General features: G+C 45.5%; 1 protein-coding gene across 1 annotated transcript; it reads right to left on the bottom strand.

Moving 5' to 3' along the window:
- Window positions 1-240: 240 nt before the first annotated feature.
- On the bottom strand, window positions 241-33,026 carry dync1li1 (dynein, cytoplasmic 1, light intermediate chain 1). Its single transcript, XM_079521747.1, has 13 exons — window positions 32,856-33,026; window positions 32,256-32,329; window positions 17,870-17,986; window positions 16,254-16,484; window positions 12,317-12,465; window positions 11,094-11,187; window positions 8,402-8,537; window positions 7,647-7,758; window positions 7,457-7,516; window positions 6,545-6,589; window positions 6,101-6,194; window positions 4,494-4,616; window positions 241-769 (listed from the first exon to the last, which is right to left on the bottom strand). The coding sequence occupies exons 1-13, from the start codon at window positions 32,969-32,971 to the stop codon at window positions 657-659; spliced, it is 1,464 nt and encodes a 487-aa protein (XP_079377873.1). The 5' UTR covers window positions 32,972-33,026; the 3' UTR covers window positions 241-656.
- Between the last annotated feature and the right edge of the window lie 27,621 nt (window positions 33,027-60,647).

The raw sequence follows: 60,647 nt of genomic DNA, 5'->3' as shown, positions 1-60,647 counted from the left end.
TTTTCCCCTCTCCATCCACCCATCCATCCACCCCCCCTCCCCCTTTCCCCTCTCCATCCACCCATTCATCCACCCCCCCTCCCCCTTTCCCCTCTCCATCCATCCATCCATCCAACCCCCCTCCCCCTTTTCCCTCTCGAAATTCATCTTTCTCATCTACCTTCTCAATCCATCTTCCCCTCCTTCTCACACTCTCATTACCCCACAGCCCGCCCCCCCCCCCCTCCCCCCACCCCCCACAACATTTCGTTTTTACATCTTCCCCTCGGAGTGACAAACAGTTCTTCTTGGTGTATAACAGTGACGGCTGCTCGTCCTCTCCTCTCGGTCGTTACAGAAGGAAAGAGACAGAGAGACAGACAGAGATAGAGGTGGATGGATAGAGGAAGGCTTGGGGGTGGGTTGGGGGGTGGAGGAAGGGAGGAAATGATGCCGCCGCCGCCGCCTCCTCCTCCTCACGGTCCCGCAGGGTGAGTGGTGGGCGTGTGGGGCTGGCGGAAGTTAACCCCCCCCCCCCGCCCCAACAAACGATCCATCTCCGTCTCCGCGATGGGAGGAGGTTGCATGGGAGATGTGGGGAGGGAGAGAGGGAGGGGGGAGTGAGGGGGGGGATGGAGAAGGGAGGAGGGGGGAGATGGGGGGGGGTGGGGGTTTGTTCATGTGTCCTGGCCGTCAGCGGCGTCGTTGTTGGGCGGCGGCTCCGAGTCCGACTCCCGGTTGGAGATGCGGTCCAGCTCTGCCTGCACGTCGCTCAGGCCCAGCTTCGAACCTGCAGCGCACGCACGCACACACGCACGCACACACACACACACACACACAGACACACACACACACAGGAACAACAATCAATCAATGCCTGATGATCACAGAGAAGATGTCGTGCAGAGTCGCCGCCACGCATGCATATGCAAACGCCGCTGAGCATACTTCATTCAGTTGATGCTGGGGGGGGGGGGTATGAGAGACAACGATGATGATGATGATGATGATGATGACGATGATGATGATGCACGGCTGACTGACTGACTGGCGTTACGACGTGCGAGACAGATGGCCGTGAGTGATGCGATGCGATGCGATGCAGCATGCAAGGAGAGAGAGACCCATGGTATGGGGGAAAACGGTCCCGGGTCGGATTTCAGAGGGCGAGGGAACCGACTTTGAGACGGGGAGGAGTTGATCAAATCCTTGGGGCGGAGCTATAGAGAGCATTTACCAGTTTAGAAGGGGTCACTATAGAGCGTCGCAGTCCCGCCCCCTACCATGGACCAGGAAATGAATCTCAATGCATTTTTCCCATAGACATTTAAAAAAGTATTTATTTAAAGACGGTTACGCCGCGGACAAAGCCAACTGGAGTCGTGACAACTCATGACAACACAAAGAATATTTTGGACCAAACAATTAATTACAAAGAAGAAAAACAACAAAAAAAGTGTTGTAACCTGCCGTTTTTTTCTTCTTGACATAATTATTTGTTCGGCCCAAGAAATTGTGTTTGTTATCATGATTTGTCACGACTCGAGTTGGCTTTGTCCGCGGCGTAAACGTCTTTAAAAAAATACTTTCTGAAATGTCTATGAGGAAAATGAACGGAGAATCATTTCCTGGTCCATGGTAGGGGGTGGGACTGCAACGCTCTATAGGCCTAGTACTAGTAGTAGCACCATGAGAATCTGATATTAGGAGAATTGCTATGAAAGAACAGCAACTAACTCACTGACTATATATAGGCTGCATTATAGAGCCTATATGGGCCCTGTTTTCGTCACTGCCTTACCCCTTATTCCTAAACTAAAAAAAAACCTTTTTTTCGTTTTACCATTTCGAAAAACCTCTTCGAAGAGTTCAAATAGCCGATCTACTGAAGCTCACAACGTGACCCATGTAGATCGGCTAGTTGAGAGCAATTTAAAAATGTTTTTTTCAAAATAGTAAAAACAATCACTCCCGTGTGAAGTGAGGGGCGCTCTCGTCATCGTAACATCATCATGACACATATGACGTACAGTCTCCATTCATTGTCAGTGGGAATTTGTGTAGGACAAAAATAGCCGATTTGCTCGTCAACATATGACGTAAATTCTCCTGGGAATTTAATGTTTGTGTAAGACGAAAATCTACACTAATAGCTGAATAGCGCCCCTCAAAAAAAGGCAAAGAAGTTTAGAGATAAGGGGCAAGACAGTGGTGAAAATTAGGGCCATATATGTGGTATGCACCTTAATACCTTAGGTATATTCAGAGATTTCACTTAAAGGGGCATTCCACTCATTTTCAACATTTTACTATGTCATTAATATACCTTAGAGCTGTTGTGTGGAAATAATAAAAAAGTCCCCACACTCTGTGTTTCCTAGAACTGTAAGTATGAAAAAAATCATTAACATGGTGAAACACATCTTGATGACATCATCAAGATGTGTTTCACCATGTTAATGATTTTTTTTCAGATCTCCAGTTCTAGGAAACATAGAATGGGGGGACTTTTTTTTAATTATTTCCACACAACAGCTCTAAGGTTTATTAATGACATAGTAAAATGTTGAAAATTAGTGGAATGCCCCTTTAATTCAAATATCACTTATTTTGTTGTTATTTTGTGATAATCCTCCCTACTATATAGTGTGCTGACCATATAAAGAGTTCCTCCCTGTCCCCAGTTAACCCCCGGGGGTAAAACAAAACACGTAGGTTTCGTTTTTGGCTAGGTGGCTCAGCCTTCACCCAATCAGGATAGAGATGCTGTTGGCCTGGTGTGTGTGTGTGTGTGTGTCCATCACTGTGCGTGCATGTGCACATCTTGTTACCGGGGCGGACCGGGTTATTTCCAAACCATGAAACCGCCATTACCCTTTTCATGACACGCACCCCCCTTAGAGGGCGTCCGCGCACCACAAGGGGTGCACGACAGTTTGGGAACCCCTGCACTAGGGCATCGGGCATTTACTGGACACCAACTGTTGGGAATTCCCAACGGCAAACTCTGACTCCTGTCGCATCCCTGACTCCCCCCCCCCCCACCCTGCCCCCCCCCCCCCCCCCTCCTCCCCCCCCCCCCCCCCCCCCCCCTCCCTCCCCGCCTTCGCCTGTGGAGATCAACAGCCCATGGAACGTCAAGTGTCAAGTCATTTTCCTGCATTGTTTGCATTCACGTGTGAAGCACTCCCTGGCCAGCCGGGGGTGCCTGATGGAGGGGGGGGGGGGGGTGGAAGGAACTGGTTGGAATATAACGTGTTCCTTCCACGTGCTACGTCCAACCTGTTTTCACCCGACAGGGGGGGGGGGGGGCTTCCACGGCTGGCCAAAGGGGGGCAGTTTTAGAGACCATGATTACTGCATGTTTTTTTTGTTTTAAATGATAATTTATTTATTTTTGAGGGGCTGTCCAGCTTTTAGTGTATGTGCCAACACAAACTTTGGCCTAACACACTAAACATTAAATGCCATTGACAATGAATGGACGAGAGTGAGAGTGAGTGTGAGTGTTGAGTGTACAGGGTGGGTAACCAGGGTAACGAGATGCACAGGCAAATGATGGAGAGCGCACCGACCGCACACACACACACACAACACACCTTAACGTGGCCAGCATCCTCTGACTAGCACATACACACACACACACACACACACACGTATACACACACACACACACACAATGTTAATGACATGGTATTTCTTACAAACACTGTGACTTATGACGATGAATAAATGGAACTGTCACACACACACAAATCAGGCATATAGACCTCATGATGTGTGCGTGTGCGTGTGTGTGTGTGTGTGTGTGTGTGCCCCCCCCCCCCCCCCCGGTCATGGGTCTCTTTACCATGTGTCATTTCTCATTTTCATAAATCTGGAAAACAAAAACAGAACAGGACAGTTGGAAAAAAATGGAGGGTGTGATGGAAGAAGGGGGTGTGGTGTGTGTGTGTGGGGGGGGGGGGGGGGGGGGGGGGGGGGGGGGAAGCTTGGCGATGGAGAGAAAGATGGAGGGATGACGAACGAGACGATTCTTTCAGAACACGTGCTACAGTAACTGGAGTGAATGACCCCCTGTTTTGTTTCCTCCGTCATACACAAACACATAAAACTTAAGTAAGCGGAACTTATACTAACAGAGTTAAGATGTGCATCTTAACGCTGCAGCTCCATAACTTGTTGGTGAATGAAACATAGTTTCTATATGGCAGTGCAAATATAATTTAATAGTGGTGTAACAGGCCAAATCTTTTTAAATAAATAGCACTTTTGGAAGCGCGTTACTTGAATTACAAGTTCCCACATGGAACAGTTGGGCGTAATCGTGGTTGTAGTTGGGCGTAATCGTGGTTGTAGTTACATAGGTCTGATCGCAATAATCTTTCGCAGGATTTGATAATAATTATGTTGAAAAGTTTTCATTTTCAAATAGCACACATGTGTGTGTGTGTGTGACGTGTGTGACGTGTGTGTGTGTGTGTGTGTGAGAGAGAGAGAGAGAGAGTCTGCACCTGACTTGCGTACGGTCCCTGGCGTGCTGTTGCCCCCGCCGGGCGTCCCGGGACCACCCGTTCCCGCTTTCTTCGTCAGTAGACTGTTGAAGAAGTTGGCGAGCACCCCTTCACTGGTCTGACCTGGTGGACGCGCACACACACGCACATACACACGCACACACGCGCACACACACACACACACACACACACACAGGGATCAGGAGTTGAACCCATGGGGAGTTGAACCCACGACACGCTGTCAGGCAGCATCAGTTCCCGGACCGCTAGACCGACCCGGGCCTGTCAGGCAGCCTCAGTGCCCGGACCGCTAGACCGACCCGGGCCTGGTAGGACCGCTAGACCGACCCGGGCCTGTCAGGCAGCCTCAGTGCCCGGACCGCTAGACCGACCCGGGCCTGGTAGGTGTTAGGCAGCCTCAGTTCCCGGACCGCTAGACCGACCCGGGCCTGTCAGGCAGCCTCAGTGCCCGGACCGCTAGACCGACCCGGGCCTGGTAGGTGTTAGGCAGCCTCAGTTCCCGGACCGCTAGACCGACCCGGGCCTGGTAGGTGTTAGGCAGCCTCAGTTCCCGGACCGCTAGACCGACCCGGGCCTGTCAGGCAGCCTCAGTTTCCGGACCTCTAGACCGACCCGGGCCTGTCAGGCAGCCTCAGTGCCCGGACCGCTAGACTGACCCGGGCCTGGTAGGTGATATTTCTTTGTTAAAATACGTGCTAGATAGCTCTATATATTGTGATAGCGCTCATTGCTATAGGAGTGCTATACTATAGACCAGTGGTTCTCAACCTTTTTACACCAAGTACCACCTCAGATTTTATTTGTCACTCAAGTACCACCCCCGCCAAACGTGCACGCGCGTGCAAATTTGTGGTTATTGATGCTTTTTTGGCGGGTTTATGATGGATTTTGGGTACATATCGATATATATATATATATATATACACGGTTATCAAAATGATAATGACAATATGACCACCATTATAATGACAATATGACCACCATTATAACTTATGTTAAAATATACATTTTCTTTTCATTTTTGGGAAGATTCTTCCGCGTACCACCTGGGGGGGGGCTCAAGTACCACCTGTGGTACGCGTACCACAGGTTGAGAACCATTGCTATAGACTCTTCACATACTAGAGCAAGTCTGAAATAAGTGTCATAGCTGAAAACGACATGTAAATATGAAATAAATGCTTAAACATGTAGCTATAGGTGTAATGTTAGAGACCACAGAAGACATGTAAATATGAAATAAATGCTTAAACATGTAGCTATAGGTGTAATGTTAGAGACCACAGAAGACATGTAAATATGAAATAAATGCTTAAACATGTAGCTATAGGTGTAATGTTAAGAGTCCACAGAAGTGAACCTTTCAAGTCTGTTTTCTCAACTCGCTGTTTCTCTGCAAGACATTACTCTATAAGCCACATCTCCAAAACTGGTGGGTCAAACTGAACAAACAATATGTCAATTTGAAGCTATGATTCCCTGCTTTCAAGTTTCACATGACATGACATGACATGACATGACATTAAAAAAGATTCAAATTCAATGACTTAGCCTCGGTCAGAGACGGTCACAAATGATCTCAGTACCTGACTGGGGCATGGCGTTGGCTACGTTAGCCGCCGCTGAGCGGGGGGTACTCGCCCGCGGTGAACCGCTGCTGGGCGCTCTGCTGGCGGGGTCCTACGAGCAACGAGAGCAACGCTCACTGAGTTCCACGTAAAAACAACACAGGAAGCACACAGGCACGCAGTGCCTGCCGGTACAAAGTTAACCCATTCTGGGCGGGAACCCCTTTTGGTGTTAGCATTATGCTATGCTTTAGCTATTGAAAAATAGCAGATCTACAAGCTCATAGCGCGCCACCGAGTGGCGCGCTACGAGCTTGTAGGTCTGCTATTTTTTGAAAAATCGAAGAACGACTGACATAGAAACATAGCTTTTGCAGAAAACTGTCAGGATGTAGAAGACATTTTTAGAATCTGATCTCAGATCAATCAATTCTAGAGAGACATGAATTGAATTGAACTCACCACCGGTCGGCCTGTTGTCACTGCAGGCTGTTTCGCTAGCAACGACTGAAATGGGAAGAAAACATTTTTTTTTTTTTTTAATTAAATTATTATAATAAATTATCATAATAGAAAAATGCACATAATAGGCCTATCTCACAGAATTTCACCGCCCCCTTTCGGAGCTAGTGGTGATAGCGTGACGTCACTCCATAGACACTACATGTTAACAGAGGTAATTTAAGAAGTCTACAACTTTTGTTTTCTCAAGGTAAGGTTTGTTCTATCTGTTCGAGCTGATTTACCATCTCGTTTGCTTCATAATAATATTGGTCTGTCACATTTTTACATTAGGAAATGTACTTAGATTCTCCAGAGAAAAAAACGTGTAAATGCTAATGTTAAAATTAATGACACCACTAGCTACCGGAAGGGGGCGTGGAAAGGGGGCTGTGAGATAGGCCTATTGGTCTTTGACCGAAACGTTGCCTAATAAAAGTGTTCATATTGCAAGTGCAGACGGTGTGTGGGTTTTTGTGCATTTGTCTTGAATACTTTGAGCCCTGCCGACGCACCAGTCTCTGAGCCTATCAGATTATAATTATAATAAAAATAATATTTCAGTTCTGTCCGTGTATTTATTTATAGAGGGTATGCGCGTGACATCATCATCATAACCGGAAGTTATGCGGGAACTCCTACCGAGTGGCACAAAAACTACTTTCTGGCCTTGATGGTCCATACTGTACATCCCAACAGAAGACAGAATGACGTTAAACTCACTTTGACACTCACTTTGCCACTCGATTTGCCACTCACACAGCATACCCTCTATTTACGGGCCGGGCCGGGGCCTAACATGTATGACAGTCGGGCCGGGCTGGTCAGAACCTCAGTCTCAGGCGGACAAAATGAACGTCGAAGTATCCTCACCTGCAATTTAACGAGAAACACCTGGTCGTCTTCAGCCTGGATCTCCTTCTCATGGACAAACTGGTCGGGTACGAGGGGGCGGGAACAAACTCACTTTTATTTCCATCAGTTACATTAATTAAAACAAAATACCGTAGAAATGTTTAATAGTCTAAAGTTATGGCTTAGTTCAAAAGGACGGCGTCCGTACCTTTCTGACCGGCGGCTTGACTATTACTTCCTCGAAATTGTCGTCCGCTTTGAGCGTCTGGAGGTTTTCGTGGAGGATGGCGATTTTCTTCTCGTTGTCCCACCCTGATGGACTGGTAGAGAGAGAGAGACGGTTAGCCCTGTAACGCCCAGCGTTGCAATAATACAACATATTTTAATTAATTAATTAATATATTTTTTTTATGTTCTTTTTTCACCTAAACGTCATCATTGATGTTCATTGCAATGCCATTAGTCCTGATATTTGCATATAAATACGCCCCACAGAGGCTGACATTCACACAAATTAAAAATCTCTGTGCAATTTTGAACATTTTTTAAACCTATGACCTTTGACCTTTAACCCTGATAAAAAGTAAGTAAAATAACTTTATTTATTTATTATTGTGAAAGATATCCCCCAAATGTAAATTATTAATTTATTATTATTTTAATAATTATTATAAATGTGCATAAAATTTGCCATCATTTCCTCTGATAAGTCCTAGTAGTAAAAAGTAGTAGTAAGGTTGAAATCTCTTTTTTGCAAGTAGAAATTAATCCGGGTTTTACAGGGTTAGATGTGTGCGCGTGCACGCACGCACGCGCGCGCGCACACACACACACACACACACACACACACACACACACACACACACACACACACACACACACACACACACACACACACACACGCACACACGCACGCACGCACGCACGCACGCACGCACGCACGCACGCACACGCGCCCCTTACATGAAGACTGCGTCTCTCTCCACCACCTGTGCGGGGCAGTGGAAGGGGAAGCCGTAGAGTCTGTGGACCAGGTACTTGTACAACACGTCCAGGTTCTTCATCTCCTTCACCGACGTGTAGAGCAGGGACGCCCCGTCTGGCACGCCGTCGTCAAGGAGTTTTCTTTTTTTTTTTTCTTCATTTTTATCCCACGATTTTGTAAACCATTTTTCACCCCTGTGTCGATTATCTAATGTGATCCTGGGCTCTACACACACTCCGCCAACCTGGGGAGAGCAACGGACTTGAACTCATGCTTCCTTCATGCCTGAGTGTCCAAGTTGCTCCTTTACACCTGACAGGGGGGAGTTTCTCTGGTTGGACGTAGCGAGTGGAAGGAACACGTTATTCCAACCAGTTCCTTTCCCCTCCATCAGGCGCCCCGGCTGGCCAGGGGGAGGCAGTTTAGAGACCAGGATTACTGCATGTTTTTGTGAGGGTAGCTACCCTAGGGGACACGGGGAGAACATGTGAGTGTACCTACCCTAGCGGGACACGGGGAGAACATGTGAGGGTACCTACCCTAGGGGACACGGGGAGAACATGTGAGGGTACCTACCCTAGGGGACACGGGGAGAACATGTGAGGGTACCTACCCTAGGGGACACGGGGAGAACATGTGAGGGTACCTACCCTAGGGGACACGGGGAGAACATGCAAACTCCACACAGAAAGGCCCTTTAGCCAACCCCGCCTTGGGTATGGGCACTGATGACGTGGAGGAGAGGACACGCCGCCAGCGCCCACAGGGTCCCGAGCGGGAATCGAACCCAGCACTACCGACTGTGCCACCGTGCCCGTCAAGGACGCTTCACTGTTTGTGCACCGGACGGTGTTACACTGCAGGGCTGCAGTGTAACACCAGCTAAACGGACACTATTCCTCCATACAGAAATATTTATGTTGTTCATAATATACGTATTGGTCTATGGCAGTGGTTCCAAAACTCTTTCATGTCAAGAAACCTCCAAATCGACAGCCCACGGACCTCCATTTGAAGAGATATGCCAGGGACCCCCCATAAGAGAAGACTTTTACAGCTCTAGCAGTGATTCTCAACCCGTTTAATTTCAAGGAACCCCAGTTTGAACTGAATTAGGCTACGGTCCGCTATATAATGGCATTTCCATCTCTGGGACCCCCAATTTATATTGTAAAATCAATGTTAATTTAACTCTGAGAGTGTACAAATGGAACCAAATTAACCCGTTAGGGTCCATTTGGTTCCATTTGTACACTCTCTGAGTTACAGACCCATAAAAGGTTAATTTGGTTCCTAACTATCATTTGGGGACCCCCTGGAACTACCTCAAGGACTCCTAGGGGTCCCCGGACCCCACTTTGGGAACCGCTGGTCTGTGCGCGTGTGCGTGCGCGTGTGTGTGCGTGTGCGTGTGTGCGCGTGCCAGAGCCATAGAGTAAGACAGAGCTGGGGGTCAGAAAACCGAGTGCTCAAGCGCTGTTCATGCAGCCTGGAGAGTAGCCTCGGAAACCCAGACGTTGTTCATGCCTGGAGAGTAGCTGTTCATGTAGCTGTTCATGCAGCTGTTCATGCAGCCTGGAGATTAGCCTCGGAAACCCAGACGTTTTTATTTCCAGGGAGGAAAAAAAAGTCTGGGTCCGAGTCCACTTCAATTCGGCATAGAGTAGCGCAAACATCTCTCACTCTCTGCTGATTTCTGATCGTCTGCACCTTTGTTAAATAGAGAGTATGCGCATGCTTAAAGTGAATGGCACATCGAGTGGCAAAGCAACAGGCAAAGTGAGTTTAACATTGTTTAATGTTGTTTAATGCAATCGTTCCTGCATAACTTCCTGGTTTGATGATGATGTCACACGCATACCCTCTATAGACACACACACACACGCACACATGTACACACACACACACACTCCTCTCTCTCTCTATCGCTCTAAGTAATTAGTCTCATGTCGCGCAGCTGCGCATAGTTTCTCCCGGCGGATCCTGCCGGGAGCTGCCTATGCCATAAAAAGCATAGGTGAGTTCCAGGCTACCTGGAGAGTGACAAGCTGGAAAGTTTGAAAATAAATACATTGTTTTCAACGAGGGCGGTGCAAATATCAGCAAATTTAGGCATGTGTGAAACATGCCAACTGTTTTAAAGTATTGTACAGTGACACCTACAGTCTCTGTAATGGGCTCCATGATGTCATGGACACTTACTTCCTGGACTACATCAAGGACTGTCTAAAGAGGACGAGAAGCGAAGACCGTACGGTGACGCCATGTTGCTCCATGTTGCTCCCTGGAAGGAAAGAAACATGCGCAGTTGAGACCAGGAAGTTGTACATGCACACATTTGAGCATGTACAACTTCCTGGTCTCAACTGCGCATGTTTCTTTCCTTCCAGGGAGCAACATGGCGTCCACCGTACGGTCTTCGCTTCTCGTCCTCTTTAGACAGTCCTTGGACTACATGTTGTCTCAGTAAGACAGCCCTCCCCCTATCCACAAGGAGGAGTAGTGCACCAAGGCATTATAGGAATTGTAGTCCAGGAAGGAATTTCATTTACGGAATTTCAGCCACTGCCTCTCTTAACACTCTCTGCATGTCCCTGGGTGCCAATACCAGTTGAGACCAGCCCCCCTAGTGGTGAGCAGGTGAGCCACCATTCTGACAGAGAAGGATACACTGGAGACAGAACTGTCTGATGTGGGACTGGATGAAGTCCAGGTGTTCATCTCTGTAGTCGTGTTCCTTCTCCAGCGTGCTGATGGCGTCACACTGAGGACGGACACACACACACACACACACACACATGCAGGGATGGTCTTTTAGAATGAGTCCCAGGGATGGTCTTTTAGAATGAGCCCCAGGGATGGTCTTTTAGAATGAGTCCCAGGGACATTTTATGAGTCCCACTTCAACCACGTTAAGTCATATTTTGCCATTTTTAAAAAAAATTGCAGCATTTAACTCCCATTTCATTTTATATGGTTATAATGTGGTTATATTCATGTAGAAAACAGAAGAAGAAATGATTATTATAACTAAAGCTAGCAAAAAATAAACTTGAATAAAAAACAGTACAGTAGTGCATCCCGTGGATGCAGAGGTTGTTGTTTTATTGCGTCCCTTAACTATAAACTGCGTTTTAGGATGCAAAATGCAGTTGATGCACCATATATATATATATATATTGTTGCCACAGACGGACATATAATACAAAATGAGCGATAACAATAATATTACCACTAGCCACAGGAAACTACAGGCGTTTTCTCACACGTTCAGAAATGTTCAAAAATAGTAGATGTACGAAGTGGCGTGAGTGATGTGTGCTTATACTGTAATATCTGCTGTCCCAAAAATCTAAAATTAAACGGATACTTTCCAGGTTTTAAATGGACATTGTGAGCTATAGATCGGACATGTTGGAGGAACAGTGAAAAGGTGAGCGTGAATTCAAATTATTTGCACATGAGACTTGTGAACAGAGCAGAAAAAGTGTCTGACCTTCAAGTTAATGTTGTCCTTGGTGCAGACTACTTCCAAGCAAGTTCCATGAATATCTGCTAGGGCTGCACTATACTGTATATAATATTGTTTCAGCATCCACCCTACAATGTAAACATATACAATAGCGACAAAGGACAGCTAAGGCAAACGGGGTGACTGTACTGAAAGGTCTGTACTTCCTGAAAACTAGCAATGTTCACATTCATGGAATAAGATTAGGTGCCTTGGTGCACACCACCACTATAACAGGGATGTCCAGGTTGAGTTTGTGTGTGTGTGTGTGTGCGTGCGTGCGCGAGTGAGTGAGTGAGTGAGTGAGTGAGTGAGTGCGTGAGTGAATGCGTGAGCGAGCGAGCACGTGCGTGCATGCCTGCGTGCGTGCGTGCATGTGTACCTTGGTGCACACCACCACCATAGGTATCCCTAGGTTCCGTGTGAGTGTGTTGTCTCCCAGAGGAAGGAGCACGCTCTCCTCATCTTCACTCCTCCTCTGTGGAGTTCCCTCGTCCCCGGGCTCTGCATACTCCTGGAACTGCCTGACCACTGCACGCACACACACACACACACACACACACACACACACACACACCAAAGGGGGTTTCAGCCCCTGCCCTTTTACCCGTCTGTAAAACAACTGCCCTCTCCAGACCATGAATGCAGCATTTACTACATGGTGAAAGAAATGCAAATGCGCCCTCCCCTCCTCTCCTCTCCTCTCCTCTCCTCTCCTCCTCTCCTCCCCTCCTCTCCCCTCCTCTCCCCTCCTCTCCTCTCCTCTCCCCTCCCCTCCCCTCCTCTCCTCTCCTCTCCCCTCCCCTCCCCTCCCCTCCTCTCCTCTCCTCTCCCCTCCTCTCCATGCCATACCCGAGAATTTCTTTTTTTCGGAACGCTCCTGATCTTGAACTCAGCATTTTGCATTGAAAGCCGCATCTCCAGTAGCCAACGAGTGCGTGGTCGCGCCCGGAAAATAGCCGATCTACAAGCTCTCAACGCGTCGCGCTGCGACGCGTTGAGAGCTTGTAGATCGGCTATTTTCTTCTAAAAAGTGCCCTCTTACGGAATTTCAGCCTCTGCCTCTCTAACACTCAACAACATATATGTCAAACTCAAGGCCCCGGGGGCCAAATCAGGCCCGTGAGTGAATTATCTTTGGCCCGCGGAATGATATTTAATTAGTATTAGAACTGGCCCTCTGGTATACTGCACGGACCACCATAATACTACAAGTCCGACAATGCACTGCGAGTGACACATACTATGAAAGCAGTGCTTGGTGAGGATCATAGAACAGGAAACTGAGCTTAATAATAATGCATTTTCAGTTTTAAATGCATTTACTTTTTTTGCTGTTTGCCTGGGACGTCCTCATGACCGTGGTGCCTGTGTGTTGAAACACAGTCCGGCCCTCGCCCTCGACCGATTTCTTTATTTTGGCCCACTGTGTATTTGAGTTTGACATCCCTGCTCAACAAAATGACTGTACAAACACTTCATGGCCGTGCATCGAGTCACTTCATGGCCGTGCATCGAGTCACTTCATGGCCGTGCATCGAGTCACTTCATGGCCGTGCATCGAGTCACTTCATGGCCGTGCATCGAGTCACTTCATGGCCGTGCATCGAGTCACTTCATGGCCGTGCATCGAGTCACTTCATGGCCGTGCATCGAGTCACTTCATGGCCGTGCATCGAGTCACTTCATGGCCGTGCATCGAGTGACGCACAGTGAATGTGTTGCTGCGTGTGGACTTGTAGATCTGCTATTCTCAGCGTGCGACGCTGGTGTGCAAGTGCATCCACAGTACGTACTGGACAGACAAATCAGGCTTGAGGAGAATGCACAGCGAGCAGGTTAGTTATGAGTAGTTATTAGATGACCAATACGACGCGTGGGGGTCGACTATCTTAGCAGGTTAGTTATGAGTAGTTATTAGATGACCAATACGACGCGTGGGGGTCGACTATCTTAGCAGGTTAGTTATGAGTAGTTATTAGATGACCAATACGATGCGTGGGGGTCGACTATCTTAGTATGTTAGTTATGAGTAGTTATTAGATGACCAATACGACGCGTGGGGGTCGACTATCTTAGTATGTTCCTCTAGTAGTTATTAGATGACCAATACGATGCGTGGGGGTCGACTATCTTAGTATGTTCCTCTAGTAGTTATTAGATGACCAATACGACGCGTGGGGGTCGACTATCTTAGCAGGTTAGTTATGAGTAGTTATTAGATGACCAATACGATGCGTGGGGGTCGACTATCTTAGTATGTTCCTCTAGTAGTTATTAGATGACCAATACGACGCGTGGGGGTCGACTATCTTAGTATGTTCCTCTCTTCAGTGTTATTAGATGACCAATACGACGCGTGGGGGTCGACTATCTTAGCAGGTTAGTTATGAGTAGTTATTAGATGACCAATACGATGCGTGGGGGTCGACTATCTTAGTATGTTAGTTATGAGTAGTTATTAGATGACCAATACGACGCGTGGGGGTCGACTATCTTAGTATGTTCCTCTAGTAGTTATTAGATGACCAATACGATGCGTGGGGGTCGACTATCTTAGTATGTTCCTCTAGTAGTTATTAGATGACCAATACGACGCGTGGGGGTCGACTATCTTAGCAGGTTAGTTATGAGTAGTTATTAGATGACCAATACGATGCGTGGGGGTCGACTATCTTAGTATGTTCCTCTAGTAGTTATTAGATGACCAATACGACGCGTGGGGGTCGACTATCTTAGTATGTTCCTCTCTTCAGTGTTATTAGATGACCAATACGACGCGTGGGGGTCGACTATCTTAGCAGGTTAGTTATGAGTAGTTATTAGATGACCAATACGACGCGTGGGGGTCGACTATCTTAGTATGTTCCTCTCTTCAGTGTTATTAGATGACCAATACGACGCGTGGGGGTCGACTATCTTAGTATGTTAGTTATGAGTAGTTATTAGATGACCAATACGACGCGTGGGGGTCGACTATCTTAGCAGGTTAGTTATGAGTAGTTATTAGATGACCAATACGACGCGTGGGGGTCGACTATCTTAGCAGGTTAGTTATGAGTAGTTATTAGATGACCAATACGACGCGTGGGGGTCGACTATCTTAGCAGGTTAGTTATGAGTAGTTATTAGATGACCAATACGACGCGTGGGGGTCGACTATCTTAGTATGTTCCTCTCTTCAGTGTTATTAGATGACCAATACGACGCGTGGGGGTCGACTATCTTAGTATGTTCCTCTCTTCAGTGTTATTAGATGACCAATACGACGCGTGGGGGTCGACTATCTTAGTATGTTCCTCTCTTCAGTGTTTATTTTCTTTAAAGGAGCATTCAGTGATTTGGAAAAAAACCCGGTCCACCCCGGTAACAAGATGTGCACATGCACACGCTCTACAGTGGGGGGGAAGTACAACAGACCAACAGCACGTGCACCAAGGCCCGCCCCACTCCATCATGATTGGAGGAAGGCCCCTCTCATTCTGATTGGATGAAGGCTTTGCCACCCACAGCCCAAACTGAAACTAGGGTTTTTTTTTACCCCAGGGGCTCACTGGGGACAGGGAGGAACTCCTTATATGGTCAGCACACTTTATAGTAGGGAGGATTATCCAAAAAATAAGTGATATTTGAAATAAGTGAAATCACTGAATATACCTTTAAATGAACTTCTCACAGCTCATTATCCCATGTACAGTATACACCACGTTCCATTGTGCATGCTTGATATTAGCACGGTGTTCAAAAAGGATGTCTGTTCACAACAGCAAGCAATTTAAGTACATTAGCTGCCTCTGAAGAGCTGGACAACACTGCAACAATCAATCAATATCTCTCTCCACCTCTCGAACGCACGCACGTGCGCGCGTATATAATTCCCTCCCCTATGCGTTGTCGGCTCCTGTTCTGTGTCGCATATTTTACTCTACAGCAGGGGTGCCCACACTTATTTGACTTGCGAGCTACTTTCAAAGCAAGAACTGCCCACCAAAAAACTGTATTATCCCATTGCTGAAATCTTTTTTTTTTTTTAAATGTACCTAGCGGCGCATTTGAGGAATAGAGGGGAGAAAATGGAACTGGTAGGGTTTTTTGTGTGGAACACTCCTGAAAACAAAGTATTGCATTGTGGGTTTGAGCTGACAATCAATCAAGTCACCTTAATTCAAGTGGCAGATGGCAAAAATACTTATTTGATATACTTATTTTAAGGGCATGTCATGTGGTCTACCTGCAGAGCCTTTGTGATCTACTGGTAGATCACGATCTATACCATTTGGGCAGCGCTGCTCTACAGCCTTCCCCGGTATACTACTCACGTTTCTGCTCCAGCTCGCGCAGCGTCTCGGGCGGTACGCGCAGCTTGTCGATGTGTTCTCGGGCCACGGCGCCCCACTTCTGCAGCGAGTCCAGCGCGTTCCACGGCCTCGCCATGTCCACCGTGATGACCAGCAGCGTGCCCTCGATGGAGTCCACGGGCACCGCCACGCCCTGGAGGCCCTTGTGGTACAGGTCGCCGTCCAGCACCCACACGTTACACCTGGTGTGGTCTAAGATATGGAGCACACACACACACACACACACACACACACACACACACACACACACACACACACACACACACACACACACACACACACACACACACACACACACACACACACACACACACACACACACACACACACACACACACACACACACACACACACACACACACACACACACACACACACACACACACACACACACACACACACACACACGTTTTTTTCTAAATTTTTATCCCACGATTTTGGGAGTGCGAGTGTCAATTATCTAATGTGATCCTGGACTCTACAATCCCTCTGACAACCTGGGGAGAGCGACGGACTGACCTCATGTTTCCTTCAGTGCATGAAGAGTCCAAGCCGCTTCTTTTCACCTGACAAGGGGGGGAGTTTCCCCGGTTGGACGTAGCGCGTGGAAGGAACACATTATTCCAACCAGTTCCTATCCCCCTCCATCAGGCGCCCCGGCTGGCCAGTTTAGAGGCCAGGATTACTGCATGTTTTTTGTGAGGGTACCTACCCTAGGGGACACGGGGAGAACATGCAAACTCCACACAGAAAGGTCCTTTCGCCAACCCCGCCTCGGGTATGGGCACTGATGACGCGGAGGAGAGAACACGCCCCCAGCGCCCACAGCGGGAATGGAACCCAGGACCTTCTAGCTGTGAGGCGACGACACCGTGCGCACAGACCTCCGACTTTCTTAATCACATCCAGACATATTTGGGCTTTTGATAGGCGAAAATCCGGCGAAAATAGGTTCCTCTGTGTGTTATTTACGATCGCACCACCCACCATCTTGGTACGCCACAAGACGGGTGCATAAGACCCTCCTCCATGAGGCCGCGTCCCCCGTTCACTTGCATTGGACTCAATTTCCCAGAAGCCCTAGCAGCCCAGCGCATGGGTCGATGTCCGGTTTCGTCATCATAACATGAAGGTCTCATCTCCAGGTCCGCGGCAAAGCCGGGGTTTCTTTTAATTTTAATTATTAAAATACAGCGAATTAAACGCATTAAACAAATAGCGGGAATGTCGTATTACGCAGCGGGGGAACACTGGAGTAAACAATTAGCGGCCGTCAAACTGTTAAGAATTATGGCCAAAACATGGCATAATAAAAATGTTATACTAAAGATTTGTAACAAAAAAGTGGAAATAGCCGATATACAAAATAGAGCAGCTATTTACACTAATTTTGAAAATGTTTCAAAATGTATAAAGCTTTTTCAACATGGAAACAAACATTTATGACAACTATGAAAATAGCTGCGTCGACGCAGTGTGAGCCTTAGTAGTTTGGCTATTTTCGCCGCGCGACCGAACAACAAAATCAGCCTCATGGTACAGCTCAGGAGGGGACATCGTTCAGTTGCTATGGTTACCGTCAATGTCGTCGTCATGGACACTGAAGTAGAGGTATTCTAGGCCACGCCCTTTCATGTACTCTTCAATCCCCTGCAGTTTAGCAACAAGTGTGGTTTTCCCCGACCCGACTTCACCTGCACACACAAACACACACAAACACACACAAACACACACAAAGAAAATGGTAAATACGAGTGCGTTTATATAGCGCCTTTATCCAAGGCACTTTACATAGATTGTGCATTACATTACATTCACCCATTCATTCATACACCGAGGACAGAGGAAACCATGCAAGGCTCCAACCTGCACATCGGGAGCAATTAGGGGTTCAGTGTCTTGCTCAAGGACACTTCGACACCAACTCTGGGGGAGCCCACAGGGTTCGAACTGGGAACCTTGCGGTTACCATCCGGCCACTCTACCCCTGAGACACAGCGCATAACCCATTTTGGGGCAGGAACCCTTTTTGGTGTTGTAAGCATTATGTTATGCTTTAGCTATTTAAAAATAGCAGATCTACAAGCTCATAGCGCGGCACTCGGTGCCGCACTATGAGCTTGTAGGTCTGCTACACTGACAGCCACTGACATAGAAACATAGGATTTTCATGAAACGGTTAGGATTTAGAAGACATTTATAGAATCGTCCTCAGGACGATGTACGTAGGCCAGGGCAATGCACTCGTCTGGGCATTCCAGGGCAATGCTAGACTGAGTAACCTTGGATCAAGACTTCAATCATAGATGTATTTTTGAGTGGTGCAAACCACTCCAATAACCAGCTTTGTCTGTATCTATGTGTCTATGTATGGGTGTACCTGTACGTGGGGCCCAAAAGAATGAGCATGGTTACTATGGTCACTGACATTACGTCAGACCACAGCTGATTAGGCTATATAAGACCTTGCACCACTCAGTTCACACGGGTGTGATTTTTTTTTTAAATCGAGTCTGACTTTTGCTTTCATGGTCTCTAAAAAAAATAAATCACACCCGTGTGAAGTGAGGGGCGCTCTTATTTAATTCCGGGCCAATCACAATTTGCGTCCTCACTTTTTTCTTCAAGGTTTGGTGTTCACAAACGCTCAAAACTGGCCATTCAGGCCTGGGCCGTGGCTCAGCGGTCCAGGCACCTTGGCCGGTGGTCCGAGTCTGGCAGTGTGCCGTGGGTTCGACTCCCGATCCCGACGGACTTTACTGCATGTCTTCCCCCCATCTCTCTCTCCCCCATTTCCTGTCAGCCTACTGTCTGTCCCTCTATAAAAAATATAAAATAAAAGGCGAAAGCTGCAAAAACTGGCCATTCATTGTCAATGGCATTCAATGTTAGTGTTAGGAGGACAATGTCTGTGTTTACACAGACCCTCAAAGCTGGACATAGCAGGGGCTGGCACCCCTCAAACAAACATAAAGTGTTGAGCCTGCCCTGTAGCAATCAACGTATGTTACATTTTAAATAGGGCCGGGACTTTAACGCGTTAATTGAGATTAATTAACTACAGAAAAATTAACGCGTTAAAAAAATTAACGCATTTAATCGCACCTTTTTTTTCACTGCGGAACGTTTCTCACTGGGTGCATTTCTAGGCTCATTAGGCTGCTGCACTCCTTGCACGGCTTGCAGGGGGAGGAGCAGCAGCAGCAGTCCAGTCCACTCTACTACAGCTCCGTCAGACAACAACTTACAACACCCAAACGTTTGCTCCGTGGATGGGACATTTAGATGTAAAAGCTATCGGATGGACGCGTGGTACAGCATGGTTGTGTGCAATGTCGGAGGGAAAGGATCCATAAGCCATATGACCAATGTTAGCTTTCATGCTAGCTCTGGTCCATAGCCGGAGCTATGGATCAGAGCTAGCTTCCATGCTAGCTGCTTCAGCTTAGCATGTCTCGCAGAGTAGAGGCTTGCACCAAGGCTCGCGGAGATTTCACCACAGCACGAAGCTGTCAAGCTGTCCTCGATGCGAAACATACTGAAGCAGCAAGTGTGAAAGTCCGTGGTCAGACAATGGTCTGCCCCAACCCCATGTGAAATGCACTCCCCAGCTAGTTCATTCCACCGTTTTTTTATTTTGTTCCTTTGTCTAAGTGTTTACCCCCTAATAAAGTTTTTTTTTTTTCCTCATGCCCCACCATGTAAAGCACATTTGAGTATTCATAGACACTTTATATAGGCACTTGCTGCACTTGTTTATCTGTTGGAGAAAAAAAGTTGTATTGCTTAAAGGGGAATACCCCTCATTTCAACATTTTTCTATGGAGTTGTGTGGAAAACTGGAAATAATAAAAAGTCACCCCATTTTGTGTTGCCTAGAACTGGAGGTCTGACAAAAAACAGTAACACTATGAAGTACAGCGTTGTGATGTCACTGAGATGTACTTGTTACTGTTACTGATTTTTTTCAGACCTCCAGTTCTAGGCAACACAGAATGGGGTGACTTTTTTATTATTTCCACACAACAGCTCTAAGGTATATTAATGACAGTAAAATTTTGAAATTGAGTGGTATCCTGTAGTCACTATTCATTCACTGGGATACCAAAAAACATTTAAAAAAAAGGTTTATCACTGTTCTCGGGTTGAATATTGATATGCGATTAAAATGCGATTAATCGAGATTAATTAATCACAAAGCTTCTAATTAATTAGATTAAAAATTTTAATCGAGTCCCAGCTCTAATTTTAAAACTCGACATTAGGAACCATGTGTGCACCAACTGCACTAGCTGTATTAGTTTGTATTTTTCAATAGATATGTTTTAATTCTATATCAAGTTCATACAGAAGAAATTATAAATATTTATTTTTGACATTTGTGAATCAATTCTATTTTCTACCCCTAAAGTAAACGAGGAAAAAAAATAAAAAAAATATATATATATATATATATATATAACTATACGGACTTAGCGCACAGTGACTTAACCCATTTTGGGCGGGAACCCCTTTTGGCGTTAGCATTATGTTATGCTTTAGCTATTGAAAAATAGCAGATCTACAAGCTCATAGCGCGCCACTCGGTGGCGCGCTACGAGCTTGTAGGTCTGCTATTTTTTTTAAATCGAAGAACGACTGACATAGAAACATAGCTTTTTCAGAAAACTGTCAGGATATTTTTAGAATCTGATCTCAGGTCAAAATGGGTTAATATCCAGGCGATAGAGAGACTATTAAGTCCATCTATCATAGATACGAAACAAAAGGAAAGGTCAGACTGCATAAAATACATCTATGGTATAGTCTTGTCTCGATCCAAGGCTAACGCTACAGCACAGGAAGAGAAGTCCCTTGTCGTTACAGAACACGTTATACATCATCGGCCCGATGCGTTCCCCTCTGCTGCAGCTGCAGTCGCTCGCTCTAGGTTCATTTTTTTTTTTTTTTTTTTTGAACATATTAAAACATAAAAGAACAGGCAATGGAAATAAAGGAAGAACTAGATTTAAAATAATAATAAAACAAGAAATAAAACAAGGTATATCTAATATCCATATAATTTATGTTCGAAAAAGGGATAGGAAGAAGTTTAGTTAAAAACTTATCGGGTCCTACCCCTTCTTTGTGTATCAAAAAATAACATAAAATAAATAGTCAAGCATATACTGTACAAGTCAGTACACAGTCTAGATTCCTTCAGCTGGGGCAGTTTCTTTGTGCCAAAACAAACACACAAACAAACAAACACACATTTTTGTGGGAAAATATATCACCGCGTAAAGTGTTGGTGATATAATACGGTTGGCAATGGTGGAAAGTAACTAAGTACTTTTACTTAAGTACTGTACTTAAGTACAATTTTGAGGTATTTGTACTTTACTCGAGTATTGCCAATTTCCAGTACTTTTACTTCTAGTACTCCACTACATCTCAGAGCCAAAATTTGTACTTTTACTCCACTACAGTTTTGAAAACTTTAGTTACTAGTTACTTTGGCGATTTTAATTTTGATTAGAAAACATACAGTAACCACTTCAACCCTATACATTTCTGCCATTTGAAAATAGACGATCTACAAGCTCACAATGCGCCGCAAGACTCGCAACGCGACGCATTGTGAGCTTGTAGATCGGCTATTTTCAATAGAATTTGTACACATCTTGAACTTGTGAAATGGGACATTCTGCAATATGAGTACTTTTACTTTTAGTACTTTAAGTACATTTTGATGCCGATACTTTTGTACTTTTACTCAAGTACATTTTCAATTCCGTACTTTTACTTGTAACAAAGTAGTTCTAAATTCCAGTATTGGTACTTTTACTTAAGTAAAACAATTGAGTACTTTTTCCACCACTGAAGTATGGCTGAGATGTTGTCTGCTCTGTCAGTGACCTTGGCAGGAAACGAATCATCATCAATTCTAGAGCAGTAGGTTTTCAATTTCATTTCAACCCTTTTTCACATCAATATCAAGGTCCATGTATCTATTCAGCGTTTGAGCCACGGAACACCGTTTGATGAGATTTAGCCTCTCGGGCCCAAAACCTAGAATATGTTGTTGTCATTGGAGGATGTTTTGTCCACAAGTCCATGCTGTATTGATGTACAGGTACCTGTAAGGGCCAAATGACCACCAATGTCAAACAGGTTCACGGGTATGGTGAGGGAGGATTGACCCGGAAGGACAAATGGCTTCGACCGCAGGTATACGTTATCACTTTCAAATGGTGTGGAGCGAAATGTTTGTCAGTTTCAGTCTGAAATATCCATCGCCTGTAATCTATTCTAATTATGGTTTGTTTCTGAAATCACGCAGATCTGATGCTGTACTCAACTCTATGCATGGTGAAATAAACATGTTAAAAGCATGAAGGGCTGCCTGTGTGTGTGTTATTGGAGCTGACACACAGCGAACATGAAGAGCTGCCTGTGTGTGTGTTATTGGGGCTGACACACATGAAGAGCTGTGTGTGTGTTATTGGGGCTGAAACACATGAAGAGCTGTGTGTGTGTGTGTGTGTTATTGGGGCTGACACACATGAAGAGCTGCCTGTGTGTGTGTTATTGGGGCCGACACACATGAAGAGCTGTGTGTGTGTGTGTGTGTTATTGGGGCTGACACACATGAAGAGCTGCCTGTGTGGGTGTTATCGGGGCTGACACACATGAAGAGCTGTGTGTGTGTGTGTTATCGGGGCTGACACACATGAAGAGCTGTGTGTGTGTGTGTTATCGGGGCTGACACACAGTGAACATGAAGAGCTGCCTGTGTGTGTGTGTGTTATTGTGGCTGACACACATGAGGAGCTGCCTGTGTGTGTGTGTTATCGGGGCTGACACACAGCGAACAAACAGTACGGCATTAGAATGGCGCGTCAGCCAGGTCCAGCTGCGGGATCAATTCCTCGAGAGACGGAGTAGGCTCTCACAGCACCGTTAGGAGAGATAACAGGCAAACGATAAAAAAATTACAATTCTTCGACATTCTCTAATTGCGTAGACTTCTTGTAAATTAAGCGAAACTAATGAAAACATTTAGTTGATGCATGGGTCAGCTAGGTACAGTAACTAATGAAAACATTTAGTTCATGCATGGGTCAGCTAGGTACAGTAGGTAGGGCTCATGGTAGGGCTCATGGGTCAGCTAGGTACAGTAGGTAGGGCTCATGGGTCAGCTAGGTACAGTAGGTAGGGATCATGGTAGGGCTCATGGGTCAGCTAGGTACAGTAGGTAGGGCTCATGGTAGGGCTCATGGGTCAGCTAGGTACAGTAGGTAGGGCTGCAGCACAAACACACATTGGTATTCTGTGCTTGCTTGTAAATGGAGTCGACTTGTATAGGCCTGTGTATAGGCCTGTGTATAGGCCTGTGTATAGGCCTGTGTATAGGCCTGTGTCAAATTGAGTTAATTGTAATCATTGTCATTCTGTTCGTTTTCTTAGCATATAAAAAAATATGTGGAATATACATTTTATATAACACGTCGATTACGTGTAGAGCTGTCCTCGTGTACGTGATGATTGCGTTGCCGCGGCGACTGTGAGCCGTGACGACCTTCCACACGTGCTGTAACATTATGTCATGTCATGTGTAATAATAATATTCAGTGTGGGCAAGGAGTGGCATCAGGCAGGAGACAAAACTGAAGGTCTACCAGGCTGTCATACTACCAACTCTTTTGTATGGGTGTGAAACCTGGACAGTCTACCAACGCCATGCCAGAAAACTGAACCATCTTTCTCCATCTGAGCTGTCTAAGAAAACTGCTGAGGATCAAATGGCAGGACAGAGTTCCTGACACTGAAGTCCTCAGCAGGACAGAGTTCCTGACACTGAAGTCCTCAGCAGGACAGAGTTCCTGACACTGAAGTCCTCAGCAGGACAGAGTTCCTGACACTGAAGTCCTCAGCAGGACAGAGTTCCTGACACTGAAGTCCTCAGCAGGACAGAGTTCCTGACACTGAAGTCCTCAGCGAGGCCAATCTGCCCAGCATCCCCACCTTGCTTGCAACAGCCCAGCTGAGATGGACTGGCCATGGGACCAGAATGCCCTGTACAAGATTGCCAAAACTAGTATTCTTTGGTGAACCGGAAAGTGGCAAACGAGCACAAGGTGGCCCCCAGAAAGTGCTACAAGGACACTCTGAAATCCTCCTTGAAGAGCTTTAAGATGGACCTGAACCACCGGGAACACTTAGCCAAGGATCGGCCGGGCCTGGGGAAGAAAGGTCCAGGAGGATGCAGCCGTTCTCTGTGAGAACAGCAGAATATCTTATGCCATGTTGAAGAGACAACAGAGCAAAGCCAAGAAAGAAACTGTGCCTGCCCCCCATCCTCTCTGACCTGTCCTGTGTTCCCCTCAGGGCTCTGCATCCTCTCTGACCTGTCCTGTGTTCCCCTCAGGGCTCTGCATCCTCTCTGACCTGTCCTGTGTTCCCCTCAGGGCTCTGCATCCTCTCTGACCTGTCCTGTCCTGTGTTCCCCTCAGGGCTCTGCATCCTCTCTGTCCTGTCCTGTGTTCCCCTCAGGACTCTGCATCCTCTCTGACCTGTCCTGTGTTCCCCTCAGGGCTCTGCATCCTCTCTGACCTGTCCTGTCCTGTGTTCCCCTCAGGACTCTGCATCCTCTCTGACCTGTCCTGTCCTGTGTTCCCCTCAGGACTCTGCATCCTCTCTGACCTGTCCTGTGTTCCCCTCAGGGCTCTGCATCCTCTCTGACCTGTCCTGTGTTGTGTTCCCCTCAGGACTCTGCATCCTCTCTGTCCTGTCCTGTGTTCCCCTCAGGGCTCTGCATCCTCTCTGACCTGTCCTGTGTTCCCCTCAGGACTCTGCATCCTCTCTGACCTGTCCTGTGTTCCCCTCAGGGCTCTGCATCCTCTCTGACCTGTCCTGTGTTCCCCTCAGGACTCTGCATCCTCTCTGACCTGTCCTGTGTTCCCCTCAGGGCTCTGCATCCTCTCTGACCTGTCCTGTCCTGTGTTCCCCTCAGGACTCTGTATCCTCTCTGACCTGTCCTGTCCTGTGTTCCCCTCAGGGCTCTGCATCCTCTCTGACCTGTCCTGTGTTCCCCTCAGGGCTCTGCATCCTCTCTGACCTGTCCTGTGTTCCCCTCAGGACTCTGCATCCTCTCTGACCTGTCCTGTGTTCCCCTCAGGGCTCTGCATCCTCTCTGACCTGTCCTGTGTTCCCCTCAGGACTCTGCATCCTCTCTGACCTGTCCTGTGTTCCCCTCAGGGCTCTGCATCCTCTCTGACCTGTCCTGTCCTGTGTTCCCCTCAGGACTCTGCATCCTCTCTGACCTGTCCTGTCCTGTGTTCCCCTCAGGACTCTGCATCCTCTCTGACCTGTCCTGTGTTCCCCTCAGGGCTCTGCATCCTCTCTGACCTGTCCTGTGTTCCCCTCAGGACTCTGCATCCTCTCTGACCTGTCCTGTGTTCCCCTCAGGGCTCTGCATCCTCTCTGACCTGTCCTGTCCTGTGTTCCCCTCAGGACTCTGCATCCTCTCTGACCTGTCCTGTCCTGTGTTCCCCTCAGGACTCTGCATCCTCTCTGACCTGTCCTGTGTTCCCCTCAGGACTCTGCATCCTCTCTGACCTGTCCTGTGTTCCCCTCAGGGCTCTGCATCCTCTCTGACCTGTCCTGTCCTGTGTTCCCCTCAGGACTCTGCATCCTCTCTGACCTGTCCCGTGTTCCCCTCAGGGCTCTGCATCCTCTCTGACCTGTCCTGTCCTGTGTTCCCCTCAGGGCTCTGCATCCTCTCTGACCTGTCCTGTGTTCCCCTCAGGACTCTGCATCCTCTCTGACCTGTCCTGTCCTGTGTTCCCCTCAGGACTCTGCATCCTCTCTGACCTGTCCCGTGTTCCCCTCAGGGCTCTGCATCCTCTCTGACCTGTCCTGTCCTGTGTTCCCCTCAGGACTCTGCATCCTCTCTGACCTGTCCTGTCCTGTCTCGTGTTCCCCTCAGGGCTCTGCATCCTCTCTGACCTGTCCTGTCCTGTCCCGTGTTCCCCTCAGGGCTCTGCATCCTCTCTGACCTGTCCTGTCCTGTGTTCCCCTCAGGGCTCTGCATCCTCTCTGACCTGTCCTGTCCTGTCCCGTGTTCCCCTCAGGGCTCTGCATCCTCTCTGACCTGTCCTGTCCTGTGTTCCCCTCAGGGCTCTGCATCCTCTCTGACCTGTCCTGTCCTGTCCCGTGTTCCCCTCAGGGCTCTGCATCCTCTCTGACCTGTCCTGTCCTGTCCCGTGTTCCCCTCAGGACTCTGCATCCTCTCTGACCTGTCCTGTCCTGTGTTCCCCTCAGGACTCTGCATCCTCTCTGACCTGTCCTGTGTTCCCCTCAGGGCTCTGCATCCTCTCTGACCTGTCCTGTCCTGTGTTCCCCTCAGGACTCTGCATCCTCTCTGACCTGTCCGGTCCTGTGTTCCCCTCAGGGCTCTGCATCCTCTCTGACCTGTCCTGTCCTGTCCTGTGTTCCCCTCAGGGCTCTACATCCTCTCTGACCTGTCCTGTCCTGTCCTGTGTTCCCCTCAGGGCTCTGCATCCTCTCTGACCTGTCCTGTCCTGTGTTCCCCTCAGGGCTCTACATCCTCTCTGACCTGTCCTGTCCTGTGTTCCCCTCAGGGCTCTGCATCCTCTCTGACCTGTCCAGGCTCAAAGGGGTCATGTCACCGTTTGATGACATGATTTAGCCTCTCAGAGACAAGGCTAAAAGGTAGTGTGTGGTCCATGCTGTTGACAAACGATGAAAATATAACATTTTCTACATTCTCTAATAGTGTAGACTTCTTGTAAATTAAGTAATGCAGATGTTTAACAAGGATGTAACTCTTGAGAGCGTAAAATGAAACCAAACGGACCCGTATGGGTCCGTTTGGTTTCATTTTACACTCTCAAGAGATCTATAAGAGTGGTTTTCTGTTTGGTTACCAACTCTCCATCATTTCGCCGGGGACCACCTGGAACCCCCTCAAGGACCACTGGTGGTCCCCGGACCACTGGTTGAAAACCCCTGCATTAGAAGGCTGTACAATGGTAGCCTAGCTTTGGTCTCCCTGTGTTGTTTTTGTCGACTAAAACTAAGACGAAAAATGTTCGTCGACTACCTTTTTCCACTGACGAAAACTAAATGGAAACTAAATGAAAACTAAGCTATGATGACTAAAACTAAAACTAAATATATTGACAATTTCGTCAACACATAAAAACTAGACTAAAATGTTAGGAAGGGACTAGTGGACAAGAGATCCCAGTACGAGTCATTTTATAGCCGATCTACAAGCTCACAACGCGTCGTGCTGCGACGCATTGTGAGTAGATCTGCGATACTCACGTATAAGTGTAAAATCGGTCATGTCGACGGCATCAAGGCCCGCCGAAATACATTTTAGTCGACTAATTCAACTGTATATTTAGTAGACTAAAATCGTATGATATTTAGTCAACTAAAACTAGACTAAGACTAACTAACTAACTAACTCCAGGTGACTAAAATGTGACTAAAACTAAATGAAAACTATTCCAGAGACTGTGAATAAAATTAAAATCAAATTTTGCTGTCAAAATCAACACTAACTAACTGAAGCCACGTTATCAGTCTGGCCAAAGCCAGGCTAGCACAATGGGGTGGCCGCTGGCCTAGCGGTTAAGGCGCAATGGCGCGTGCCACATATAGGCTCTAATGCAGCCACAGTCGCAGGTTCGATTCCCAGGCCTGACGACCTTTGCTGCGTGTCACTCCCCATTTCCTGTCTCGCTCTAATGTAGCCTATACTATAACAAAAATATCTATATCAAATAATAACATATCTATAACGAAAAGGCTGCACAAGATTCAACATCTCTCTCACACTCACTCACACACACACACACACACACACACACACACACACACACACACACACACACACACACACACACACACACACACACACACACACACACACACACACACACACACACACACACACACACACACACACACACACACACACACACACACACACACACACGTAACTTGAATTGTTCCAGTCATAAGTTTATTATTATTATTATTATATTATCAAACTACATGTATCTATTCTACCCTGAGCCTCGGGGCTACCACAAGCACCTTATTATTATTATAAAACGGGGCCAATTCACGATGTCCCGATCACATTTCATTGCTCCCTAGCCTACTGCAGGCCTGGCCGATCACATTTCATTGCTCCCTAGCCTACTGCAGGCCTGGCCGATCACATTTCATTGCTCCCTAGCCTACTGCAGGCCTGGCCGATCACATTTCATTGCTCCCTAGCCTACTGCAGGCCTGGCCGATCACATTTCATTGCTCCCTAGCCTACTGCAGGCCTGGCCGATCACATTTCATTGCTCCCTAGCCTACTGCAGGCCTGGCCGATCACATTTCATTGCTCCCTAGCCTACTGCAGGCCTGGCCGATCACATTTCATTGCTCCCTAGCCTACTGCAGGCCTGGCCGATCACATTTCATTGCTCCCTAGCCTACTGCAGGCCTGGCCGATCACATTTCATTGCTCCCTAGCCTACTGGGCTAGGGAGCAAGGCCTGGTTGACTAGATTTAGAAGACATTTTAGAAGGTTTTGCTTCTGAAATGATCCATGAGTCCAGACCTAACTATGGTTCTGCTCAGCAGATGATCCATGAGTCCAGACCTAACTATGGTTCTGCTCAGCAGATGATCCATGAGTCCAGACCTAACTATGGTTCTGCTCAGCAGATGGACAGGTCAGACGTGCGGCTAAAAATATCACATTAATAATTAAAAATCACACCCGTGTGAAGTGAGTGGTGCTGTACTGCAGGGGTTCTCAACCCGTGGGTCGCGACCCCTCGGAGGGTCGCCAAATTATTTTGGGGGGGTCCCCAAAAAAAAATGGAATGGCTGGAAAATGGAAATGAAGAGTTTACATAGTACACATAGTACATGCAGACACACCTTCCATAATGATTATGTCTGGTTTCAGTATTTATTTATGGTGTATTGTCTCTATTATTATGGTTATTGAAGCAGTCAATTCATATTTGGGGTCGGGAGGGGCGGGGCGGGGGTCCCGATACATTGCCAAAGCATTTCCGGGGGTCCCCGGCCAGAAACGTTGAGAACCCCTGCTGTACTGTACTGTACTGTACTGTACTGTACTGTACTGTACTGTACAAGCCCTCCTCCCTGGCCTGTGTGTGTCTGTGTGTTAGGCTGTGCAACAGTGACACTTGGTGGTGAACAAACACTAATAACGCTATTTTCGTGCTCGGACTCAGCCAGGGACTCGGGGACAGACCCAGGGACACAGGGACAGACCTAGGGACACAGGGACAGACCCAGGGACACAGGCTCACACATAGCTGTCTATACGTAGTTGCACCACTCAAAAATATATAATAATAATTCCTCCCGATCTTTTGAAAATCATGTGATCGGCCCCCGATTTCCGATCCCGTGATGGGGTCGGGACAACTCTAGCCCGGCCAAAGGTCCTGCATGCCATTAGGTCACAGCAAGCATGTCCTGCACCGTGACAGAATTATGCTGACAGTGGGGGGTGGGGTTGGGATGTAGAGTTCCATGCATTAGTAACGCAGGCGCCTGCTCTGTGGTTCTGATAGCTACTCTTACAGACAGAGACAGACAGGCCAACATGGCCTGGCCAGGCGCCTGCTATGTGGTTCTGACTCTTACAGACAGAGACAGACAGGCCAACATGGCCTGGCCAGGCGCCTGCTATGTGGTTCTGACTCTTACAGACAGAGACAGACAGGCCAACATGGCCTGGCCAGGTGCCTGCTCTGTGGTTCTGATAGCTACTCTTACAGACAGAGACAGACAGGCCAAGATGGCCTGAGAGACGCTATAGAGCCAGTAATGTAAATAGGTTTGCAATGCAATGAGTCCCGGGATGCAGGGGCGGTCTTTTAGATGACTCCCAGGGACATTTTATGAGTCCCACTTCAACAATGTTAGGAGTCATATTTTGCCATTTTTACAAATTGCAGCATTTAACTCCCATTTCATTTTATATGGTTATATTCATGTAGAAACAGAAGAAGAAATTATTATTATAACTAAAGCTAGCAAAATAAACTAGAATAAAAAAAACAGTACAGTAGTACAGTAGTGCATCCCGTGGATGCAGAGGTTGTTGTTTTATTGCGTCCCTTAACTATAAACTGAGTTTTGGGATGCAACATGCACCCTATTTTAATCTGTGAGAGCAGTGCTTCTCAACCAGTGGTCCGAGGACCACCAGTGGTCCTTGTGAGGGGGGGGTTCCAGGTGGTCCTGGTCCCCATGCAGCTAAATGATGGGAGCGTTGGTAAATGGTAAACCAAATGGGACCATTATTAGAACTTTAACTCTTTGAGAGCGTAATTTTTTTTTCATTTTTACGCTCTCAAGAGTATCATTGTTAAACATCTGCATTAGTTAATTTTCAAGAAGTCTACACAATTAGAGAATGTAGAAGAATTGTTATTTTGCCTGTTGTCTCTCCCAAAGGTACCAACATCAATACAGCATTACAGAATTGTGGACAAAACATTCGTTAGTTTCGGGTCTGAGGCTAAATGTCATCAAATGGTGGTTCCGTGGCTCAAATGCCGAATAAATAATGGGCCTTGATAGGAAAAGGGTTGAAAACCAATGCTATCTAGAATAGATGGACAACCAACGCTGATTAGTTGCAAAACACAGCAGGGCAGGACAGAGGAATGAGGATTTAACCCAGAGAACGATGTCGATGCTTATATCAGGGTGGAGCAGAACGAGACCGATCCAGAGACCAGTGGTTCTCTAACTTTTTCAAGTCAAGGAGTCAGACACCTACAAATGTATATGGCCCACGGCCAGAGACCCCCAGAGGAGATTTGTGTCAAAATGATTAGACATTTTCAAGATTTCTCTACGTGGTATAAGTGAACACACTGTGAGCTTGTCTGCAATGTTTTTTTTTAAACATATTTTTAAGCATGGCTAAAGTGATTAAAAATGATTATGATGCTATAATTAACCATTTTGCCAGCGGGGGACCCCCTGGTTAACCCCCCCCCCCATGCCTGCAGGGGACCTCTGGGGGTCCCCACGCCGGAACCCCCCCCACACACACACTTTGAGAACCAATGTTAATATATAGACAACAAATATAAACAAATAATAATTCAATTCATTTATAGAAATAAATGTCATTCAAAGTCAGGGAACGCAACGCAATATCCACCTCTCGGCATCACCACCACCACGGCACCACCTCCTCCTCCTCACATCATCACCACCACGGCACCACCTCCTCACATCATCACATCTAACACGCGGAAGCATGCAGCAGCACATGCATCATAAAGCATGCATGCAGTGGCTAGAATGACTTGCACTGTTTCAAAGCAAGCAGCAGTAGTAGCAGCAGTAGTAGCAGCAGCAGCAGCCAGGCAGGGCAGGGCAGGGCCTATAGGCTAACACAACACAACAGTATCCTCATCAACAAGACAAGACAGAAGAGGACGAGGAGGAGGAGGAGGCTGCCCTCCCTCCCTGCGTGCGTGGATGGATGGCCGCTCATATAATGCACCTGTCCCCCCGCAGCCCCAGAGTATATGGAGCTGCTAGAGAAGGCTTCAAGCCTTTATCTTTTATCAGACACCCAATGCAGGCTGGAAAACAAAAGCACACACAGCCTCATGGGCGTGAGTGAGGCTGTGTGAGTGTGTGAGCTGCATCATGGCAGAGACCCACCGACCGACCAAGCTTGAATGACACGCTTTCGTTAGCAATATGAACAACATATCATCAGGCTAATGATTAATGATGATCGCCAGCGATAGTGTACTATAATTATTATGTTTATGGAGGCCAGGCAGGCATGCAAGCCGAAGCGTCGGCAGTAACAGTAGCAACAACAATAACAACAGTTAGACAGACATCCATGAGACAACAGAGAGATAACCCACCCATGACCAGGACATTTTTCCCGGACGGTAGCTTCGACCTGGAATGGGTCGATACTTCACTGAGGATGGTGGACCTGCAAAAAAAACAAAAAAAACCCACAACATAAACAACACAACAAACACGCCTTTTTTGTCAGAACACAAGATCTATATATAATAGCATATATATCATTCATTAAACAAATCGACCAGACAGACAGACAGTGATCAGGCTTGCTTTGTCACCAGGCAGGCAGCTAGGCTGCTACCCTTTTTTAGCTAAATCTATAGCCCCTCTTTCGGGACACCCTTGCTCACCCCTTTTCTGTATTTAGCGACGTCCCAAATACAGAAAAAGGATAAGCAAAAAAAGGGGTGTCCCGAAAATGGTGCTATAAACACAACAGTCCAGGCTGCTGATATACTAACTATACCCCCTTTTAGCTCAAAGCTAGCTGTCAAACCATCCTCTCCTCTCCTCTCTCTCCACAGCCCCGCTACCCTGCTGCAGCCCTCCTTAGAATAAACCTTAGAATAAAAACAACCCCCGCCGTCTTTCTATTTCTTTCCCGCGCGGATCGAACCCCCCCCCCATATATCCCGCGGATCATCCCACGGTACCATAGGTTCTGCCCGTCCTCGTCCTCCGGGTTGTGGTGGTGGTTGTCCAACTTGTTGTGATTACTAGGTCCTGTGGTGGTTAATAGCGCACTGCTACTCCTCCCTGAAGTCGCCATGTTTCACCAGCCGCCTCCCTCTCCAGCCGAGCCGAGCCAAGCCAGGCTAGTTGTGTGTCAGCAGACCCCGAGCAGAGCTAGAGCTCTGGAATGCCCGGATGTAGTGCCGTGTTGGCCCTCCCCCCAAGCCCCCAGGGAGGCTCTCCAGCGTTGAAGCACTGGGCCCTAGTGGTAAGAGATGGGACTGCAGGCGGACCCGTGGATTCATGACGAGGAAACCCCCCCGCATTTTACCTTGTTTTAATTGTATTGTTGTTAAAGCACTTTGTGACTGTAATTGTCTGTGAAAGGTGCTCTATAAATAAACTTGACTTACTTACTTACCAGTTACCACCAACATTTGGTGGTCAAATGCTGAAGTAGACGGTTCTTCCGGGTGCTTCAAAACGCCACTGAGCAACTTCCACTGAATTGAATGGCGGGGGGGCGGGGCTATCGCTCCGGTTCGGTCTCTATCCTTTTATATTACTCTATGCTTCACATTCACAGTCACACGGTCGGCGGGGCGTGGCTCCTCGATCGCCCAGAAGCCCCCCCCCCCCCCCAGAGACCCCAGACAAACACAATTATAATATATCACGTCATCGGCCAAAAGTGATAAATAAATTATATAGGTTATGGTCTATATTGGTTTTAAAGGACCACTTCACCACTTTTCAACCTATCTTCATATAATTGGTCCGACTCCTCAGTCCTCACTAATGTTCATGATATTATAATAGCATTTTTTTCCCTACTCAGTCTGTGTCTCATAGTAGGAGTCGGACTCAGGGCTGTGGGCAGTTCAGAAACCTGTCCACCAGTGACATCATCAATGGGGAATCCAAGCTAATAGAATATACTGCAGGCTTTCTATTCTTGAAAAGTTGCAATGCGAAACTGGAAGCCATCGTTCTCACGATAATACAAATCGAAATATTAAGCGTAAAAGAAATCTCCATCCATCCATCCATCCATCTTCAACCGCTTATCCGTAGTCGGGTCGTGGGGGCAACAGCTCCACCAGAGTGCTCCAAACTTCCCTCTCCAGAGCAACATTAGTGACTTCCTCCTGGGGGGGATCCCGAGACGTTCCAAGGCCAGTGAGTCGATGTGTTTCCTCCAACTGCGCCTTGGTCTGCCCCGGGGTCTCCTCCCAGTGGGACGTGCATCGAGGACCTCAAGGATCTGCCTAACGATAATGTTACTGGTGGACAGGTTTCTGAACTGCCCACAGCCCTCACATGATGAGACAGACAGAGTATAGAAGATAAGTGTGGTATTTTATCATGAACATAAGTGGTTCCATTTGTACTCCATTTGTACACTCTCAGAGTTACAGACCCATATAAGGGTCCATTTTGTTCCAAACTATATAATTTAGCTGGGTACCCCCTGGAACTCCCTCAAGGACCCCTAGGGGTCCCCGGACTAGGGGGGGGTTGTCCTTTAAATGTTTTGATGAATTGAAAATGGAGGACCCTGATGTAAACAAGTCTACTAGAGCTTTTTTTGGTTTTATCCTCTTAGCAGATTTTGCAGTGACATACTTTCTTGAACTGTACCCATTCTACAATAAACTGTTAATACCATAATCAATCAATCAATCAATCAATCAATCAATCAATCAATCAATCAATCAATCCTGACAGCCAAATTATTTATAGGACAATAAGTGCAGTACACGGCACGAGCCACACGATGTCGCTGTTGCACCGCGCACTGCGGCCACCGGTTTACCATTGCCTGCCTGGTAGAATCATGCCTGATATACAGTGCTCAACTGCTCACCTCACCTCCCCCCCGCCCCCCTCCACACCCCGCCCCCCCCTCTCCACACCCCCTCCACCCCCCCGCCCCCCCGCCCCCCCACCCTGCTGGGGGCGAGCGGATTACAAACTCCTGTTAACTGGCTGCACTGTCCCTCCTCCTCTCCCAGACTCCCACATCTCTCACCAAGACTCCAAGAGAGGGAACCCAGGACTCAGGATCGGAGCACGGAACCCACACGGACCACCGCATCAGGAGCTCTACTCAGTCTCGTGGTTTTGCTCTGGGGTGGACCGTGGAGGGAGGGAGTATTAGGATTTCGGCTTGCAAAACAAACCCCCATATATATACGAGCTTTTGCAGTAAAACAACCTCCAAACCAAAAAAACAATAAACAAGGGTGTCCGATAGAGAAACCTAAAACAACACAAAAAAAGAAGGCGGAAGAGGGAGATGCCTGCAGGGTCCGGAGGCTGGGAGACATCATCATCATCACCATCATCATCATCCGTGATTGTGAAGTCCTCCACGGCTGTGAAGTTGTTGCCCTCCGGCTCCGGCTCCGGCTCGGCGCGGATCCTTTTCCCTGCAGCTGCCCGCTGATCAGGTGAGTTCCACTGACTCCATATCCTGACCGCAGGCAGGCAGGGAGGGAGGGACCGTCCTATAATAGTCGGCCCTTTCGGGACCCCTTCGGTTTACCTTTTCTGAATTTTGGACGGCGGGACGGCGGTACCGACGTCCAAAATTCAGAGAAGGTAAACCGAAGGTATAAGGTCCCGAAAGGGGCTAAGGAGGTACCTGTCTATAAGCTACCTGTCCTGGACTGGACTGGACTGTCTGGTGCATGAGATAAGAATAGAAGAAGCGTCATATAGCCTGGTTGGTTGGGTGATATAATATTCTGTTCTGTTATGCTTATTATTTATATGCATTCTTTTATAGGTCTGCTGTAGACATATATATAGGGCAGTGATAAAACAATATATGCAAAGCCAATGCAGTATATCCTATAGGCGATGTCCTTGATCCTCTTTTTGAGTTTATTTAATTTTCAATAGCATATTAAAGAAGAACAGTGGTGAACTTTCTAGTATGCAGAGATGGAGACTGTATGCATTATTACTAGGCTGTCATTCAATTCAGTCATTCTAGGCATGAAGGCAAGGCAAGGCAAGGCAAGCCAAGCCAAGCCAAGCCAATTTTATTTATAGCACCTTTCAATTCATATATACACAAAGGCAATTCAAAGTGGGTTTTTTTATACATAATACAAACAAATTCAGAGTGCACACAATGCACTTTAAGAATGAATAAAGAATATAACTATATATAGGCTACAACAATATAAAAGAAGATAAAGGAGCAATCAATTATAACAAAAATACTCCCACCTTTTGATCAAAATAAATAATAATAATAATAATAAAAAGTGACAGCACGTACAGCTCATTTAAAGCCCATGTTAGTAGACATCATTGGGAGTAAAGCAATGTTAAATATATGTTTTTTAAACTTGGACTTAGGGGACACGGGACTTCCTAACCTGGAATGATGGTCCATCCAGGGTTGGATGGACCACCCAGTGTTGTTTTTGGCAGCGAATTTCAATTTTAGTTTTAGTCATAGTCTTTGGAATTAAACTTAATTTAGTTTTAGTCACGTTTTAGTCACCCGGAATGTTTTAGTGTCTAGTTTTAGTTGACTAAATATCATAAGATTTTAGTCGACTAAATCTACAGTTTACATGAGTCTACAATTTAGTCGACTAAAATGTGTTTTGGCGGGCCTTGATGCCATCGTAATGGCTGATTTTACACTTGCTGAAAATAGCCGATCTACAAGCTCACAACGCGTCGCAGCGCGACGCGTTGTGAGCTTGTAGATCGGCTATTTTCAGGATGCAACCGAGTGTAAAATGACTTATACTGGATCTCTCGTCCACTAGTCCCTTCCTAACATTTTAGTCTAGTTTTTATTTGTTGACGAAATTGTCTGTATATTTAGTCTTAGTTTTAGTCATCATAGCTTTAGTTTTCATTTAAGTTTCCATTTAGTTTTCGTCAGTGAAAAAAGGTAGTCGACGAACATTTTTCGTCTTAGTTTTAGTCGACGAAAACAACACAGTTTGTGGTGCATATATATAGTGAAATGCTATCTTCGCCATGTTTTGTTCCAACTGGGGTGAACAATCCTAGATTGTAGGGTTCTTTTTTCTCTCTGTGAAAAAAAATATTACCAAAATGCTTCATTAACCCATTTCGACCTGATGATTATACGATTCTACAAAGCCTCATGCCAGTTTTCTGAAAAACTCATGTTTCTATATGTCAGTGGTTCTCAAACATTGTCATGTCAATCCTCACAGTTTTCTGAATTAGGCCTACCTATCAGTGGTGCTCAATATTTCATGTCAAGGACCCCCAAAAATCATATGTAAGTGGCCGCCGACCCCCATCTGAAAACATGTTGTTCCAGGAACCCCTCAGAAGTTATGAAAACGTTCGCTCTGAAAGAATATACATTCAAAGATCTGCGCCACATTTTCAAGATAAAAAAAATAAATAGCCGACCTACAAGCTCGTAGCGCGGCACTCGGTGCCGTGCTATGAGCTTGTAGATCTGCTATTTTTCAATAGCTAAAGTGTAACATGAGGGGGTCCCCGCCCCGAATGGGATAAGCAAGCTAAAAAAAACCTAACATCCGTCCGTCCGTCAGTCAGCAGAATATCTGTAAAACGGTGAAGCTATGAGTATACAGAGTGCTACTGTATGTGTGTACATCATAAAATGCTAATCTAAATTGAAATCCATATCAGTTTTGGGGATCGTATACGACATGAAATATAATATGGGCTGTTCTGTATGAGTATATAGCACCTCCATCTACTGTACCTCTACAGATAACATGAGCTGGAAGATATACACTCTCTCTCTCTGTCTCTCTCTGTCTCTCTATGTCTCTCTCTCTCGCTCTCTCTCTCTCTCCATGACATTTTCTCTTTCTCCCGTTTCCTCTATAGTCTCAATCACTGTCCTTCTCTCTCTCTCTCTCTCTATATCTCTCTCTGTCTCTCTCTCTCTCTGTCAGATCTAATAACAGTGTCAGGAACACTAGACTGCCTCACTCTGTTCTGATATACCGTAGTCTTCCTCACTGCATTCTCACCTGCATCACACACACACACACACACACACACACACACACACACACACACACACACACACACACACACACACACACACACACACACACACACACACACACACACACACACACACACACACACACCTGAAATTGAGTGCTGGCCGTCACTTGTCATGATTGATATTCCAACATCACCTCCGCTGTAGCCTGTGTGTGTAACGTTACATGTTTGCATATATTACATGAAACATACATGTGAGGTCACTATAAAGAATGTAGGTATATGCGGTGTCACACCCCCTTGTGTTATCAATCAGAAGCCGAGTAGATAGTAGTGTGTGTGTGTGTGGTTGTGCGCGCGCGCGTGCGTGTGTGTGGCATCCTTGATCTCTGAGTCATTAATAAAACACTCACAGCGACGCACGCACGCACGCACGCACGCACGCACGCATGCACAGAGTTATGTCAACAAGGGGTCATGCCTTGATTGAGCTGTGAGCACGGAGCAGAGATTAATGCGGAGTCAGAAGTGACACAGTATATAAAGTGTTTCTTAGATGGTCTTAGATCGCTCAAAGTCACCCTGGTGATTCAATTACATTGATTTACACACCAATTCCAAAGCACACTATAACCTTTGGCTTCTGAGCCTATATATACGGTCTAGTGTTCTGAATCTATTCCTGTCCATTTTAGTTTCAGTCGTAGTCTCTCGAACAGTTTTCATTTAGTTTTAGTCACATTTAACCCATTTTGACCTGAGATCAGATTCTATAAATGTCTTCTACATCCTGACAGTTTTCTGAAAAAGCCATGTTTCTATGTCAGTCGTTCTTCGATTTTTCAAAAATAGCAGACCTACAAGCTCGTAGCGCGCCACTCGGTGGCACGCTACGAGCTTGTAGATCTGCTATTTTTCAACAGCTAAAGCATAACATAATGCTAACACCAAAAGGGGTTCCCGCCCAAAATGGGTTAAAGCCCAAACCACGCCAAACCACGCTTGAGACAAAATGTTTTTTAACCCATTTAGACCTGAGGACGATTCTATACAAATGTCTTCTATCTAAATCATGACAGTTTTCTTGAAAAACCTCATGTTTCTATATGTCAGTGGGTGCTCAACCTTTTTCATGTCAAGGACCCCCAGAATATATTTGGCCCGTATTTGGCCACCGACCCCCCCCCCCCCCCCCCCCATCTGAAAATGATGTCGTAGCATGTGACGTGTCAAACTATGGGGTTTTCATGATTCTGATCGGAAGCCATTCCAAAGCATTAGTTTTGCACGAAAATACTTGGGCTAAATTCGGCCATGTAAGCCACTTGCCCAAATGTGCTGACCTCATCACATTTGTGATGACGGCTATGGGCATTTTTAGGCAAAGGAGTGCCGCGCTACGAGCTTGTAGGTCTGCTATTTTTGAAAAATCGCGAAAATGTAGTGCAAATCTTTGAATATATATTCTTTCAGAGCCAACATTTTAACTCAAATCTTTGCTTCTGGGGGGGTCCCTGGAACAGCATATTTTCAGATGGGGGTCGGCGGCCAATTACATATAATTTTGGGGGTCCTTGACATGAATATGACTGACATAGAAACATGTGTTGTTCAGCAAGTTTGACGAGTCTTTTTCCAAATCCCGCTGAGATAAAGTCCTTTAATCGTTGATACTGTATATTCTTCCGGTGATAGTATAGTCTTTGTAATCTTCTTAATGTGTCTGTTGTCAGGGTTGGCTGATCACTGTAGGCCGCTGGTTCTCAAAGTGGGGTCCGGTGGGGGTCCCCCAGCAAAATGATTGATATTTATATAGGAGGGAGTGCAACGAACCATGTACAGCCCAGATTCGGCACAAACAAGGGACTAAATTATTTTCGCTCCTATGCCACCAAAATGTGGAACGCCCTACCAACAGTCATTAAGACATGCGAATCCCTTGACTCCTTCAAAACCGCTCTCAAAGGGCACCTACGGACGGCTGCAATTCGAAACTGGCCCCCGTAAAAATCTGAATCCCCCCCACCGCATAATGCGTATCAAACCGGGGGTCCTTGGTATTAAAATGGTTCAGAATCACTGCTATGGCTGTAAAAAAGTCTCTATATGGGGGGGTCCCTGCCTGTATGGGGGGTCCCTGCCTGTATGGGGGGTCCCTGCCTGTATGGGGGGTCCCTGACTGTATGGGGGGTCCCTGCCTGCAGCACAATTATCTTTTTCAAATGTGGGGTTCCGAAGTCTCCTGAACTTGGAACGCAGTATTTTGCGTTGAACAAATTTGTTTAGAAATCCATGCCGTTACACCTGCATCTCCACAATAGAGGGTATGCGTATGCTTAAAGTGAATGGCACATCGAGTGGCAAATCGAGTGGCAAAGCAACATGCAAAGTGAGTTTAACATTGTTTAACTTTGTTTAATGCAATCAGACAGGACTTTTCGGTTTGAATGCATGCGTTAGTAGTTTTTTGCCACTCAGTAGGCATTCCTGCATAACTTCCGGGTTTGATGATGATGTCACACGCATACCCTCTATAGCTAAAGAGTGCTGGGTTGCTCCCCGAAAATAGCCGATCTACAAGCTCTCAACGCGACGCGTTGAGAGCTTGTAGATCAGCTATTTTTGACCAAAAGTGCCCTCTTACAGGATTTCAGCCCCGACCTGCCTCTGTAACACCCTCTGCACGTCATGTGAGTACACGACTGGGGCAAGAGCAGAGCCTTCTCTTTACAGACTCGAGGTTATGTAGAGGCTTATATTGCATCGCATTCATATTCAAGAAAGAAAGAAAAAGGTTTCATGTTCAAAGGCAATGAAAAGGTATTTTTCAGGATCTGGCCTCCAGTGCCTCATAATAGACCCATATGGGCCGGTTCTGGTTGTTATAATAGACCCATATGGGCCAGTTCTGGTTGTTATAATAGACCCATATGGGCCAGTTCTGGTTGTTATAATAGACCCATATGGGCCAGTTCTGGTTGTTATAATAGACCCATATGGGCCAGTTCTGGTTGTTGCTGCTGTGGCTGTTTAACCCATTCTGGACGGGAACCCCTTTTGGTGTTTTAAGCATTATGTTGTACTTTAGCTATTGAAAAATGGCAGATCTACAAGCTCATAGCGCGGCACCGAGTGCCGCGCTATGAACGTGTAGGTCTGCTATTTTTGAAAAATCGTGAAAATGTGCCTCAAATCTTTGAATATATATATATATATATTCTGTCAGAGTTTCAGTTTTAATCTCAAATCTTTGCTTCTGGGGGGGGGGGGGTCCCTGGAACAACATATTTGGGGGTCGGCAGCATATTACATATAATTTTTGGGGTCCTTGACATGAAATATTGAGAACCACTCATTTTTTTAATTTCGACGTCAGGCCCAAATGGATTAAATTCAGGCCATGACTCCATGACTACACCAATATTTCTCGCTTGAGTTTTGTGTGGGTTTTTTTTTTTTTCCCCCGCAATACCAATTGAAGCTGAGCAAGAGACATTTAAACCCATTTAGACCCGCCGGACGATTTTACAAAATATAGTTTCTCTGTCGGGTTGGAAAGGAAACCTCATACAGCATCTCTAGACTCAGTTTAGCAGGGGCAGCGGTGGCCGAACGGTTTGCGGAGCGGTCTTGTTATCGGAAGGTCGCCAGTTCGAATCCCCGGACCGGCACGTTAAAATTACCACCGCTGAAGTGCCCTTGAGCAAGGTATTGAACCCCTACCATGAAATGTTCTATGAGCAGGGCCTGGCTGTAAACAAGCATCTTGAGCTTAGTCCATTCACCCTGGGTAAACAAAGAACTTTGCTTTGCTTTGCTTTGCTAACTGTTCCTTATCATGATTCAAATAACACAAATATAATCTACAAAACACAAAACTGTCAGGATGTAGAAGACATTTATAGAATCTGATCTCAGGTCAAAATGGGTTAAATGTGACTAAAACTAAATGAAAACTGTTCGAGAGACTACGACTGAAACAAAAATGGACAGGAATAGATTCAGAACACTAGACCGTATATATAGGCTCGGAAGCCAAAGGTTATAGTGTGCTTTGGAATTGGTGTGTAAATCAATGTAATTGAATCACCAGGGTGACTTTGAGCGATCTAAGACCATCTAAGAAACACTTTATATACTGTGTCACTTCTGACTCCGCATTAATCTCTGCTCCGTGCTCACAGCTCAATCAAGGCATGACCCCTTGTTGACATAACTCTGTGCGTGCGTGTGTGTGTGTGTGTGTGTGTGTGTGTGTGTGTGTGTGTGTGTGTGTGTGTGTGTGTGTGTGTGATTCAAATAACACAAATATAATCTACAAAATCTAAAGTTTTGCACCCGCATTTTGAGCTTGTAGATCTGCTACCTTTTGGTACTTCGGCTGTAGTGGCGTTGATTTATGACAAATCAGACCGGTCTGCACTCTGAAGTGAGTGGTACTGTACTGTACTGTACTGTTCCCTGGCCTCTCTCTGTGTGTGTGTGTGTGTGTGTGTGCTCTACTTGCAGCAAGGACACACACACACACACACACACACACACACACACACACACACACACACACACACACACACACACACACACACACACACACACACACACACACACACACACACACACACACACACACACACACACAGTCAGAATATGGCGATAAGCAATGACATGCCTTCCAAATCAGTTTTCTGAAAAACCTCATGTTTCTGTCAGTCGTTCTCAAACATTTTCATGTCAAGGACCCCCCAAAAACTATATGTAATTGGCCACCGACCCCCATCCGAAAATATGCCCCCCCCCCTCCCCCCAGAAGCAAAGAATTGAGTTAAAAAACGTTCGCTCTGCAAGAATATGACATTCAAAGATATCCACCACATTTTCACGATTTTTCAAAAATAGCAGATCTATACAAACGAGCTTGTATAGATCTACGCTGTAGATCTGCTATTTCTCTATAGCTAAAGTATAACACCCATTTTGGGCAGGAACCCCTTTTGGTGTTTTAAGTGTTACGTTATACTTTAGCTATTGAAAAATAGCAGATCTACAAGCTCGTAGCGCGCCACCGAGTGGCGCGCTACGAGCTTGTAGGTCTGCTATTTTTTAAAAGTCGTGAAAATGTGGCGCAAATCTTTGAATATATATTTCAGAGCATGGGGGGGGGTCTCTGGAACAACATATTTTGAGATGGGGGTCCGTGGCCCAATAGAGATAATTCTGGGGGTCCTTGACATGAAAAAGGTTGAGCACAACTGACATAGAAACAAGGGGTTTTCAGAAAACTATTAGGATTTAGAAGCCTTTTTTTTTAAATCGCCATCAGTCCAAAATGCCTTAAAACACCAAAAGGGGTTCCCGTCCTGAACGGGTTTCGCTCCCCAAACGTACTGGCAGTTTTGTGTGTTTGTTTGTTTGTTTTTTAGTGGAAGTAAAATTCTGGCAGATCAGAATCTAATCACTGTTTTAGATCTTTGTTCTCCGAGACGTGTTTGTTGTTTGCTGCTGTGTTTGCGGGTCGTCGACTCATCGTCCCCAGGTGACATGTTTATGTAAATCTTGTGCGTGTAATCTGCATAATTACGGTAACATTCTTTATCCTATAATCTGGTCTGAGCCAGCGGCGGCGTGTAGAAGATGCCAAACAGAAAGGTCATCAGAATGCAGAGGCTTGTCGGGGATCTGGGGAACACATTTTTGTACGGTATATATTGACGTCGAAATTTAAAAAAAAGTCTTCTAAATCCTGACAGTTTTCTGAAAAAAACATGTTTCTATGTCAGTCGTTCTTAAACATATTCATGTCAAGGACCCCAAATATATATGACATTGGCCGCCGACCCCCCATCTGAAAATATGTAGTTCCAGGGACCTCCTCCCAGTAGCAAAGATTTGAGTTAAAAACTCGCTCTGAAAGAATATATTCAATGATTTCAGGCACATTTTCACGATTTTTCAAAAATGGTAGACCTACAAGCTCATAGCGCGGCACTCGGTGCCGCGCTATGAGCTTGTAGATCTGCTATTGTTCAACAGCTAAAGTATAACATAATGCTAAGAACACCAAAAGGGGTTCCCGCCCAAAATGGGTTAAAGCTGTATTTCACCTTGAAACTTGATTGGGGTCATTTTAACGTCTACTCTGGATTTTGTGTGTCACCCCAGGCAGTTTTCAAGATGCTTGATTCGGTATTTCAGATATTTGACATTAATTTTATCAGACAAACTCCATTTTTAACCATGTTTATATTCATTAAACTATTTAGGCCTGACGTCGAAATTTGGAGTTGGAGAGGCAGGGGCTGAAATCCCGGCACTTTTGGTCAAAAATTGTACATAGATTGTGCATTACATTCACCCATTCACACACACATTCATATACACACTGATGGTGGAGGAAACCATGCAAGGCAGCAGTGGTACTGTAAAGTATATTTACTTACTAGTAGTACTGCCACTCCCCCAAAAAGCCCTTTTGTGACATATATTCATATTTTTAAATCATCATTTTAATGCCTAAAGAAAAATCCGCAATTTACACACTATATCTCATTCTGACGGGGCAAGACTATAGTATTGGGACAATCAGACCTGATGGTGGCGGTAACGTCACCATTGTGCCGATTCTGACCAAAAGGAGCGAGTGAACGATGACCACATCCGGTTAGGATCAAAATATCCGGCAGTAGCTTTGCTAGTGTGCCACAATGAAAGATGTCCGGAATGCTAAGCTATCATCGTCTTTTTCATAACTAAGTCAAATTAAGCTCTAATCAAGCCCAAAACATCGCATTTTACGCAGCGATGCATGCGCAATCATGCGCGTGCGTGATCGACCATGCACGCGCGGATTTCGGCCGGTTTTAGGAACATTACATCGGACGTTAGCCAAATTAGCCAAAAAATGCTACATTTTGCTACATTAAGGTCCCGATTAGGCTCCCGATTGACAGGCCGTCAATTCCGTCAACGGTAGGTCTGGATTTATTGATTAAATCCGTCAATTCCGTCAACGGGAGTCTAAGGGTTAAGTACAATTTTGAGGTATTTGTACTTTACTTGAGTATTTCCAATTTCCAGTACTTTTCCTTCTACTCCACTACATATCAGAGGCAAATATTGTACTTTTACTTCACTACAATCATTTGAAAACTTTAGTTACTAGTTAATTTGTCGATTTTGACTACTTTTCGGCCATTCGAAAATAGCCGATCTACAAGCTCACAATGCGTCGCAATTTAGGCCTGACGTCGACATTTTAAAATAAATGTCTCCTGAATCCTGACAGTTTTCTGAAATACCTCATGTTTCTGTATCAGTGGTGCTCCATATTTCATGTCAAGCACCCCAAAAATGATATGTAATATGCCTCCGACCCCCCATCTGAAAATATGTTGTTCCAGGGACCCCCCCCCCCAGAAGCAAAGATTTGAGTTAAAAACGTTCACTCTGAAAGAATATATATTCAAAGATTTGTGCCGCATTTTCACGATTTTTCAAAAATAGCAGACCTACAAGCTTGTAACGCGGCACTCGGTGCCGCGCTATGAGCTTGTAGATCTGCTATTTTTCAATAGCTAAAGTATAACATAATGCTTAAAACACCAAAAGGGGTTCCCGCCCAGAATGGGTTAAAAACACCCGTCCTTGGTGTGTGAGGGGGCCGTTTTTTATTTTCTTTTTTTAATAACCTTTCTCATTATTTTTCATATATATATATTTTTTGAAAATGAACAAATAAATGAATGAACTGTCTGGGATGTTCACTACTCAAGACAGTAGACATTGAAATGACCCCAAACAAACATGTTTGAAAGTGAAATATCCTTTTGAGTAGAATTCAAACCAGTTAATACTGTACCAGAAAGTCCGTAAATCCTATTAGGATTAGGACTGAAACTCTCACACTGGCTGCATTTAAGAAGTCGATGTCATTGAAAACTAGCCGCAATTTGCAACACTAGATTTTCTTTTTAAATAATAGGATGAATCTAGAGTTGCAATACCCTCCATTGACTCCCCACTCATCCAAATTGCATTTCCGATCATGCTTGTATTAAACAACGTTAAACTCACCAACATTGCAGCTGTAGGGAAAGCTTGAATTATCTTCTTTCAAACTGCAAAGCGTTTGTTTCATAAAAATCCACCGTAGACATGTTATCAGCTACTTTCTGTCGGAGAAATTCTGTGCAGGTGATTATTTTTCTAAGTGTTGGGGTTTGGAAGCGCTTGTCGAAGTCACTGAACGGCCCTGCGTACCACCTGTTTGGAAGCGCTTGTCGAAGTCACTGAACGGCCCTGCGTACCACCTGTTTGGAAGCGCTTGTCGAAGTCACTGAACGGCCCTGCGTACCACCTGTTTTGAAAATGTTTATCACGGCACATCATTTCTTGACAGAAGATCATAACATGCTCATGCTTCTTCGCCTGGAAAGGAGCCAGCTTAGGTGGTTCGGGGCATCTGGTTAGGATACCCCTTGGGCGTCTCCCTATGGAGGTCCTCGACGCACGTCCCACTGGGAGGAGACCCCGGGGGGGCAGACCAAGGCGCAGTTGGAGGAAACACATCGACTCACTGGCCTCGGGATCCACCCCAGGAGGAAGTCACTAATGTTGCTCTGGAGAGGGAAGTCTGGAGCTCTCTGGTGGAGCTGTTGCCCCCACGACCTGACTACGGATAAGCGGTTGAAGATGGATGATGGATGGTATTTCATGGAACTTCCGCTGCAAGGTTTGCCACCTGGAGCGTCATGGCGCAGCCCATATGTCACGTGACCGTGACTTTTCCTTCTCATCTGTTCCTAGCTTCTTCCCTACACTTTCCAGGTGTTACCTATGATACTAATTGAGGCTCTGTTCCATTTAGTGTAGGCCTACAGTGGTTCTCAAACGTTTTAATTTCAAGGACCCCCTTTAACTCTGAGAGTGTATAAATTGAACCATATGGGAGCTGTTAATGTTTAATGTATGGGGCCGAGACATGGACCCTCACAGTACAACAGGAAAAAGCCCTGGATGGAGTCTACACAGGAATGCTACGAATGGCACTATAGGTGTCACATGGACGGACCGCATCAGAAATGTGGACCTCTATGGGGACCTACCACGGGTCACGGACAAAGTCAGAGAGAGAAGGATGAGGCTGGAAGGGCACTGCGTCAGGCACACAGAACTTGAGGCAAGTAAATTGACCCTATGGGAGCCAACCACAGGGCAAAGCCAGGAGGGGAAAGTAGCGTACCACCTAATGTAGACGTGCTGCGGCTTGGCTGACAACACTGCAGAGCTCAAGAACCTGACGTTTGGATAGGAATTTGTGGAGGGCAGCGATGCAGGAATCCCCAGTTGGTGTTGGCTAGACCTCACTCTCTCAGCAACTAAACTAATGTTTAATGATGGCTGTCTTTGTGCCGAGCAGGGAGAAGAATGTAGCAGAGCCGAATGCCAAGATATAATATTAATATGCAATGCACTTGGGGTGCATACTTTAGTTTAGACTAGTCATTGGTTAGACATGGGTTAAGGTTAGGTTTAGGTGTGCTGCCCCGTGGGAGGTTAGGTTTAGGTTTAGGGTGAGGGTTTGAGATAGGTTGTAGTTGTAGGACTAATGACTGGTCTAACCAATGACTAGTCTAAACCAAAAACTGTCTAAACTGAGTGCTGCACTTATTGTATTCTCATTCTCTAGATAATACACATTGGTTAACTCTATTCGTGAGTTATCTGACTGAAAGACAGTAGGTGTCTCTAGTGCAAAGACTACTTAATCCATTTTGGGCGGGAACCCCTTTTGGTGTTTTAAGCATTATGTTATGCTTAAGCTATTGAAAAATAGCAGACCTACAAGCTCATAGCGCGGCACCAAGTGCCGCGCTACGAGCTTGTAGGTCTCCTATTTTTGAAAAATCGTGAAAATGTGTCGCAAAATCTTTGAATATATATTATTTCAGAGCATTTTTAACTCAAATCATTGCTTCTGGGGGGTCCCCTGGAACAACATATGTTCAGATAGGGGTCCGCAGCCTAATACAGATAATTCTGGGGGTCCTTGACATGAAAAAGGTTGAACACCACTGACATAGAAACATGGGTGTTTCAGAAAACTGTTTTTTAATCGACCTCGGGTTAACATGAGTTCATGAGAGAGGTGTCAACCTGATGAAGGTTTTTGAGTGGTGCAATGTCCGTGTCCGTGTGACACCTATGTGACTCGTGTTAACCTATGTTTGTGTGTGACTCCTGTGTGACTCATGAGTACCAGTAGGGGCGCTGTCGTGCCAGAAACAGAGAGAGAGAAATAGTGCTGCACTGTTGCCTGCTAATGAGAGAGAGAGGGGGGGCGGGGGGTGTAAGGGGGGGAGTTGCACCACTCAGTTCACACGGGTGTGATTTTTTCTAAAGAAGTGGCTTGATGATGATGGCAGTTTTCATGGCGTGTTAGGAAGAGACCCGGGAGAGGGAGATGTGTTGACAATTAGATTTATTTTTAACCCATTTAGGCCTGACGTCGAAATTTTAAAAAAAATGTCAAGGACCCCAAAAATGATATGTAATTGGCCACCGAGCCCCCATCTGAAAATATGTTGTTCCAGGAACCCCTCAGAAGCAAAGAGTTGAGTTAAAAAAACGTTCGCTCTGAAAGAATATACATTCAAAGATTTGCGCCACATTTTCACAATAAAAAAAAAAATAGCAGATCTACATATTTCTATATCAGTGGTGCTTAGGGTGACCAGATCCAAACTGTTCATTTGAGGGACGGAAGTATCGCTTGTGTGGCTGTGTGGGACAAGTGGGATGGGGGTCCCCCGTCCCCCCATCCCACTTGTCCCACACAAGCGATACTGGAGTACCGGGTTAGCAACTTACTACTTGAGTTGCTATTCATGCCTTGATGTCATATTCAACCATAGGCCTATTGGCTATCATTTATAAACTCCTCCTCCGGTGGCTCACATTTTGTGTTAAAATCATGCTTTATTTTTATTTTTATGCTATTTTAACACTATCTAGCAGGAAGAGACAATGAGAGAGCTAACAGAAGTCCAACTATTAGGGGACTAACTATTAGGGCATTTGAACACTGATGCAATTGCCTGCCAGTCACAATGTGGGACAGGGTCTCAATTTCTGGGACGCCTGAAAAGTCTTGGAAATGAGGGAGTGTCCCACGCAAAGAGGGGCATCTGGTCACCCTAGTGGTGCTCCATATTGCATGTCAAGGACCCCAAAAATTGATATGTAATATGTCGCCGACCCCATCTGAAAATATGTTGTTCCAGGAACACCCCACACTGCATGAAAAGAGCAGTTAACGGGCAATTATGGGCACTGTATTTTGCCCGTAAACCTCAAGTTTAGCAGCATATACAGTTAATATACGGTAATATACAGGTGTGATGGTACAATTCGGGAGTTTACCAGAGTTTGTTGGAAAGTTTAACTGGAGTTTCCTGTAATATACACATCCATATTCCATGCTTTTTGCGCAGCCAGAAGCAAAGATTTGAGTTGAAAACGCTCTGAAAGAATATACATTCAAAGATTTGCACCACATTTTCACGATTTTTCAAAAATAGCAGACCTACAAGCTCATAGCGCGGCACTCGGTGGCGCGCTATGAGCTTGTAGATCTGCTATTTTTCAATAGCTAAAGTATAACATAATGCTTAAAACACCAAAAGGGGTTCCCGCCCAGAATGAGTTAAAGCCTGTTGGCAGAATATATCAAGGCAGCAGCAGAAGGATTTCAGAAGTTATTTGTAGACCTCTTTTGGTGTTAGCATTATGTTATGCTTTAGCTATTGAAAAATAGCAGATCTACAAGCTCATAGCGCGCCACCGAGTGGCGCGCTATGAGCTTGTAGGTCTGCTATTTTTGAAAAATCGTGAAAATGTGGCCCAAATGTTTTTTTTTTTTTTTTTTCACAGTTTTGTTTATTCAAGATTTCAGGTATACAGTAAATCAAACAATATGACAGTATATGTGACACACCCATATGGAACATACCAAAGAGATAACATGGACATATAAATGTTGTGACCACTATATGCAAAATATTGTGGTAGCATAAAAGCAAATATATAGTCCTATGCTAACAGGGAAGTGTCAGTTACAAACCACATAACCTGAATCAAGTTTGAAACAAACGCAAGACAAGACAAGACTAGACAAGACAAGACAAGACAAGACAAGACAAGACAACATGGCATGGTCATTGGTCACCCCTCCAAAACATAATGGACGTGGCAGTGCACCCATCCTAATAATAAATATACTGGACAACCCAGCTGTGTGTCGGGACTCGACATGTAGTATGCTCAGATTCAGGATTACACTCATTCAATCTGGAATAGTTAGGAACTGCAACTCATTTACAAGTGCGAGGAAGGGGCCCCATGTGTCTTCAAATTTGGATACCGAGCCTAGTCTCAGGGTACATCTAATTTTTTCTAATTTAATAAAGTGGAGTACATCTCTAATCCAGTGAAGATGGGTTGGGGGAGCAGAGGACTTCCATTTCATCAGAATTAGACGCCTAGCTAAGAGAGTGGTAAAGGCCACCAAATGAGCTTTGTATTTAGGCAGTAATAGAGTAGGGGGAGACATTCCAAAAATAGCCGTCATTGCATTTGGTTCTAACGGTATCCTAACACTCCTTGACATAGTGTCAAAGATCTCAGTCCAATATCTACGTAAAGAAGGGCATGACCAAAACATATGTATATACGTGGCAGGGGCCGAACGACACCTATCACACAGGGGATCCACATCACCATATATTTTGGATAACCTAACTTTAGTGAAATGTACACGATGGATAATTTTGCATTGGATTAGCCCATGCCTTGCACAAATGGAAGAAGAGTGGACAAGACGTAAAATATCATCCCAATCATCATCTGAGATTTCTTCTCCCAAATCCTCTTCCCACTTGTTCTTAATACTTTCTATTGAAGTAGGCCGCAAAGAGAAAATACAATTGTACATAATAGATATTAGGCCCTTCGTGCTCGACAATGGAGTTAAAAATGAATCAACCTCAGTGGCCTCTGGAAGGTTTGGAAATATAGGGTTAAGGCTGCGCACAAAACTGCGGATCTGAAGGTATCGAAAGAAGTGTTGATTTGAAAGGGAATACTTCACAGACAGCTGTTGAAAGGAGGCAAATACATTGTCGATATACAGATCCCTGAGATTCGTAATACCAAGTGATGACCATACAGAGAAGGCATTATCACTCAAAGATGGATGGAATAAAGGGTTTGCTGCTATTGGGGCGAAGAAGGACTGAGCTTGTAGACCAAAGTGGCGCCTGAATTGATTCCAAATTTTTAGTGTGGATTTGACAATAATATTCTTAGAATAGGGGGTAAGAGAAAAACGAATAGGGGTATGAATAAGAGCAGTTAACGAGGCAGGCCTAACTGAGGAAGATTCCATTTCAATCCACGTCGGACGTAAAGGTGATTTCTCCAACATCAGCCAATGTTGCAAAATTCTAAGATTGGCCGCCCAGTAATAAAACCTAAAGTTAGGTAGGGCTAACCCACCCTGAGGTCTGGGTCTTTGTAATAATGCTTTACTGATCCTGGGAACTTTTTTATTCCAAATAAATTCTGAGATCATGCGATCAATTTTATCAAAAAAAGAAAGGGGGAGAAAAATGGGCAGGCACTGGACAAGATAAGAGAATTTTGGGAGAGAATTCATCTTGACACAATTAACGCGCGCAGCAAGAGATAATGGCAATAGAGACCACCGTTCAAAATCTTCCTGGAAGCGAGTCAGTAAAGTACCAAAATTACATTTGAATAAATCTTCAAAGCTGTCTGTAATCTGAATACCAAGGTATTTAAAACCATTCAGAGCTATTTTAAATGGAAAATTGCTCAGCGGGTAATTACGTGCTGCTGCGTTTAATGGGAGTAACTCACTTTTATCCAGGTTCAGCTTATAGCCAGAGATAGGGCCAAATGAGGAGAAAACGTCAAGTATCGCTGGAATGGACGTAGATATGTCGGAAACATACAAAAGTAAATCATCTGCATAAAGGGATGTCCGCTGCTCAATGCCATTTCTAACTATACCTGTTATGCGAGGGCTTGACCGAAGTGCAATAGCCAACGGTTCGATGGCGATATCAAACAGAAGTGGACTAAAATTACAGCCCTGCCTGGTCGAGCGATATAGGGGGAATTGTGCTGAACGGGTATTATTGGTCCTTACTGATGCAGTAGGAGATGTATAAAGCAGTTTCACCCAAGACACAAAGTTGGCCCCAAATCCAAACTTCTCCAATGTACTAAAAAGGTACGCCCACTCCACACGGTCAAACGCTTTGGCTGCGTCGAGCGAGATAACAACCTCCGGACTAGCTGAGGGGGCGGGGCTATATAGAACATTAAAGAGACGCCTGATGTTAAAAAATGAGTATCTATTTTGGACAAACCCAGTCTGATCTGGCGAAATAATGGTTGGAAGGACAGATTCAAGGCGCATAGCTAAGAGCTTGGATAAAAGCTTCAGGTCCACAGATAGCAAGCTAATAGGACGATAGCTAGCACAAGATAAGGGGTCCTTGTCTTTCTTCAATAATAATGAAATTGAAGCCTGGGTGAGGGATGGTGGTAAACTGTGTGAATTAAATGATTCCGTATACATATCAATTAGAATAGGTGCCAGTTTTTCAAAAAACTTCTTATAAAACTCAACTGGGTAACCATCTAAACCTGGGCATTTTCCTGTTTGCATACCACTAGCAGCTCTTCTAAGCTCATCAATACTGACCGGCCCGTCCAGCTTCCGAGCTACCTCTGGACTTAATTTGGGTATGTCCAATAAATTGAAAAAATTATCATAAGCAGAGGGATCAGTAGTTTGCTCAGATGTATACAGGGAGGCATAAACTTGTTTAAATTGTTCGTTGATCTGCTTAGGATCTGTTGTTACACCAGCAGGAGTCCGAACCTGTGGGATCTGATGGTTGGCAGAGGCCTGTCGTAACTGATGAGCTAGTAGTTTGCCAGCCTTATCTCCATGTTCATAATAATTCAATCTAGATTTAAGTAATAAATCCTCTACGTGAGCAGAGGAGAGGATGTCAAATTTAGCTTGGAGAGAAATACGTTCTTTATAAAGATCAGGTGAGGGTTGAGTGGAATGTATACTATCCAACTGACTTATTTGTTTAGCCAAACTACACATTTGCTGCTTCCTAAATTTACTCTCATATGCGCTATATGAAATTATTTCACCTCTTAAATATGCCTTTAAGGTCTCCCACAGTAAGGATGCTGAGATCCCAGGCGTCTGATTGATCGAAATAAATAAATCAATTTGGCTATTAACAAAATTTACAAAAGTTTCATTGGACAATAAACGACTATTTAGGCGCCAGGGGGGAGGTGTATTATCATATCCTTGAAAATGCAGTTCAAGAACTACTGGGGCGTGGTCTGATAGTACTATTGCTTCATATTTGCAAGAGTGTAACATTGGAGCTAATCGGTTATCCATCAGAAAGTAATCAATACGTGTGTACGATTGATGGACAGGAGAGAAGAAGCTGTATTGTTTACCAAGTGGGTTCAAAAAGCGCCAGGGATCTAAGACATTGAACTCATTCATAAAAGCCTGAATGATTTTGGCAGACCTCGAAGGCACACCAGTTCTGGAAGATGATCTGTCCCACTCGGGGTTAATCCAGGAGTTAAAATCCCCCCCCAATAAGAGGTAGTGTGTTGACATATCAGGTAATTTAGAAAACAACGTTTGAAAAAAGTTCTCATTATCCCAATTTGGACCATATACGTTAGCCAGGATGACTGGGGTGTTATATAACGTTCCTGTAACAAACACAAATCGTCCACCCGGATCTGAAACAACATCGGAAGAAATGAAACTAACAGATTTATGAATCAAAATGGCCACCCCTCTAGATCTTGATTGGAATGATGAATGATAAACCTGGCCAACCCATCTCCGCCGTAATTTCACATGACTGGTACCTTTCAAATGGGTCTCCTGCAAGAAAGCAATACCTACATTCAGATGTTGAAGGGGATGAATCACCTTGGAGCATTTCAGTGGTTGATTTAGACCTCTGCAGTTCCAGCTACAGAACTTGAGCATACCTCCCGACTGCGGCACAGCTCTAGGTTGGGTCATACAGCAAATATAAGGATGGAAAATGCCTGAGAACACATGCCGGATGCAAAGCACATATAATACAACAATATAACAAGATTGCAACAGGGCGACCAAGCCAAGAGGACAAACAAACAACAAAACAAATAACCCTCCCTACCCCCCACCCCCCACCCCTCCTACGCTGAAGCATCCCCATTGAGACACGCGCAAAAACCAAACAACCTAACTAACAAAATCCTAGCAAACTTGAAATGCTCAGAGAATAAGACACACAACCCTATGCTATGTATCTATCTAGTACCCAAAACACTCAAGTGTTCACACTCAAGCCGAGTGACTGATTAGAAATTGAAAAAAGGAAAAAAGGCATGTTCTACTTATGTAATATGATATCATACAGAAGGAAAAAAAAAAAAAAAAAAAATGTAATAATAATAATAATAACAACAAAAATACACCAACAGCTTCTTATTTACCTAATTAACATGTGCATTACCCATCAGGTGATAACAAACAAAGATGCCTTTAAAGCCATAGCTACTGGGAAGGAGAAGAAAAAATTAAGAAATAAATAAAGAAAACAACCGCCCTCTAGGGTAACACATTAATATGGACACACCTAATGGTGTAATCACCAGGGGGGAAAAAACGCCCTCTATGGTAACACATTACTACAGGCACCAATATCGGTATAACCACGGGAGAAAGTAAAAAGTGTATCTACTGCCACCTATCGATTTCTGTGAGTAATTACAGCAAGTGAAAACATTTAGTCCCCACACTAAAGGAAATATGCCCTCGGCGCGTCAGTTGCCATGACAAACAACACAACAGCGTGTTTATAGTACAACTAAAGCAATGCATCATAGTTTGGGATTTACAGCAACATATCAATACTAGTTTACAGTGAACAAATAGTAGTCAAGTAAAGCAATAAGAAAAGAAAAAAAACCTGTACAGTCCACTCCAGTCCAATAGAAGCTGCGGTGGCGAAAAATAAAAATACAAAAATTAAATAACAGAAGGATCATCCTCAAGTGTCATCCGGTAGATTATCGTCGGGTGGCGCTGGATCCTCAGCAACCAGCGGCGGTGTGTGGCTTCTTGATCCCGGAGACACAGGCTGTTGTGATCCGATTGACATCTCAAGGTCCTGTACGAACGCTGTGGCTTCTGTAGGATCATCAAAGACACGTCTTGTACCGTCTGGGAGGGTTATCTTCAAAACGCCCGGGTGGTAGACTCCATACTCCAGGCCAGGAGACTGTATTTTAATAGTCTGTAAAGTCCGTTTTACCGGGACGAAGGAAGCGCGCCTCTTCGCTATGACGGCTGGATAATCGGCTTGGATTGAAATTCTTTTACCCTGGTACATCAGTGTTCCACCTTTGCTGGCCTTATTCAGGATATCTTGGCGTGTCTGAAAGTAGTGGCAGCGTGCCACGAACGGCCGAGGGGACCCAGGTTTAACCCTACCGGTCCTGTGAGCACGATCAAATAAGGGTTCCTCGTCCAACTGCAAAACTTCTTTAAGTAATTTCGCCAGAAAAGTAGTAGGGTTACCCTTCTCTGAACTCTCTGCGACAGATAGCACGCGGATGTTGTTTCGACGAGATCTCGATTCAATATCAACCGTTTTTGCTTCCAACGTAGCCACAGTTTGAGAAAGTTTAGCGACCGTGTCCTGTAGCTCCGTCACAGCAGTGGAAGTGGATAAAGCAGATAGCTCCAGATCAGTCAAGTGGTTGCCCTGTGTCTCCGAGGCTTCCTCCAAAGTAGTAATCTTAGCAGTTAGCTCGTCACGAACTGCAGAGATCTCAGTGTTCAAAGTCAAAGCAACTGAGTCTATTTTAGCACAGATGTCGTTCTTGAGCGCAGCCAAGGCAGTAGTGAAGACAGACAGGCTCAATTGCTCTTCCAACGGCGACGCCATGTTTCCTCCACCAAGCACGTGTGTAGAGTCCGGGTTGGTTTTCTGATCGCCCCCCCTGGGGCGTAAGTTCATCCTAACAATGCCACAACTTAGGATTCAAGTAACAAAAATAATAGTGTATGATATTTTCACAAAAATAAAATTGCAAAGCAAAGTATGCCTTAATAAATGAAAAAAAACAGTCACGACCGAGCGGAGCTACGCAAACCTGCGACTATCCTCCATGCGCCCCTATCGGCCCTCCGCCCAAATGTTTGAATATATTCTTTCAGAGCGAACGTTTTTAACTCAACTCTTTGCTTCTGGGCGGGGGGGGGGGGGGGGGGGGGTCCCTGGAACAACACCTTTTCAGATGGGGCTCGGCGGCCGATTACATATATTTTTGGGGGTCCTTGACATGTTAATGTTTGAGAACAGCCGACATAGAAACATGGGGTTTTTCAGAAAACTGTCAAGGTTTAGACGACATTTTGTAGAAACGGTCTCGGTCGAAATGGGTTAAAAAAAACACGAGCATCGTAAGATATGGAAGATAAACCTGCATCTGAAACAAATTCAGTAGTTTATCGCATACCGGTAGGTGTTCATTATGCATGAGGACACATGTTTAGTGTCCGTGGACTATGATGAGATTTAAAATGTGGCTCTACTGCAGGGCCATGTTTGTTATTTTCCTGCAGCATGCCATATCAACATTCTTTTTTTAAATGTTGACACCACAACACTCTTTGTAATGTTAATTCGACTCAAAGCAATAATCTGCCAGACTCCCCATGCAGTCAGAGTTCAGAGTTTGAATGAATGTAGAACAGGGGTGGGCAACCTTTTTTTTTTTAATGATTTTTATCCCACGATTTTGTAACCCATTTTTCACCCCTGTGTCAATTATCTAATCCTGGGCTCTACACACCCTCCGCCAACCTAGTCCCCATATATGGGGGACATGGGGAGAGCAACGGACTTGAACTCATGCTTCCTTCATGCCTGAGTGTCCAAGTTGCTCCTTTACACCTGACAGGGGGGAGTTTCCCTGGTTGGACGTAGCGTGTGGAAGGAACACGTTATTCCAACCAGTTCCTTTCCCCTCAAACAGGCGCCCCGGCTGGCCAGGGGGAGGCAGTTTGTTTAGAGACCAGGATTACTGCATGTTTTTTGTGAGGGTACCTACCCTAGGGGACACGGGGAGAACATGCAGGTTTGATGTTTAGCTGGTATCTGGTTTCATCTTTCTCTTTACATCTATTTACCGGGGGTTTATGCTTCCTCTGCTTATTCTGATTACAATATACAAGTTAGGCTTTTAGCAGACGCTCTTAATCCAGAGCGATTTACAGTAAGCAAGAACAAAAAACACAGTAATACATCAAATACATAAAAAAGTGTCATCATGGCTATAGATAAGAGCATGTGTTAAACTCCTAAATTGCAACAGTAATTGACTAGTAATTGTAATACGTGTGTGCTCGGTCCTTGTGAGGCCATGGTTAAGTTAATACGTGTGTGCTCGGTCCTTGTGAGGCCATGGTTAAGTTAATACGTGTGTGCTCGGTCCTTGTGAGGCCATGGTTAAGTTAATACGTGTGTGCTCGGTCCTTGTGAGGCCATGGTTAAGTTAATACGTGTGTGCTCGGTCCTTGTGAGGCCATGGTTAAGTTAATACGTGTGTGCTCGGTCCTTGTGAGGCCATGGTTAAGTTAATACGTGTGTGCTCGGTCCTTGTGAGGCCATGGTTAAGTTAATACGTGTGTGCTCGGTCCTTGTGAGGCCATGGTTAAGTTAATACGTGTGTGCTCGGTCCTTGTGAGGCCATGGTTAAGTTAATACGTGTGTGCTCGGTCCTTGTGAGGCCATGGTTAAGTTAATACGTGTGTGCTCGGTCCTTGTGAGGCCATGGTTAAGTTAATACGTGTGTGCTCGGTCCTTGTGAGGCCATGGTTAAGTTAATACGTGTGTGCTCGGTCCTTGTGAGGCCATGGTTAAGTTAATACGTGTGTGCTCGGTCCTTGTGAGGCCATGGTTAAGTTAATACGTGTGTGCTCGGTATACCATAGAGTATATATATAATAGAGACTGAACTGGCGCGAAGCTCCGCCCCCCCAGCTATTCATGTCAGTGGAAGTTGCTCAGTGGCGTTTTGAAGCACCCGGAAGACTGCCGGAAGTCCCTCCCCGGACCTCAACTTTGGTGACGTAGGGCAACCGAGCGCTCAACGTTAAAGCCCAGCTGCACGGGGTTTCCCGGTCATGAATCCACGGGTCCGCCTGTAGTCCCTCCTCCTACCACTAGGACCCAGAGCTTCAACGTTGAATAGCATCACTGGCCCCTTGGGGTATACCTACCCTAGGGGACACGGGGAGAACATGCTAACTCCACACAGAAAGGCCCTTTCGCCAACCCCGCAACTTTGGGCAACTTTGACGATGGAGAGGGCCACTATATATTTCCATATTCACTCCAGAGGGGCCACAGTGCATATTAACATTTACATACATTACATACAACATATTAATTATACAAAACGCATCGCGCTGCGACACGTTTTGAGCTTGTAGATCAGCTTGTAGATCAGCTATTTTGCTATATTTTAATTGAAATACTGAATTCTTTTTTTGCTTTTTTTATTAGAATCCTGGAAAGTAACCTTTTTATTGATTTTCAAATGCATTTAGTTTTAGTTATGATAACTTTATGAACTAAAAACAAATACATTGGACACAAAAAGACAAAAACAGAAGAAGTACTAGTCATTTAATACTTGTCATTAAATATAATTAAAGCAGGTCATTAAGTATATTTAAAGCGGGTCATGTTTGCATGTTTGGAATTGCAACAGCTGAAATCAATACTATATCAGTATTCTGATATTAACATGCGGGCCGCATTAAGTGAAGGTGGGGGCCGCATTTGGCCCCCGGGCCGCCAGTTTCCCACCCCTGATGTAGAAGTATGTGATATATGCCTAGACAGGGGGGGGGGGGGGGGGGGTTGGGGTAAAACAACTGCCCTCTCCAGACCACGAATGCAGCATTTCCTACGGTGAAAGAAATGCAAATGCCTTCCTCCCCTTTCCATTCCATGCCGGAAGGCAGCATTGAGGAGAATTGGTTTTTTTCCTCCGAAGTCTCCTGAACTTGAGCGCATGCATTTTTAGTGTTGAACTAATTTGTTTCGAAATCCCGAAAATCACCGCATCTCTCAGTGCGGCGCGACGCTTTGAGAGCTTGTAGATCAGCTATTGTAGATCAGCTTGTAGATTGAGAGCTTTGCCGTTGGCCAGAGGAGCCAATCAGATCAGTCTAAAGGCCTATTCATAGTCTGGATTGTCGGTGGTGAGCTGACCACCGCTCCGGTGGTGAGCTGACCACCGGAGCTGAAATAACGTTGAGCGGTGGTGAGTAAAAACAGAGAGAAGGGCTGGAGCGGTGGCGGTGGTTTGCTCTTCACCGCGGCTCGTGACGTCATGTTGTAGTTCGGTGGTCACCTCACCACCGAAAATCCAGACTATGTATGAGCCTTAACTATAGGTGGCGAAATGAAATGGCCGCTTACATTTCATGAGCGATGATGATAGGTCAGGTTTCACCTGACACAAATCTGCCTAACGATGATGATGTCACTGGTGGACGGCTTTCTGAACTGCCCACAGCCCTCCTATGAGACACAGTGTAGTCACAGACTGAGTAGAAAATATTGGTGGTATATTGCTGTATTTTATCATGAACATTAGTGAGGTAAGATAAGTTGAAAGTGGTCCAGTTATAATTGAGCGCTTATCTAATAGGGGAGATTAAAATACCCCTCCCACCACTCATCACTCATTGTCCCCCCCCCAACAAAAAAAACAACCCAAAACATGGTTGCTCAAAGTGTAATCCGAAGGGTAATTTAATTCTATTTGAAACGGGGGGGGTTATACGGGTGTCAGAGATCCAGCTTATAGACAACAGTTGACAAATGATCGTCTAATAATTAATTTGTTATGGTGTTTTTTTTTTTATGAGGGAGACAAGATACGTGACTCAGTGATGTGGTGTTTAACACATTCGACCGAGACCGATTCTACAAAATGTCTTCTAAATCAGTTTTCTGAAAAACCCTCATGTTTCTATGTCAGTGGTTCTCAAACTATTTCATGTCAAGGACCCCCAGAATTATCTGTAGTTGGCCGCCGACCCCCATCTGAAAATATGTTGTTCCAGGGACTCCCCCAGAATCAAAGATTTTAGTTAAAAAACGTTCACCCTGAAATAATATATTCAAAGATTTGCGCCACATTTTCACGATTGAAAAAAAATAGCAGACCTATACAAGCTCGTAGCGCGGCACTCGGTGCCGCGCTATGAGCTTGTAGATCTGCTATTTTTCAACAGCTAAAGCATAACATATTGCTTAAAACACCAAAAGGGGTTCCCGCCCAGAATGGGTTAACACATTAATACCTGGAACACGCTGTGTCGCCTTACGGCTTTAAACCACTTTAACGCATTATTTTAAACTTTAGCTGTTGGAAAAATAGCAGATCTACAAGCTCGTAGCGCGGCACTCGCGAGCTTGTAGATCTGCTTTTTTTCTTTCTTTTTTGTGAAAATGTGGCGCTAATCTTTTATATATATTCTTTCACAGCGAACGTGTTTTAACTCAAATCTTTGCTTCTGGGGCCCGGGGGGGGGGGGGGGGGGGGGGGGGTCCTGGAAC

Source organism: Electrona antarctica (genome assembly GCF_951216825.1).
Source record: "Electrona antarctica genome assembly, chromosome: 15".
Classification (NCBI taxonomy): Eukaryota; Metazoa; Chordata; class Actinopteri; order Myctophiformes; family Myctophidae; genus Electrona; species Electrona antarctica.
The sequence above is the reverse complement of the archived record's forward strand: the minus strand, read 5'-3'. Positions and strand labels throughout refer to the sequence as shown.

Excerpts from the sequence above, each read along its gene's own strand:
- dync1li1 (XM_079521747.1), bottom strand. The coding sequence starts at position 32,971 with ATGGCGACTTCAGGGAGGAGTAGCAGTGCGCTATTAACCACCACAGGA. Across the intron at positions 17,987-32,255 it reads GAAAAATGTCCTGGTCATGG|GTGAAGTCGGGTCGGGGAAA; the intron begins GTGGGTTATCTC and ends TTGTGTGTGCAG. Across the intron at positions 6,195-6,544 it reads TGACAACAGGCCGACCGGTG|GACCCCGCCAGCAGAGCGCC; the intron begins GTGAGTTCAATT and ends CGTTGCTCGTAG.